The sequence below is a fragment of the Ziziphus jujuba genome, chromosome 10 (assembly GCF_031755915.1).
Source record: "Ziziphus jujuba cultivar Dongzao chromosome 10, ASM3175591v1".
NCBI classification, from domain to species: Eukaryota; Viridiplantae; Streptophyta; class Magnoliopsida; order Rosales; family Rhamnaceae; genus Ziziphus; species Ziziphus jujuba.
This window is the reverse complement of record NC_083388.1, coordinates 17,136,287-17,206,856: the sequence shown is the minus strand read 5'-3', so window position 1 is coordinate 17,206,856 and position 70,570 is coordinate 17,136,287. Positions and strand designations below refer to the sequence as shown.

At 30.5% G+C, this 70,570-nt stretch overlaps 8 protein-coding genes and 2 non-coding genes across 15 annotated transcripts; 5 read left to right on the top strand and 5 right to left on the bottom strand.

Annotated features, from left to right (window-relative positions):
• Nucleotides 1-1,078: 1,078 nt before the first annotated feature.
• On the bottom strand, nt 1,079-3,985 carry LOC107411463 (S-adenosylmethionine synthase 3). Its single transcript, XM_016019051.4, has 2 exons — nt 3,609-3,985; nt 1,079-2,627 (listed from the first exon to the last, which is right to left on the bottom strand). Exon 2 carries the CDS (start codon nt 2,623-2,625, stop codon nt 1,450-1,452), a length of 1,176 nt encoding a protein of 391 aa, XP_015874537.3. The 5' UTR covers nt 2,626-2,627; nt 3,609-3,985; the 3' UTR covers nt 1,079-1,449.
• Nucleotides 3,986-14,021: 10,036 nt separating this feature from the next.
• LOC107411480 (mediator of RNA polymerase II transcription subunit 28) lies at nt 14,022-17,286 on the top strand. The gene is made up of 4 exons (XM_060811730.1): nt 14,022-14,231; nt 14,893-15,077; nt 16,475-16,587; nt 16,655-17,286. The coding sequence occupies exons 2-4, from the start codon at nt 14,900-14,902 to the stop codon at nt 16,787-16,789; spliced, it is 426 nt and encodes a 141-aa protein (XP_060667713.1). The 5' UTR covers nt 14,022-14,231; nt 14,893-14,899; the 3' UTR covers nt 16,790-17,286.
• Nucleotides 17,287-18,339: 1,053 nt separating this feature from the next.
• On the bottom strand, nt 18,340-19,333 carry LOC125420997 (cationic peroxidase 2). The gene is made up of 2 exons (XM_048468689.2): nt 19,093-19,333; nt 18,340-18,551 (listed from the first exon to the last, which is right to left on the bottom strand). The coding sequence occupies exons 1-2, from the start codon at nt 19,331-19,333 to the stop codon at nt 18,340-18,342; spliced, it is 453 nt and encodes a 150-aa protein (XP_048324646.2).
• Nucleotides 19,334-21,155: 1,822 nt separating this feature from the next.
• On the top strand, nt 21,156-26,076 carry LOC107411479 (uncharacterized). Of its 3 annotated transcripts, none has more exons than XM_016019071.4 (10): nt 21,156-21,309; nt 21,526-21,781; nt 22,434-22,500; nt 23,045-23,110; nt 23,709-23,802; nt 23,915-24,031; nt 24,280-24,380; nt 24,991-25,065; nt 25,160-25,252; nt 25,632-26,076. In XM_016019071.4, exons 2-10 carry the CDS (start codon nt 21,768-21,770, stop codon nt 25,938-25,940), a joined length of 936 nt encoding a protein of 311 aa, XP_015874557.2. In that variant the 5' UTR covers nt 21,156-21,309; nt 21,526-21,767; the 3' UTR covers nt 25,941-26,076. The 3 variants fall into 3 exon arrangements, with proteins under 3 accessions (XP_015874557.2, XP_015874558.2, XP_015874559.2); XM_016019072.4 differs by having other exon boundaries at nt 21,162-21,309; nt 21,698-21,781; XM_016019073.4 differs by having other exon boundaries at nt 21,166-21,309; nt 21,759-21,781.
• A 123-nt stretch (nt 26,077-26,199) lies between these two features.
• Nucleotides 26,200-29,146, bottom strand: LOC107411458 (alpha-L-fucosidase 1). Of its 2 annotated transcripts, XM_060811949.1 has the most exons (4): nt 28,324-29,146; nt 27,541-27,777; nt 27,015-27,124; nt 26,200-26,936 (listed from the first exon to the last, which is right to left on the bottom strand). In XM_060811949.1, exons 1-4 carry the CDS (start codon nt 28,959-28,961, stop codon nt 26,353-26,355), a joined length of 1,569 nt encoding a protein of 522 aa, XP_060667932.1. In that variant the 5' UTR covers nt 28,962-29,146; the 3' UTR covers nt 26,200-26,352. The 2 variants fall into 2 exon arrangements, with proteins under 2 accessions (XP_060667932.1, XP_048324225.2); XM_048468268.2 differs by having other exon boundaries at nt 26,200-27,124; nt 28,324-29,144.
• Nucleotides 29,147-41,220: 12,074 nt separating this feature from the next.
• LOC107411467 (transcription factor RAX2) lies at nt 41,221-43,525 on the top strand. Its single transcript, XM_016019055.4, has 3 exons — nt 41,221-41,731; nt 41,880-42,009; nt 42,457-43,525. Exons 1-3 carry the CDS (start codon nt 41,596-41,598, stop codon nt 43,202-43,204), a joined length of 1,014 nt encoding a protein of 337 aa, XP_015874541.2. The 5' UTR covers nt 41,221-41,595; the 3' UTR covers nt 43,205-43,525.
• Nucleotides 43,526-46,680: 3,155 nt separating this feature from the next.
• On the top strand, nt 46,681-46,783 carry LOC112490786 (U6 spliceosomal RNA). The gene has a single exon (XR_003054985.2). It is a non-coding gene; the product is annotated as a U6 spliceosomal RNA (small nuclear RNA).
• Nucleotides 46,784-47,664: 881 nt separating this feature from the next.
• On the bottom strand, nt 47,665-47,767 carry LOC112490785 (U6 spliceosomal RNA). Its single transcript, XR_003054984.2, has one exon. It is a non-coding gene; the product is annotated as a U6 spliceosomal RNA (small nuclear RNA).
• A 937-nt stretch (nt 47,768-48,704) lies between these two features.
• Nucleotides 48,705-52,773, bottom strand: LOC107411465 (lactoylglutathione lyase). Of its 3 annotated transcripts, none has more exons than XM_048469111.2 (9): nt 52,622-52,773; nt 52,232-52,351; nt 52,072-52,133; nt 51,342-51,402; nt 50,947-51,026; nt 50,779-50,849; nt 49,560-49,649; nt 49,119-49,241; nt 48,705-48,973 (listed from the first exon to the last, which is right to left on the bottom strand). In XM_048469111.2, exons 2-8 carry the CDS (start codon nt 52,322-52,324, stop codon nt 49,141-49,143), a joined length of 558 nt encoding a protein of 185 aa, XP_048325068.2. In that variant the 5' UTR covers nt 52,325-52,351; nt 52,622-52,773; the 3' UTR covers nt 48,705-48,973; nt 49,119-49,140. The 3 variants fall into 3 exon arrangements, with proteins under 3 accessions (XP_048325068.2, XP_048325066.2, XP_048325067.2); XM_048469109.2 differs by lacking the exon at nt 52,622-52,773 and adding an exon at nt 52,438-52,597; XM_048469110.2 differs by lacking the exons at nt 49,560-49,649; nt 52,622-52,773 and adding an exon at nt 52,438-52,598.
• A 6,631-nt stretch (nt 52,774-59,404) lies between these two features.
• LOC107411478 (probable CoA ligase CCL7) lies at nt 59,405-63,466 on the top strand. The gene is made up of 6 exons (XM_016019068.4): nt 59,405-60,890; nt 61,226-61,415; nt 62,478-62,623; nt 62,758-62,825; nt 62,904-63,006; nt 63,118-63,466. Exons 1-6 carry the CDS (start codon nt 59,883-59,885, stop codon nt 63,229-63,231), a joined length of 1,629 nt encoding a protein of 542 aa, XP_015874554.2. The 5' UTR covers nt 59,405-59,882; the 3' UTR covers nt 63,232-63,466.
• The last annotated feature ends 7,104 nt before the right edge of the window (nt 63,467-70,570 follow it).

Here is a 70,570-nt window from a genome sequence, read left to right as displayed (position 1 = left end):
TTTTATATTTTCACTTACCCAAAAAAATGTAATAAATACTGTTTCTTTTTTTCTTTTTTCTTTTTTTTTTTTTGAGTAAATGTAATAAATACTGATTTAAGAATTTTTGATACACAACCTGTACCAAGTTGGATTATGATTTGGTACACAAGGCTGATTGTATAAGGTCCTATGGGTAATTCCCGTTCCATTTCCTTATAAATGTATACAACGAGAGATATTTTTATTTTGATCTAAACATTTTGTTGTTAAATAAATAAATTAAAAAATTAAAAAATATCAAATTGCATTTTGCACGCGTAAAATACATGTTTTTTTTTTTTCAATACCTGTGTAAATACTTATATGTAATACATACATATATATATATATAGATATATTCATATATAGTGTTCAATTTAATTTTATTTTGCGCAAGAAAGTATTATTACAAAATAAATATGAATACTAGTTTTTGTTATGCAAAATAAATTTTCTAATGTAGGTTTATATATATATATATATATTTTATGTTTTAAACAAGTTTTTGATATCTTTCTGCTCTTAATGTAATTGTCTTTAAAAAATATTTAAATTAAAACAAGAGTATTTCTTAAAAGGAAATTGAATATGTTAAGCAAGCTAGAATTAAGCAAATTGATTTGTTAGTAAAAAATTACGGATTTTAGATTGATTATATGGATGTATTAGGTGATATACTAAATCTTAATGATTTATAGCTGAGGTGGTAAGCTTATCCTATTGAATAATTTCTCATATAGGACAAGTAAAAAATTTTAAGTGGATAAAATTATAAGTGTATATAAATTTTGTAAAATTCTTGTTAAAATAAATATTTTATGTATTTCCTGACAATGATTATGCAATAATTGCTTATCACTTATTGATTTTTCTTTTCTTCCTAAATTAGAAAAGATGATTTCTCAGACATATAATCACTTGAAAAAAGCTTTTATATTTCCTTTGCCAAACACTGTAAGAACTAAGAAGTACACGTCAAAAAAAAAAAAAAAAAAAAAAAAAAAACAAACAAACAAACAAACAAAACAAAAATGAAAAGAAAAGGAAAAAAAACCACTGGCAAAGTAATTTTAAGCATCTAAAAATCACTAGGATGATATTTGACTTTTTTATTTTTATCATCTGTGATCTCACTTTAGATTTTACAGCCTTTTTGGGGCGAAATAGTGCAATTACTAGGGAATATGGAAACCGGACATGAAAACAACAATGTCTCATAAAACATCAATTATCATAAAATAAACTTGAACAACACAATTGTTTCCCACCCTAAAGAGTAAAAGAAATAAATCAAATAACATATTGATGAAATCCTCAAATTCATCAAACAAGAACAAATGGGTGAACCATAAATATAGTAAAATATGAGAAAGACAAACAAGACAATACAATTGTCTGATGTAAGAGAAGACAAGTTAGTCCCCCAACCTAGGCATTGCCAGGTTTAAGAAGCTTGACAGTCTCCCAAGTGAAATCTGGATCATCGCGACCAAAATGTCCGTATGCAGCAGTTTTCTGATACCTGTAATTGCCACCTCTCATGAGGTCCAGATTTATAGCCATCATTCCTGGCCTAAAATCAAAATTCTCCTTAATCAAAACCAGAATATCCTTGTCTGGAATCTTGCCTGTTTTATACGTGTCAACAAACACAGACAATGGTTCAGCCACACCAATTGCATAAGAAACCTGCACAATGCAGCGTCTAGCAAGCCCTGAAGCTACAACACTCTTTGCAGCCTGCCTTACAATGTAAGCACCGCTACGGTCCACCTTGGTAGGATCTTTGCCAGAGAAAGCACCGCCTCCATGGGCACCCCATCCACCATAAGTATCTATAATTATCTTCCTCCCTGTTAGTCCTGCATCGCCATGAGGCCCGCCAATGACAAAACGACCTGATGGATTGAGGTGGAAGATTGTTTTGTCATCAAGGTACTTGGCTGGAATGACAGGCTTAATGACATGCTCTTTCAGGTCCTTGGCAATTTGCTCATTGGTAACACTCTCATCATGCTGAGTTGAAATTAGGACAGTATGGACTCTCTGAGGGACCATGGCACCGCCCTCATTGCGGTATTCAACAGTTACTTGGGTTTTGCCATCGGGCCTTAACCAAGGACATGTTTTGTTCTTCCTAACTTCAGTTAGTTTGGCTCCAAGCTTGGTAGCAAGGACATGTGTTAGTGGCATTAGCTCAGGGGTTTCATCTGTGGCATATCCAAACATGTGGCCTTGATCCCCTGCACCAATTTCCTCTGGTTTCTTGCTGAGATGTCCATGGACACCCTGAGCAATGTCAGGGCTCTGCTGTTCAATGTTGACAAGAACCTTGCAATTGTCAGCATCTAGTCCCACTTCGGGCGATGTAAATCCAATGCCTCTGCAGGTGTCGCGGACAATTTTCTCATAGTTCACGTTTGCCTTGGTTGTAATTTCGCCGAACACCATGACCATGTTTGTTTTAGTACATGTCTCACAAGCTACTTTACTTTCAGGGTCTTGCTCTAGACATGCATCCAGAATGGCATCCGAGACTTGATCACATATCTTGTCTGGATGGCCTTCATTGACAGATTCAGAGGTGAAGAGAAAAGTATCCATAACTGGATATTGGTATGGCATCATCGATAATGTTAGTTGTATTAAAACCAGAATGAATAATCATCATCGGTATCAAATTATCACATCAAACAAGGATTTCATTGTACTACCATAGTGTCATGATAACAGAAATTCTGATAGAACAAAATAATATAGTTCAATATGCTAGGGTTGCTAGCATGAACAGAAGAGATATTAGCACACAAAGGTTATATGGTCTTTAATCTTCAGAAATTGTCTACCCCAAAGCTTTCATTCTTTCTCAAAAATCTGGTATTTAACATCCACATTATACCAAGGACTTTTTAAAGAGGCGGACAATAGAATGCCAAATATTTGACGTTAAGGTTATAATGATTATTGGTTAAACTTTATAAATATACTTAAGAGAATGCAACTTGAATTATGGGCATAAGTGTTTGCTATAAATCATAAATCTAATAATAGTAGCTGAGAGGTAAAATCTTTATCTTCTCATGTAAATGCGTAACGATCCTGACTATTATCCCCAGTTCGATAATAATTAGATACGTTCAAAGAGAAACCAACAAAAATAAATAAATAAATCTATGTGGCGACCGGAAATTAAAAATACAGAATCCAAAGAAAAAAGGTCAAAATGTATTGTGTCAAATAGGAAACTATATAATCCGGAAGAGCAACAATCAAGTCCACACCTTAAGTGATTGTGGTTGAATAAACCAGTATACAAAATTTAGTACTGCCAAAATCTGCATAATATCCCAAAGCACTATGTCTGAAACTATATATGCACCAATTCTGTTTGAATTAAAAGCCATTATGTTGGAACAACCCCATTCACCAGAGAATATAAGAAATTAATACTACTATGTCCAAGTTTTAAATTAAAAAAATATATATATATGCAGATTCAATAATAATAATAATAATAAATAATTAAGCAGGAAAAAAGCATAAAACGAAGGAAAAAAGAAAGAAACGTGAATGAAAGAGAGCAATACCTTAGTCTGAGAGATGAAAGAAGAAGAAGCAGGAAGAGAGGAGGGTGGGTGTAATGTGAGAATGGTGTTGGTGTGTGAGTTGTGAGGGGCAGAGAGAGAGAGAGAGAGAGAGAGAGAGAAGGGGAATTGGGTCAGTGGGTTTCAGTGGTTTATGGAGGAAATTCCGAAAAAGAAGGAGAGGAGGTGTTAGTGGTTAGGTTGAAGACGTCAATCTGACTTATTCCCCACTCCATCCTCTCTCCCAACTCCATTCTGTCTCTCTCTCTGCCTCTTCCCACCAGTTGCGCTTTTCCCCCATCCCAACAATCTCAGGTTTTGGTTATCAATTGTTTCCCACACAAGTTACACCACCAGGGAACCAAATCTTCTTTACCCTGTTTTTACAACAACGTAATATATTCATATGTTCTATATCCACAGTTCTTATTAATATCGAATATCTACACCAAAAACAAACGGAATATTTAATTAGTTTATTTTTTAATTAATTAATTTACTTAAAAATTTATTTTTTATTTTATAAATATATAAATAAATAATATTTTAATATATATTATTTAATAAATAAATTTAATTAATATTTCAATATCTATAGCATTATTGGTATTTATTTTTTTGGAGTAAATATGCATCCTAAACTATATTGAAGTTTGCATTTTGCATCATAATTTTTTTTTTATGGACTTTTTACATCAAACTACCTGGAATATTACACTGTTAATTTTTTAAATAATTTTTTGACAAAATCTTTAACAAACTTATAATATTAGTCGTTCAATAAATTTTACTTAGTTGATATATCCCTTATACAGATCTTTTTTTTTTTTTTTTTTTTTTTGAGAATCATTATACAGATCTATAGAAAATGATTATTTATATATGATCAAAAAATCCTATCATGCGAGTTGGACATGATCTAAAGCAAAGGTATTAAATGTGTTTTTGCATTATGACCCTCATTCTTCATATCCAAAATTAGAGACTCTAAAAACTAAAAAAATAAAAATAAAATAAAAATAAAAAACTTGTTATATTTATATAAACTAAAAATTTATCCATAATAATAATAGATTATTTATAAACTAAAAACCTTTTGATATGTTAATGGATTTATATATGCCATAGAATTAAAGTTGCACCAAGTCAAATTAATGGTTTTAATATTAGGTCCATGTTTATAAATCATTGAATCACCTTATAAATTAAGATTTGAAACTTAATAATTAATCTATTATAAATTTAGTAATATATTAAACTCTAACTAGGTATAATGTAATATGTAAAAACCTGGACATCGTAAATAAAATTTTTAATTGTAACCTTTTAAACGATCCATAAAACAAAAACAATGAGTCTTGAAAGTAAAACTATTAAGCCAACTTGATAGGAGTATACTTGTATTAGGTAGATCTAATAGCTTTACTATTAAGATTTCCTTTTTCATCATTCTAATCGCTTTAAGTGCTGAGATTTAAAAATTAATAGATAGTTTAATATAGATTTACTATATACTAAATCTATATTTAGAGAAGTAAATCCTATACATATCTAGTAAATCATAAATGAATATTTAAACTTAAGTCATTAAAAGGATCTAATAGTTGATAAACAAACAAGATGTGGTTTGGTGATTTATTAAGTTTTTGGCTTTTTTTACTTGATTATGTATAATTTATTTACTTCAAAAATACAATATTTTTTTGTTTAAATTTATAGGTTATTTGAAATATCTAACAAATTCTAAGAAAGATCCAAAATTTCAGTATTGATGAAAATATCGAAGGTTTAAAATAAAATTTTTTTTATGGGAATATCAGAAAATATCGAATATCGATTAAAATTCACAAAAAATGATGGAAATTTATTTTTAAAATGAAAATTTTTGTTGAAACTTTAAAATTAGCTTGTGTAATCAATTAATTATCAAATCGATTATAAAAATTGTAAAAATATTAAATAGATATTATATTTCTTTTAATCAATTTAATTTATAATAAACGGTATAATCATAAATAAATTATTATTAATAAACATATGCAAAAAATATATATATTTGATAAAAATTGTTTATTAATTAAGATAAAATAATTATTACAATTACATTATATTTCAAAAATATCATTTTAATACTCAAAAAATTCTTAAGCTGTTGAAAATTATTAGTCTGTTCCTTGTTCTCATTTTTTAGATATGAAATGTAAAAAGGAATTATTAAAAAATATATTTCCTTAATAATTTTTTATAAAATTATTAATATGTCAACTATAAAGATTTTGTATTAAATGTAGCTGTTCTTGATGTTTAGTATAATATATTTTATCATCTTTTTATTTTTATTTGCTTAATGTTATTAATTTAAATACTATCAATATCAATTCTACATAATATTATATTTTCATGTTATTATTTTTTATTCTTATATAATCAACTATTAACTTGTAATTATAAGATTCTAACGAACTCATCTTATATAAAATGTATAGCAAGTATATATATATATATATATATTATTAATAAATATAACCTATCAAAGTTATTCAATTTAATATACTTTACTTTATTTATATTATTAAATATTTGAAAGATAAAAAAATAACACTAAAGTTAATTTAGTAAAATAATTTATTAAACATTAATAATATTTATGATTTTTTTATTAAAAAATTTTAAAAATTTTATAGATATTTTCGAAATTTTAAAGAAAATTTCTAAAATTTCATAGATATCATAGATCTTTTAACCAAATTATTAAGAATTTGATGTGGATATTTTGATGGAAATTTCTATGGAAATTTCAAAAAAAATTTAAAAATTTCTATGGATATTATGAAAATTATATCTATTTTCATTTAAAACCTAAATTTCTTTTCAACCCTTAAAAAAATGAAACTTTCAAATATTTAAAACCTTAATTCTAACAATTAATAAACATTTGAACTCAAATTAGATATAAATAGACACAAAAAAGAAGTAATAATAATAATAATAATAATAAACATTTTCAAGGGTTTCATCACGCAGGTCATTTGCGCCTACTCTCATTTGTAATTTTTTTGTGAAAACGTGTTATACAATAAAATATTTTTAAATTTTTTTATTTTCATTTTTAGTAGAATGTGAAAGACCCTTATCCAAATTTAAAAGCAAAGTTGATTTTAAAATATAATCTATTTAAGTATGTATCTATGCGCGCGCAATTGATTATATATAAATTTGTGAGTACTATTGAAATTTTGAATTTTAGAGAAGAAAAGTGCAAAAATAAGTTGCTTACTTTGGATTAATAAATTATTACTAAAAAAAGGTATGGTATATTTTTTTATTTGATAAAAAAAAATTTATATATATATATATATTTTTTTTTTTCCGTTTTTCTTGTGTTGGTTAAGAGAAAAGGTATAGGATCTTAGAAGTGCAAATCTAATAAGTTTACAATGGTATACAAAAGACAAGAATCTTAAAATAATTTTTATTATCTAATTAAAAAAATTATTAAAAGATAATTATCATATAAATATATTGTATGTTATTTTGATTATTATATATTTTTTAAAATAATCGATTAGAAATTCAATTTTGGTTAGTTTTATTTTATTAATTTATTTTTAATTATAAATCATATAAGCAAATTAGCACCAATGAATGACTAATTAAATTGTTTCAAGTTTACAGTTACTAATTAGATTGTTTCAGGTTTATAGTTTTGACATAGAATAAGTAATAACCATTGGATTCAAAAAGTTAACGTAACACAATTTGGTTAATCAAAATCAAAATCTTTTTCATTTTAAGTGAAATGGAAAAGATCCTTATCTGTTAGGTCTACATTTAGTCCAATCATTGCATATGCCTTGTGCCTAGCCAAATCTAATATATATATATATATATAAAAGAGTTTTGTTAGGGATATATTTTTAATATAAAATGGATATTTAATGATATGTCAAATGTTAAAATTTATCTATTAAAATTTTAATTAGATAAATAATAATTTTTAGTATTGGTTACCTCACTATATGCTTGAAATAAAATGAGAAGTATTTTCCAAACTGATTAAAGTTGAAAGTACATTAGTAAAGTTTTCTTTTTTTTTTTTTTTTGGTAAAATATCCTGCATTAGCGCACAAAAGAAAACCCCACCAGAGGGCCTACACCAGAGAGGAAGGGGACCCAAAGCCACCTCAGAAGTCCAAGATAAAGCTTTAATTTCTTCTAGCTCCACAGAATCAGAGATCATGCCTTTAGCAGCAGCTAAGATGACATTCTCATAAGCGCTCCTCACAACCAAGGCAGCAGCACTTTTGCTCCCCTTAATTGCAGCATCTGCATTGATTGTCAATTCGAGTCGTAATCCTCATCTACTTCCAAACGCCACGGCTTTCGAAACTGGGCATTCTTTAAATAGGTGAAAGCTAGATTCCTCCTTTTCTCCGCATAACGAACAAAAGACATCTCATACTTCAAACCTATACCCAATGGCTTGCTTAGTGGGTAGCACCTGCGCAACCACTCTCCAAAGGAAAATCTTAACCCGTTCATGCAGGTTGGCCTTCCAAATAGCTTGCCAAATTCCTGCTTGGGCTGAACCCAAGTCTTCTTGAAGGATTTCACTACAACACTTGACTATGAATATGCCATTACCACTTCCTATCCATAAAAAGCTATCCTCGTAAAGACTCCTTGGTCTCTCAAGTTGAAGGATAGCATCAGCAGATTGAGAGTCAAAGATTTCTTTAATAAGAATTTCCTTCCATTGCCCCTGCTCTTAATCTAACAGCTCCGCCACCTTGCAAACAGCAGCACCAGAGGCTCCATCCCTTTTCTTTGGCACCTTACTTTCCAAGTTAGGGACCCAGGGATCCTTCCAAACATCTATGCTCCAACCATTCCCAGTTGTAAAGAAAGACCCTCTCACCAACAAAAGCTTCGAACTAAGAATGCCCCGCCACACCACCGAGTCTCCATTCTTGGCAAAACAACCAAAAAAGGACTCACCTCTCAAATACTTGACTTTCAACAACTTCACCCATAAACAGTCTCGATCCTTTGCAATAAACCAACCCAGCTTTGCAATCAACGCTTTATTAATATCTTCAAACCTTTTAAAACCAAGATCCCCTGCAGATTTGGGCTTGTAGATAGAAGACCAAGACTTTAAAGCTAAAACCTCTTAGCTCCAAGTTTGGTGCTCCACCAAAACCCCTTGACAATGGAATCCATCTGCCTACATATTCCCTTGGGCACCAAAAAAGTTGACATGGTATAGATGGGGATGGCTTGAGCTACTGTCCTGATCAAGATGGCTTTGCCAGCTCTAGAAAGAAGTTGGTTTTGCCACCAAACAAGCCTATTTTGCAATCTTTCCTTCATCGTTATAAACTCTTTGGATCTATTTCTGCCCATCACCAGAGCATTGCCCAAATACAAAGCGCCATCTTTCAGCTCTTTCAAATTCAAAAGCTTCTTCACCTTCCTTTTCATATCCGAGCTTATGTTCCAAGAGAACAAAATATGAGATTTATCCCGATTAATTTGTTGTCCAAACCAATTACAGTAAGTTCTGAGGCATTTAAGAATGGCCTCTACATTTTCCTTGTTAGCTCTGTAGGTAATTAAGAGATCATCTGCATAAAGTAAGTGAGAAACTGCTGGAGCATTCCTGCAAATTTTAATTCCTTGGACCCCACTCTCCTTGTCCATCAGTCTTGAGAAAATCTCTGAATAAAAGATGAAAAGATATGGAGAGAGAGGGTCCCCTTGTCTCAAACCTCTCGCCTGATCAATGTTGCTTACAATATTTCCATTAATGCAAACCTTATAGTTGACAGAACCAATACGACTGAAAATAACCAGTCTAATGACCATGAGCCCATGCTTGCCTCTATGTTTCTTGACCTTATGAACGATCTCTTGAGCTATGATTGTGTTCTCCGCTATCCACCATCCTTCCACAAAGGCCCCCTGATATTGCGAGATGATTCTTGAAAGAAACGGCTTCAGTCTGCATGTAATAATCTTGGAGACCACCTTATAACAAAAGTTACAAAGGCTTATAGGTCGAAAATGGTTAAAAGTAGAAGGGTGTTTCACTTTGGGAATCAAGATTATAAAGATTTTATTAATGCCCGTATAAATGGATCGAGTGCGAAAGCTCTCTTGAACAAAACTTATCACTTGATTGCGAACTATATCCCAATAATTACGATAAAAAACACCAGAAAAACCATCCGACTCAGGGATTTTTAGAGGGTGGAGGGACCAAATACTTTCTCAAATTTCCTTAACGGAAGGGATTCGAATCAAATCTTGATTTTCTGCTTCTGATAAAACATAACCATCCAGCCCTTCAAGTCCCACAGGGATGGTAGGCTTGTTTGTGCTAAAAGTTCCTCAAACTCTTTTAGAAAATAACTTGAGATATCATTACTGCGATTCAACCATTGATTTCCATCGAATACAGAATAAATCCTATTACGCCTTCTCCACATAATAACACTAGAATGGAAAAATTTTGTGTTTTTGTCACCCTCAGCCAACCAGAGTTCACGTGATTTTGTCTATTAATGCACTCCAGCCTCATTCTCTATTCTCTCAAAGCGTCTTCAATGTGCTTCTACCTAGCACTAACAGCCCCTTCACTGAATTTGATGGAATCCGGCTCCATTTCTAGTTTCTTGATTTGCTCATGTACGAAGCCAAAATGGCACTTGTTCCATCTCTGATGAGCCGATGAAGTATTATTTAGCCTTTTCATGATACGGTGAACCTCCATGCCATCTCGGACAAGAGCCTTCAAAGCTTGATCCACCACTGCATGGCTAGAAGCGTCGTGGGTCCAAGCTTTAAGAAATCGAAAGGGTCTTGCTTTGAAAGCCTCCTTCCCACTAGTGCATAACAGGATTGGCACATGATCAGATGCTGTAGAGACTAGATGAGTAACTCTTGCTTCATAGTGGCAATCAATCCAACTCCTGTTAGAGATAAAACAATCATGCCTCTCTCGGATATAGGTGCCTCCTACATGACGATTCTCCCAGGTGAACTTCTTCCCTGAGAAGCCCAAGTCAACCGCACCAAGATTATGCACAAAATCTGATAAGAAAAATTTCGGACCCCAGTAATACCTCCCTCCAAACTTCTCCGAGCTATCCATAATCTCATTAAAATCCCCCATAACTAACCATGGCAACTTGCAATCCTTCATCAGACCTTCAAAATTAAACCAAAACTCCTCCTTCTGTCTTAAGTATAGGATGCCATAACACCCCACCAAAGTCCAATTCTCTACTGGGTCTATAACTTCACAGCAAATTAGAGAATTGGCCTTTGACACACAAATCATTGCTAGGTCTTCACTCCACATCATCACTAGACCTCTTACCCTGTCTTTAGCTTCCACCACCTCACAATTAGTAAATCTAAGCCTTTTGGCTAGAGATAAAACTTTATCTTTTTTTGCTTTAGTTTTTGCCAGAAATAAACAACTTGGGCAATGGATCTTGACTAAACACTTTATGGAATTGACAAAATCTCCAGTGTCGATTCCCCTGCAATTACACGCCAAGAATTTTAGTGGTGAGGGGGGAGGGGGGGAGCATGAATTGGCCCGCCTCCTCAGCCACATGAAAATCCTATCCCGCCCTTGAAGATTGACCCTGATCAGCTGACCTCTCGAACCCCCACACCCCAATGAGTCTCCTTCTGGCATCCTACTTCCATCTTCTGGAATGACTAGTAGACCCACTTTCATTTGAGCCCCTTCCTAAGCAAAAGCCAATAGATGGAGAAGAGGCTTCATCCCCCAGATCTTCTGTTCCTCTATTAGTAATAGAAGAACTTAAATCTACTAAAGTGCACCCCCCATCAAAACACCTAGCAAAATTTTCAAAGTCAGGTCCATCACCACGACCCCAATTGGTTGGGTTCGACAAAAAAGGGATATTAGCCTGCTTCTTGGATCCACATAAGTTTAGCCTTCCATTAAAAGTCCTTTTAAAGCAATGGGCCCTAGAATGAAAAACTTGGCCCAACTCCCCCTCAAAAAGACCATTGAGAATTTTCTTTTCTGGCTCAAAATCCAAAGCAAAGTTATTAAAGACATTAGTAGCCCACCTAGCTAGAGAAGAAGGATTAACAAACGAGGCACTGAAATGATTCAGAACTGAGGCACGCTTGTTCTTCGTTATAAACGAATCTTGTCTTTCGAGAGAAATCGATAGCGCATTAAAATCCGGACAGAGCTCATGAGCTACTTGGGTTTCTTCATTTGGCTTAGTCAAACCAAGTGAGCCTTGCTCCCAGGCTTGACTAAGGAAACATCATTTAGGAAATTATTTCCTTGACTTTTTGTGATTAAATCTAAACTAGCAGTATTCTCTTCATTAACCGAAGCATTAAAGAAACGCAGACAACTAGCCACGTCTGCCCTCAACCATTTCCCATAAACCTGTACCGAGTTTCCATTGCCCGAGGTAAAGGAAGTCGGAACCTCAATACTGCACTTTCCGATGGTGTGATCTAATCTTCCACACTAATAACACAAATCTACTAATCTTTCATATTTAAAATGAATCCAACAAACATCTCCATCTCCTTTCCTTTGGAAAAATCCCGGCGGTAATGGTTCCAAGATATCCAAATCCAATCCAACACGCAAATACCTACAAGCAACCACACATCCTTGATTAAGCAATTCCCTATGGACTTGCCCAATCATATTGCCAATTTTCTCAACAGAGTCCTCATGCAGATCAAGAGGGGGAAGGCCATGGATTTGCAAAAAGAAGGTAGGAGAAGTGAAATCAATCTCATCAATGGATTTGTCAGAGGGCCACACCTTTAGAATTAGATGAGCACCATTGATAGACCATGGTCGCCCTCTAAAGACGTCCTCTTTATCTTCTCTAGAACCAAAAACGAACTTGAAAACATTATCTTTCAACTTTTCTAAAAGGATTCTGGATTTCACCTTCCAAATCTTAAAAATAATATCAAGAACTAATCGTTTGCTGAGAGTTTTAGGAGACAGCACCTTTCCAAGCAAGGTCCTTTCCTCAAAACCCCTGATGTCCTAGATTTTGGTTGCAAGGACAAAGAGCTCAGAGAACCTTGTAAACTGTTCAGACGACCCTGGTTGAACTCCATTCAAAAAAGGAGAAGAAACCCCTGTTTCTACTAGAAAAACAAACAAAAAGGTGGCATATCTGGAAGAAACTAGATCACCAGTAGCTTAGAGAATGAAAGAAGAGGCTAGATCTGACGGATCTATGGGGAAAACAATCATACCCATGTAGAGAAAGAGAAGAATTTCTTAGAGAGATTCTTTAAAAAAAAAAAAAAAAAACTCGGTTTCGTTGATAAGCTTATCAATCAATTAACGTTGATGAAGTAAATTAGTAAAGTTCAATGGAGGAAAAGGTGTCTATTCAAATAAAAAATGAAGTTTGCCAAAAAAATAAATAAATAATGAAAAAAAAAGGTTCTAAAATAACTTTATCCAGGGGAAAAAAAAAATCATACTGGCAGACTAGCAATAAAAATAAAATAAAAGAGAAATAAAAAATAAAAATATTGCATCAATGCATTCTAAATTATGCACATTTTGATACTTTGTACTTTAAACGTTTTTTTAAGGATTGTACATTTTGAACTTCACTTTCTTTTCTTTTCTTTTTTTGGCACCTGGCATCCTTTTATCTTTTATGAACTTTGTCAAATGATTGACACATGGGATAAAACTAAGACTACAAAATGCAACTCTATATAATTTATGGTACAAAATACAAAAAATTTTCAAATAGAAAAGTTAATGAAAAATTAATAAACTTTTTTGTTAAAAAGAATTATTATTATTCTAATAAATTAGTAAAGTTTTAAAAGAATGGAAATGTGATTGTTTTAAAAAAATATAATACCTAAATATTATTGAGATTTAAAAAATTATAAAAAATAATCTAAGTATTATAAAATCTTAAAAAAGTAATCTAAATACTATTTATTTCATGTATTTTTTGTATTTATATATATTAATTTATTTATTTAGGAAATTTATTATATGTAAATTTTTTTTTTGAAAAGTCACATTTTAATTTTTTAAAACTTTTTAAAAATATAATAATATTATTTAATAATTTTTTTGGTTTAATTAAACTCTTTATTTGAAAGTTTTTATATTTTACATCTTAAACTATATAAAATTGTCTTTTTTCACATTTATTTTTTATCTCATATATCAATTATATTATGTGATAAATCTATTAAAAAATTAACAAAAAAATGCAAAGTAAAAAATAAAAAAAGAAGTAAAAAGCATTTTAAGAAACAGAGAACTTTGTGTAAAATAGATATAATTTAGAAGGTACTGATGTTAATGTCACTTAAATAAACGAAAAAAATACGGTTTAGATATAATTTAGGGTTTAATGATGAACAAGAAATAGGGTCTGTCCTGGCTCTCTCTCGTGTTTTTCCCTTTTGCTCTCACTGGTGCCCTCCTCCCATTCCGTAGGAGCAGAGCATGTGTATCCAGTTTGTATAATGCAGTCAAAACCCTAAAACCTGGCCATCACACCGTCTCAGAAGATCGTTTTTCGACCGACCTTCACTCGTAGTCTCTGACTCTCTGTAAGTTCTCGCTTTCCTTCTCTCTTCCCAACTTTCTAATTCGCTCTCTCTCATAACCAATTGTATCCCCCCCAGCAAAAAAAAAAAATAATAAAAAAAATTTCCCTGTTCGTGTTTTGTTCATTTGGGGTTGGGCAACTCTTCGTAGACCTTTATTTGTTTTTTGAATAAATGCGAAATTTTTTGGGGAAAAAAGGGAAAAATTTTTGGGGTTGGGCAACTCTTTGTAGGATTTATTTATTAGTGAGTTCGATGAATGTTCTATATTGTACATTCTTTTGAATGTTTGGTTCTATTGGCACACATTTTCTAATGCGATCCTATTGGATATTTGGAAATTTGGTCATGTATATAAATTGGCCTTCATGGATTAATACTGAGATTAAGTTATTGGTTGACATTGATTAGTAGCTTTTCGATTCTGCATGTACATTGCAGTGAATTAGAAAATTGTTAGCATACAGAGTTCAAGTTATTGGTTTGTTTTTCTTTACTGTTCAGAAATGAAGATTTCCATTGAGGCCTATGGTTTATTGTTTATTTAACTCAATTTTGTTTATTATTTTTGGCTTTGTTTCTGGGTTTCCAAATAAGAAAAGGATTGACATAGCATGATAACCGTGCAATTTTGATATCATTTTGTTTTTGTTGTTTTTAATAGAGATAATATGGCGGAGCGTCCTGTACATGATCAACAACATCAACCTGATCCGCCCCTTCAGTCCGCAACAGCTCCAAAGGAAGACATGATGGCGTGCCTGTTGGCGTTAGAGGCTGCTTTGCTTCCATGTTTACCTGCTAGAGAACTCCAAGCAATAGACCGTTCTCCTCACCCTTCTCACCAGAGTTAGTAAACCTAATCCTGTTACATTTTTGTGTTACTGGACATTTTGGTCTATAACACTCTGGACTGAGTGAAGTGCTACGCTAGTTCATAATATTCATTGCCTTTTAGCTCCCAAATACTTTCTTTTCTTTTTGGGTTTTCACTTAACATTTGTATGCACAGCTAATTTGACACCATGAAATTGGAACACTTGATGCAAAATTGCGCTATCATGAACTAGATAATCTTTTGATTCAAATAATGTGTTCTTTGCTAAGACAAAGGATTATGTTACTTCGACTCTTTAGTTTACCTTATGGTATCCACATCTGACAATTAGACTTTAATAAGGTATCTACAATGGGCACTCCAGGTACCCCAAAAAAAAAAAAAAAAAAAAAAAAAAAACCTTTGGAAAATGAGCCAATACAACACTTGGACATGTTCTAATACACACCCACACTCATGTATGAGGAACATTGCCTTAGGCCAAGTTGTCGAGGGAGACGGGAATGGACAGATAAAGAGATAAACTGTGAGAATAATTAGATAATTTTTCTAAAGATGAGTGGATGTTACTGGATAAATTTGAGTACAGTTGGATTTATTGTTAGTATGACACTAGAGAAAGGTGAGTCTTCTAAAGCTCTTTGCTTAGTTATCTTGAAGCTATGTAAGTAGCTGAACATTATATAAATATAATGAAACAAATATATCTTTACCCTAGACCTTGCTATAAGTCATTGAAAATCTTTGTGGAACTTGAAAGTATGCCTGTTGAGAGTAGTTCCAATCAATGTGACAAACACAATGTTGTAGGCTCAGATACTAAAATTAGGAGATGGTGTATCAATATGGGATATGGTACTGTTGACAAAGAACATAAACAATATGGAACCTTTTCTAAATGATTGGTATACAGGGTTCAATAATCCATCCAGGTGTTATTGAATCAGTAATGACTTAGTTTCATCTTCATTATAAAGATTTACTGTGATATTATTAATATATTATGTCATAGTGCACCTTCCATATTAATTTTTAGCTTTATTTAAATAACGCATGGATTATGAATATTCAGAGCTATTTTTCTTTTGTTCTATACAGGTAACAACAAATCTATCTTTTTATTACGAGTTGATTTGTTAAATATGGTATTTCAAATTCGTATATGGAACAATGACTTAACTTGAAATAGCTGCTAGATAATCTAATTAGGTTGGGTATCATAAATCATAATTATAGTAGTTGTTATTTTGTTTTTGTATTTTTCCTCTTTTTTGGTCAACTGTTGTTTTGTTTCTTTGATATGTGGTAAATTTTAACTGTATCATCTTAATATTTGTTTGTGGTTTACCTGGAAATGCTGTGTTAACTGATTACTTTTAAAAATGTTGTTTATTATTTATTGCTTCAGTTGATGTGGAGAGGCACGCCAGAGATTTCATGGAGGCTGCTAAGAAACTTCAATTGTACTTTATCAGTCTGCAACGTGAAGATCAACCAACTAAGGCTGAAACACTTGTAAAGGTAATAAAAAATTTGAAGCACTTGTAGCTTGATTAAGTAATTTCTTATAACAAGTTACATTTTATAGGAGATCGCTGTGATGGAGGAAGAGTTGAAGATAAAGAACGAGATCATCAATAAGCAAGAGAATCTTATTCAAGGGTGGAGAAAAGAGTTGAAAGACCAACTATACAGACACCATACTGAGTTGGAGAGGGTGTAGTCAGTGAGCAATAGGAATGGTCTTAATCAAACAACCTTTAGTTTTCGGAAACAATTTCTTGGTAAATCTAATATGACCATTGCTTTGTCTTTCTCTGGAGGTTTTTTTAATACCCTCTTGTTGACTACTTTCTCTTCTTTAAAGCTCTCTCTCTCTCTCTCTCTCTCTCTGTGTGCAAATCCTTCATGTGCAGCACACGTTAGTCCTCTGTACTTAACCTTGTGTTCTCTTGAGAGCTAGGTTTTGAGGCCGGGAGTTGAAGCAACACAGCTCGACCTGGGTAGTAGCTTTAGATGTAAAGTAATTTGTTGTATTATTCTTTTGTTAGTGCTTTTGGATTTCATTTTTAGTATTTGATTTAAAGTTTGGTATTCCTGAGAAAGCAAACGAGAACAAGTGTCTGTAAACTAGAGGGTTGAATAATCATGTTTTGTAGTGGATGTAGGCTTGATTAATTAGAATCGTTTTTAGCTGTTGTTTTGAATTTATTCTCGCTATTCTCTATGCATCCCTGTATTTTATTATTGGGCAATACTCCATGTATTAAATTTTTTTTATCAAAATTTTGATAATAAATTATATAGTAATTTTTAATAGTATTAAATTGATATTGTTACAAGATTAGAGAAAGGTCCTTGGGTTCTGATAAGAAATATATATAGGTAAATAGTTGAAGCTAAATGATTTAAATGCTACCTATTATTATTATTATTTTTGTTTGAAAGGCAAAATCATACAGAATTCATAGGCAACAAACCCAGTTACCTTTATTAATTAATTAAACAAGATATTTCATAGTCTATGTACTTTCTCAATCCATTTCTTTTGTTTTGTTTGGATTTTTTTTTTTTTTGTATGTATAAATTTAGAAAGATCCTTTCATTACTAAGCCTATTATCACTAGCGGGTAATTTAGCGGTATTGTTAATTGGATTGTTTAAAAGAAATTTTTTTTTTTTTATTGATTTGAAAATAAACATTGGAAATTCTTTATATTTTATTTCCCTATTTTATTTTTAATAAATGAACATGGTATACAATAACTAATTAGATTGATGATCATATTTATATAATATATCAGTAATGCTATAGGTACAAAAATAACATCCAAATAATTTAAAATATATATAAATAAACCTTTAAATCAATAAAATAAATTTAAAAATGATCAATTAAATTGTATCATATTATTTGATAAATAAATTTAATGAATATTTTTGCAATCCTAATATTTTTGAAAATATATACACATAGGGAGATAAAATATTAAAAAATTGTGTAAAAGAGAAAAACTTTTATGTATAATTTCTTTTGTCTCCTTTTGCCGATCAAACAAACTACATATATACATGTAAAATTGAAATGCAAACTTCTTCGTTTCCTGACAAGTATATACTTCATTGATCGATTAATTTGAACAATGTTAAATCTATAAACTAAAAAGGCTTCAATTCATTTAGTTTGTTCAATTCCGAATTTTCTTCAAATTTTCCCCCAAAAAAAAAAAAAAGACTTGGATTTATTTTCAGCTGGAGTACTATTTAATTAGTTTAATTAATAGCCGAACAAAGGGTGCGAATCTCACCCTGACTGCCTGTTTTAACACCAATATTACTCATTTTCACCATGGACTTGCCAAACTCCACATTGAATTTCAATCCAAGCAATCCTCTAACGCCCAAAAGCTTTTGAACAAAAGTTCTGGAAGAGGCATCAGTCCGTAACTTCTGATCAGACACAAGAACGCCTCTACCATTGCCGGCTGTAGTGAAGTTTTATAGTGTTCGGAGTGTATATATGAACAATAGGCATGCTGTGGTACCAATAGTGTGTCCACCTATATATGTATATATAGCCACGTAAAAAAAATGCATGGATGCAGTCAAAACCAAAAACCTATACAAAAATACTTGGACCATTTAATTATTTCATGTATAGTATGTCTTATATATTACAATATGGGTAATATATATTAATAATAATTTGTTGAGAATATGTTTATAACATAATATGAAAATATATTGATATGTTAAATATTAAAGATACCACATGAATTAATAAATTATAGTTAAAAAATTTTAACAATTTGTTATATCAATAGATGTCAATATAAAATAAAAATTGTTGGAAATAACATAAAATAAGAATTGTATTCCCAACGAATCAAAACTATATATATATATATATATATTAGTTATATATGCTTACCAGGTAGGGTGACCAAATCTTGTGTGTTTGGACCTTTTTCTGCAAACTTTTGCTTCTGTGAATCAATACTATCTCTAAAGCCACGGAAATTTAGCCATGGACGAACCAGTCATGGAAGTGCATCCTAAGAAAGCCAGGAGAAGCAATAGTAGGGTTGGAACTGAAGTGGGTTTGAACTGTGGACTTGACGACTGCTTCAGCTGTTGGGCATGAACCATCATAGAAACCAACACGTGTGCCTGCAGCAGCTTGGCCATGCACTGTGTTGGCAACACAAGCAAGGAAGAGAAACACTGAAATGAGTGTTTTACAGGAAATAAGAGTAATGCCTTCCATTTTGGCTAAAGAAAATGTTAATGGTATCAGAGAAGAATTCTTTTATTTTTTTATTTATTTCTTTTTGGAGAAAATCTGAGGGGTTTTGTTTTATTTTTTTTATTTTTTGGGTGAAGTTGTGGATTTGAGTTGTGAAGTAGATGAATTTATACGGATATGGCAGGGAGAGAAAGTCAACAACCGAGACTTTGATAATAGCTCGTCCGGATTGGCATCCAATTGCTATAAGCGTCAGTTTTATTTATTTATAAGAAATAGTTATTTTATTGAATTTTTTTTTTTTTTTTTTTTTTGGTGGCAGAAATAAATTATTTTCGTTTCTAGAGTCCAATTGATAATTTTGAAAGGACTTCCACTAGTACTGTTGCAAGCATAATTATTAGTTAGCAAAATGCAGGTAATAGTTATAGCTAGCTTAGTGGCATTAATTATTTTGTCACATACAATACAATAAGGAGTACTCAGTCCGGATTTTCATGAAAATATTACTGATTTTCCTATGAAATTAACATTGCTTTTGCCTTTCAAGTTTTTTTTTATAATTTGTTTAATATGAGCATACAATTAAGTCAATAATGTCGTTTAATTAATTAGTGATCAATCACTAGCAGTAGCTGTTTCACGGCCAAATTCATTATTGTAGACAAAGTTATTTATCATATTGTGGATGACAACCATTTATAATCATCAAATTTTAATAATATTTATAATCTAACAATTGTGAATGATTATTCATTTTTATATTGTAAGTAATTTTCTCTACTATAATATTTTTGTATATATATATATATAATCTTTTTATGGAAAAAAATGCTCATCATTTAATAAATGCATGAAACTTATGAAAAATACACGTTAAGCGTTCATTAACAGTGAACATCTTCCCTTACTATAGTGTTCCCGTACGTATAATTGAAGGAACATTCAAATGCCACAAAGTGGAATTTTTTTTATAAATGATAATAAAATGGAAGCCAAGCCAAGAACTATTGGCCGTGAGGAGATTAATTTGTGAGCTACAAACAAGATATCATATTAGTTAATACACAATTAAAGATTAATTTGTGTGTAGTGTTTGCGGTTAGTATTATCGCTACCATTCTTCTCATCAACAGTTTAATTTCAATACTTCATATTTGTAGTCTCCGCATTTACTTGATTATTTACGTATATAACTGATCTCTTTGATAAACCATTCACGGTTAATAATAAATAACAAAACTTACAAAATAAATAATGCATCAAAGTAATTTTTTTTTTTTTAAATGGATCATCAAAGAAATTTTAAAAAAAAAAATTGAAAAGGAAAAAAAAAGAGAAAAAAAGGAAAGGGGCTGACAGTGTACGACAGTGTCATAGAAGATGTTTTTCTATGGGTTCGTTTGGGAGTCACTGATAAGAATCACTTCAATTAATTTTTCCTGCTTATGAAATCACCAAATTTGTGATTTTTGAATGACAAAATCATTTCACTATCATATTTTTTAACCAAATATTATGTACAACGTTTCTATCTATTTAAAAATGATTTTAACATTTTTAAAATTATTTCCAAATAGATCAGTTTATTCTTGAGAACATTATATATTAAAAATGGAACCCATAATAAGTGCTTATCTTGGAAGGTTTACATCCCAAAAATTAACATGTAAATAATATCAAATAAATTAATCAATGTGAGCTTTATTTTTATTATCATGTCTTCTCTGAAAGGTAGCTTCTAAAATATCAGACCTATATCCAAAATCGAAGAAGGTTTTTTTTTTTTTTTTTTTTTTTTTTTTTTTTTTTTTTTTTTTAAGCCATCACAGAGGAACCAATAAAAAAAAAAAAAAAAAAAACACAAAGATTTCAGAGGGAAGTGAAATAGTAGGAGGTGTGGGATTATTTGGTGCTTTACGGCAGCGTCACGCCACGACCCACGAAGAATTGGTTAAGTGGGGGTTGGAGTTTGAGGTCGTAAAACAAAAATAGAGGTATTAGCTTTCTCAAACTTCCTTGCCAATTCCATCACTCTACATAAGATTACTGGGTTCCTCCACTCATCTATTCCTCTTTTTTTTTTTTTTTTTTTTTTTTTCCTTATAAAATCTTCAATTTTCATTGCAATTTCTTCTTCTTCTTTCTTTCTTCTCTCTCTCCCTCTCTCTCTCTCTCTCTCTGGAATCAAAATTTTCCATTTTTATTTTCAGATGCCAGAATTTTTTCCTTTTTGAGATACGATACGTTGAACAGCTTGTTTAGTTTATCTTAAGCAATCAATTCTTCGAATTGGGGAATTTATATATATCTATATATATATATATGCCTTTCGCCATTTTTCGGTGAAGTTTTGATTTTGACGATTGTATTGTGGAAGTATAGTTAGCTTGTAGGCTTGAGTTCGAGTTCACTGACAATCACTTTTTTCTTGAGCAACACATAGCGTATTCAAATGGAGCCCGACAGGTATTCTGCAATTTTTATTTTTATTTGTTTATTTATTTATTTTTAACTTTCTGTTTGGGGTTTGATTTCATAGTGTCATTTATCAAAGAACTTATTTGGTAATAAGTATTAGTTACTGATTTATGTTGGGGTACCTGGAAACAAGTGGTCAGTATGCCTCACATCTGCTGCTGCTTGTAGACTTTGTAGCTATTCGGTTTTCCATTATCGATTACGTAACTCCATGTCCAATTAAATCTTTTATAAGCAAAATGATCTATGCCCTTCAGTTGAGGATAATCATTCCTTTATGGCATTGGCTGATTGTGATGTATGAGAAATGTTTCCATGGGGTTAACATGGTTCTACATATGATTTTTGATTGTTAGGATTGTGTTAAATATAGTCTTATCTGCAGTTTCACCACATATAGCTCTACCGAGTCTATTAGCCTTCAGGGTTTTTTAGTTGCTGAAGAACCATGATCGTGTGCGTTAGATTTATAATCTTTACCACTTAGTGTTTTCATATGTTAGGACCTCTTATCTTGGTCCCGCCTAATATCACATACTGTTTTGTGCCATTGACAATGCAGTGTCTTCTGTGAAACTTCTTGTAGCTCTTCTTTCTCTTTAGCGAGTTCTATTAAAATTGCATACATTTTTTGTATCAGGTTAAATTTGCCAACTACGTTTTCAATGAATTTAGAAGTTATGGGCCATGAATTGCAGTTCTCACAGGTATTTTTTTTTTTTTTTTTAGTTTTGTTTTATTTTCATTTTGAAATTTGTATGCATGTTTGTACTTTATTTTTCTACCCATTGACATCCTCTTTTCTAGTGTTTTAAGCAAGATACAATGATTCACCACAAGCAGGGATACCTGTCAAGGTGGAGACAGAAATCCATTATTTCCCTGTTTGGAAAGAACATATTCAGGGTTTCTTTTCTGCCTTTTGTAACAGGCTTTTTTGTTTTTTCTAATATTTCAAATGAAAGCAGCACTAATTATATCGTAGAGCAAAGTGGGGAAAGAGTTAACCTCTATTTATGGAATAATTTCATGGGACTAAAATATTATAGCTGCTTATTTTAAAATTCCGGTTGAAACTATGGCTCCAGTTTAGCCTACATGTGTTCATCGTATGATAGGGCTTTTAGCTACCTTATTTGTTTTGCAAAGTAATCAATAGTCAATTTAATGGTAAATATAGGGATGTTAGTTTTCTTGCATATATCTAAATACTTCCTTGACTATAGGAAATGTTCTTTTTCATTGTTATAGGATCCCAATTCCAAGCATTTAGGAACAACGGTTTGGGATGCATCACTGGTGTTCGCTAAATTTCTGGTAATAACTCTGGTCCCTTAACATGCTATTAGTAATATTTTTCTAATTTTTGCTTTCACATGCCGCTGACTTGGAGTATCTGAAAGTTGCCATATGTGGGCAAATTTAAATGGTTGACATGTAAGAATTTTTTTTAATGTGTCTATCTTTGTCGATGTATGTGGTTGTTTATGGGTTAAGTGCAGTTAAATTCAATAATCAGGGAAAGGATTTTCATAGGCATAGCTGGATTCATTCTCAAAACTGCAACTTATATAACTGATCTTCCCGTGGTCCTTAATTATTTCTAACAAGTTATTCAAATCCGGAATTGAAAATGCTATGACCTAAAAAGGCATTGCATGTCAATTTTTGTTCAATGGCACGAGGGCTTTGTATTATTTATTTTGGGCAGGAGGCTGGCTGGAAGGTTTCAGCCTACAGAAAATATTAAGAATCCCTTTTTACTCACATCAAGAAAATTTCTTTTCCATGACAGGCTTACTTTCATACTGGAGCTGAGCTGGGTTTTCGTTTTTGTTTAGTCTTGATGTAAGGTCACCCATTGTTCAAGTGCAAACTTTTTATGTTTATAACAGTACTTCTATGGTTGTTTCAGGAGAAAAATTGCAGAAGAGGAAGGTTCAGCCCATCTAAACTTAAAGGAAAACGTGTTATTGAACTTGGTGCAGGTTGTGGAGTAGCTGGTTTTGGTGAGTTTATATTTCTATCACATTATTATGTGGAATTAAGCTACCTGGTGTTTTTTCAGTTTGCATCGCCTGGTATGGTCTGTCTCATCTGACATGGATTTGCTCTTTTCAGGCATGGCATTACTGGGATGTGATGTAGTTGCCACAGATCAAAAGGAGGTTTTGCCATTGCTAAGAAGAAATGTAGAACGTAACACTTCAAGGATTGTGCAGATGAATCCTGGTTCTGGTGTGCTTTGAATCTCATTTACATTTATCCTTGTCATGTGCATGTTTTTAGTTTGCATATGCATGTAACTAAGCTTATATAATGTCATTGCTGAATGAAGTATGAAGATTCTGGAAATTAGTGTAATTTTTTTACTTAGAGAAGATGATGCATTGTTTTGTTTTTTTGGGGATCTGCCTAATAATGTTTGTGGAGAATCTAGGCAGTTGGAGTGCTTGTATCTGATGTCATAATTTTGTACTTTGTAGATACATTTGGTTCTATCCAGGTTGCAGAGTTGAACTGGGGAAATGAGGATCATATAAGGGCTGTAGGTCCACCTTTTGATTACATAATTGGCACTGATGTTGTAAGTTTTTACATTTTTTGTTTTGGTTACCAAGAAAAATAATAGTGACTTACCTACCTAATTATTGGATCCGTGCTGAGAAATTTGACAAGTTAATATAACTGGTACAATACGTTATGTAAATTTAAAATTTCTTGTTATCAAACTTGTTTTGCTATTACTTTTCTGCACTGCGTGTATGTCCTTATTGTCCGAATGTTAATTACTGCATGTTATTGTCTAGGTAAAAGTATTGTTCCTAATAAACCATACATATAAAATGGTTTCAGGATATCCTAAGCTAAGTCATGTTTCCACCTATTTATGGTCCAAAATCTGTATTCCTTCATTTGAAGACTTAGGACTTAATTCAAGGCTAATTGTTGACTCATTTTTCTTATTGCCTTTCCAATTTATTTGATATTGGTGTTATGATTGAGTATGCAATGTGTAAGGCTTGCAATCCAGAGCAGTATAACTCTCGATTCCCCTGTTAAATATCCGAACTTCTTATTTCTTAATTGGCATATTGATCTAATTCATTTATTTTTTTCCCTGTGATTGATGGCCTTGGACACTGCATTTAGTAAAATTGAACTGAGCTGGTAAAATACTAACCATTTGGATTTAGGTTTATGCAGAAAATCTCTTAGAACCATTGTTGCAGACAATCTTCGCACTGTCAGGGCCCAAAACCACAATTGTGGTAGGATACTTGCTAAATATAATGTTTATTTGAATTTTTTTCCTCCAAAAGTATCATCATTGTTGTGTCATTGTTTCAAAAATTTTCTTTGAAGTTGGGATATGAGATCCGTTCTACAAGTGTCCATGAGCAAATGCTTAACATGTGGAAAAAAAACTTCGACCTAAAAACGATTCCGAGTTCCAAGGTATGTGGTCTATTTCATCACTTTCATGTAATATCTAGACAATGACTCTAGGTCTAGTTGGGATCCCCTTTTCTTTCCTCTAACTTCTCTAGTCATCATATTTATAGACTTTCACTCATGCTCAAAAAAATATAATGCAACTTTGAGATCTGTGGCTTGTAAATAGAGTCCCAACCCCTTTAATAGCTTAAGATGAGATCCGGACTTTCTGTTACTCTAAAAGCTTTTGAATAGTTAATTGATTTAGGAGCCAAATTAGTGTTGGTTCTTGCCAAATATTAGAATCCATTCCTATCACTTTCTCTGGTCAATGCTGATTGATAATCAAGAATTCTTTACTCGTAGAAATTGCTCTCACTAATCACTTAAATCCATGCAGATGGATGAGACATACCAACATCCAAGTATCCAACTTTATATTATGGGTTTAAAGCCTAGTACAGGGAGCTCTGAGAACCCTGCTTGTCAAATCGATGAGAAAATTGATGGAGTTGAAACAAACGAGAATAGGAACGAAAAAGCCAGTGAATGTAATGAAGTGGAACAAGTGACTGATTTTGTTAGTGAAAAGGTCAAGGAGGATTGTGATCTAGTCACGAGACTCCCGAATGAAAAATTAAGCGACTGGGAAGCTAGAAGATATGGATCCATCGCCGCTCGGCTACTGCATGACATCAAAATTACTTGACTAGTAGAGTTACTACTTGTGAGAGGGTTTCCATATCCGATATCTTATTGTATAAGTAGGCTCTTGTTAAACTATTTATCAATTAGAAATTATAATGGCATTTCCTTTGTCTTTTGGGAATTCCATTCTTCAAGAACTGGCTCAATATACGTTCTCTCTGTTCCATATTAAACTGTAGTACACTAGTGCTATATCCAAATATCATCGACGGATTTTCTGTAACTTTGAAGTAAATCGTTTCTTGACTTGATGAGCGCAATACAGATAACCAGTAGAGGGTTTGAATTTATTCTCAGAAATGAGATCCACAAGGTGCTAAGAATTTTGTGAATTTGCGAAATAGAAATTTTTCATACAAACTAATGCTTGAACCTCTGAACACTATACACCAAGGTATATAAATAAATAAAGACTACATCGTGGCTACTTGGGAATGATTGAATGGAATATGGCGAAGATACTGACTGCCATTGAGGTGTGTGTGCCTCCTTGTATTATTATATACGATGTTGCTGAAAATGGAAAATTCATCCATATAAATTCCGAGGTTGGAAATAAGAGGGTCTGCTCGGGACTCGTCAATGACAAACCTCAAATGCTGAGATTTAACAGTTGGAAATCTCAACAGTCTCTGATATCCCACTGTGGTGCCATTGATCACTTTCTTCCACTCATCATTTGCATTAAGGATCTCAAGGTGAAACTCCATAACCCGCTGTCCCATATGAATCGGCTCCTGAACTCGAAGAACATTGAAAGAAACTACTTTAGTAAGGTTCAAGTATAACACCCATTCATACTGATTCTCCTCAGGGGCCCAGTAGGTATAAATGCCTTCTTTAAGGACATTGTAGGGGTCGAAGCGAGAATCCTGGAGTCTTCCTCGTGTACTGCTGGCGGTGAGAAGAGCATTTGCAGCCAGATTGAGAGAGAATATTGATTTCTTAAGTTCGTTGAATTCTTTAAGCACTTGTATGTCTTCAGCTGATATCAGACCTGAAGAGTTTGGAGGCACATTTAGTAGCAATTGACAGTTTCTGCCAGCTGATTTATAGTATATATCAAGAAGCGTACTTGCAGACTTTGGAACTTCCGATGGATGCCAAAACCAACCAGGCCTTATTGAGACATCACATTCAGCAGGCACCCAATCATGTCCTACTGGGTCTCCTCGTATTAAATATCTGTTGGATATAAATAATTCATAATCAAATGAAACTTAAAATTTATTCAGACAGAAGGGAGGGAAAGATAGTGCTTGAGAAATTCTATTCTCAGTGCTTGAAGTATCATTCTGGGTTAATAAATGCAAATACACACAATATGCAAGAAAAAAGACTTTTTGCACTCCTAACTCAACCTATCAGAACTAAACTACTTAAATTAATGGTGAAATTATATATGGTTTTGTTGACCAATTTTGGCGATTTCATCATTATAAGAAGACTCATCTCCTATTTCCTTAGTTTCTCTTGAAAAAAATTTGTTAGCTTTCTTGGTTATCTTGCACCTTAATGCCCATTCCAATTGCCATAGAAAATAATTCTAATTAAAAGCAAGTAGAATCAAAATGGAAGTGAACGAAAGAAGATGAACTCACTCAGTATCATAACCACCGATGGTGACATAACTCCGGTTAAAAAGAGACCAACATGTAGACCCAGCTATACCAGCCTCATCCCCAATCCACCTGACGTCAGGACCAGCATCAGTAAAAATGACAGCCCCAGGCTGGAGCTGATGAATAAGACTAAACCACGAATCGAAAAAATACTCCATATCCTTCTCATTCTCCCCTTTTGCACCATCCAAAAATACTTCCCTGATATCTCCATACCTGGTTCAATTGATTAAAAAACATATTATTCAATTTAATTTTCCAGGAAACTACCAAAATTCCACAATTCAAAATCTCGTTTCGACCGTGTTAAACAGAACAAAAACCTCTATATGTAAATAGAGCTGGAAGAACCAGCTAAGAACAAGCATGAGACAATAATGTGAATGTATGTACAACTGAAAACATCTAAATCCATGATACAACTTTAATTACAAAACCAGCATTTTCTCTCATGGCAATATAAACCAACCAAAAACAATCTCAGTCAGATACCTCATAAAAAGCACAGAACAAACCAATAATCCACAACAATGAATCTTCCAAAAACATAACCAACCGATTACAAATTCCAGAACCATGCAAACAAAGAACAGCTACACAAGTGGCAAGAAAAGAACACATACTATGTCCTTTGGAAAAACAATATCTGATTAGAATTGACAACAAACAAGACATCCTTAAACAAACCGAATTTCAATATTTTGCTCAGAAAAAGAACAGTTATCTAATTATACTCGGAAACATTCAATCCCAACTACTTACTTGGTGAGCAATTCAGTCATTTGCCCTATGTAGAACTCATTATAATCCAACGTCTCCCCGTAACACGGCTCGTGGCGATCCCAGGGCGAAAGGTAAATCCCCAATCCAATCCCTGCGTCCCTAGCAGCCTGAGCCAACTCACCTACAATATCACCACTCCCATTCCTCCAAGGACTCGACCTCACCGAGTAATCAGTGTATTCTGTGGGCCACAAACAGAAGCCGTCATGGTGTTTTGCAGTGAGAACTAGACGCTTAAACCCGGAGTCTTTAGCAACTCGGACCCACTGAGCAGCATCGAGCTGAGTCGGGTTGAAAACAGATGGGTCAGCGCGACCACTGCCCCATTCAGAATCTGTGAAGGTGTTGGTCCCGAAATGGAGGAAGATGGCCATATCATCCAATTGCCATCGGAGCTGAAAAGCAGAGGGGATTGGCAATATGGGAAGAGGAGGTGGGTCTTTGAATTTTCGATCCGAAGAAGAAGAAGATGAAGATGAAGGGAGAGATTGGAATGGTAGAGAAAGAAAGAGAAAGAAGATGAATTGAGAAATGGGTCTTATAAAGTTTAAGGATCGGATTAATGGGTAGCAATTGGAATTGATAGTGGTGCTTTGGACCTTCTTCTCCTTCGTCATGGTGGAGGTAGAGCTGAGACTCAGACTGAGAACTGAGAAATGTAAGGTCTTCTTTGGACTTTGCCCAGAAGGGCAGGTGATTGGTCTTCTTTAATAGTGAGTGAACTTTTTTGGGGTATTTGTTGACCAGGTCTCTCAGCTCCCAAGCAAAGAGGTAGTTACTGTGTCGTTTTTCCTTGTTTTGGATTTTGAGTGACAAACTGAGAAATCGGATTATATAAATATGCTGTCTTTTATTTTACTTATCGGATTTTCATTGGACTATTTTACTCTTTTTAAAAAAAAAAAAATTAAATCTTTGTGGGGTCTTTTGGTTTAGTTCTTTTAGGCTTGTGAAATTGTTTGTTCTGTTGCATACATTTTTGTTTTTTCAGTCTATGTCCACGATTCTTATGCATCGGTTATTGCGCTCGTCCTTGCTTCACAAACATATTATTGTCATCTAAAATTTCAAATCAAATATTATTTGACATTGGGTATAAGAAATCATAGTCATAGTAATATGATGAATAGCCCATGTTTGCAAGTAGTAGTCTTTCCTTTTGTTTTTTTTTTTTTTTTTTTTTGGATAAAAGCATACTAGTAGACTAGTAGTTGTTGATAATTAGGAATAGGGTAAAATACATGTTCCCCCGTAAACTATTGCAATTTTTTTCCCCTTTCATTTTGTCACCAAAATTGTAAAATTGCTATATTTACCACCTGAAATATTATTTTTTTGTCACTTTGTCTTATTGATAACAAACTATAAAAGTAACTATTGGAAATTTGAAAAAACAAAAATGTAAGCATTTATTTTGTCTTGGAGGTAAATGTCAAATATGTAATATTATAGGTGACAATGTGTCACTTATTGTAATAGAAACATTATTTATTTAGTTACCGTTTTAAATACCCATTGTTGATTGGACCATGACAAAAATATTATTTTATAGGGTGACATGATAACCTAAAACTTGTCCATCGGACTAACTCACTGACGGACCCAAGTTGGGCACCAGGGCATGTACGGATCTCAGCTTTTTTTCCTTCTCAAAATTTTAATATTTTATTTATTTACTTAGTTACTTTTTTATCCCAATATATTTTTACTTTCAAGTTTTAAAATTTTTTTTTTCTTTAAATTCTTTTCTCCAGCTTATCCAATCTGCAGATATTCTTATTGAATTTTTTTTTTCCTTTTCTTTTACCTTCTGTTTTTTGTTTTAATTCTTTTCTCTAACATATCTTAATTATCTATTTTTGTTCAAGCATAATTATTTAATATAATTATAATATATATTTGCATTACAAAGTATAATTATAATAATGCTCTTTTATATTTAAACAATATAATACTTATTTAATTATTATTCTTAAAAATATTTATATAGAAGTGTAATTATTTTTAAAATATAATTCCTATTCAGTTTTTGTATTAATTACAGAGAAAATAAACGGCAATTTCTTTTTGGGTCTAATTACACTTTTTTTTTTTCTAGTTTTCAATTATTTTAGTTGTTTAACCCACAACTTAACCAAAAGTTATATTTTTTATTTTCCTTAATAACGCTGTATATTTCATATATTCATAAATTGGAATCAATTTATTTTGTATTGGGAAAGCATTAAAAATATTTTTTTTTCTCTAAAAACCAATTTATTTGTTTAAAAAAAAAAATCTAACCTGTAATTTAGTAAATAGTCTAATTAATTGGAGAATAACATAGAAATTTATTTTTGCATTTTGTATATATTTGTACTTCTTCACACCATAAATCTAAATCTGTCAAGTGGTACAACATAATAGTACCTTTCCTGAAAAAATTTTCTGGGTTTGCCATTGGACTAACTATCTCTATTTTTTTTTTTTTTTTTTTTTTTTTTGGGGTGAAAATCATTGTACTAACCATCTTGATCATGGCAATTTTCACTTATCATAACTTAATGGGTCAAAGCTCAGTCAAAAATAGTAAACAGTTATAAGGTACATAGATTTTGTGGAGGGTTTTCAGGAAGTTAGATACAGAACACTGAGGCCTAATCTGTTATAACCCAGAATTTCTTAGGTGGGCCTTCAACTAACACACTTGGAGGCAATTAATTCGGCCCAAGGACATCCATGAGTGTATTTAGACATTAAATTATGGTGCAAGTTGATTGAACATCCGTTACACCTCTACCGGGAGATTAATTGGATAGGTTTGTCTAAGGGATAAATTAATGGTGAGTTTTCTTTTTTTAGCCCAAAAAAAAAAAAAAATTGATGGTGAGTTTTCCTTTTACCAAAACAAAATAAAATAAAAAGGGTGAGTTTACTTAGCACGGAAAGATTAAAAAAAAAATTTTTTTTTTAAATGATGATAAGTTAATTGTCTCTTGCATGTAATGTTGTATTTGTACAATTTATATTGTCTTCTTTATCATTGGAAACAATATATATTAACAAAACTATTATTTTCTTAGATAATAATTTTAAATTTGAATACTCTATTTTTAAATATAAAAAATTTTGAATATTTTTTTAAAATTTAATGATTAATTGCATTTGATATCTTTAGAGTTGTATAGTTATGTAATTTAGGTCCTTAACTTAAAAAAAAAAAAAAAAGATAAATTCTCAATTCTTTAATCTATTATAGATTGATTCAATTTTCAATTTTACCAAACCAGTAATAACAGTTTTATCTGACAACTTATTTTCTATAATGAATTGAAAGCAGTAGAGTTTATGATGAAATATATCAGAATATTGAGCATGCACTAAATTGTTATCAATTTATTTAGTAAAATTGAAAATTGGACTAGTCAATAGTCTAAATTGCTGCTTTTTGAAAATTGAAAGTCTAAATTGTAAAATTATAAAAGTTAAAAATACAAAAGTGCAAGGAGCATCAAATTTTAATATTCAAACGATATCCAATGACTTTAGAATATGTGGAAATTAAGTGATCCATAGATAACATTTCTATTTTTTTTTTTTTTTTTTTAAAGATTTTTGGTATCATTGCCCCACTAAACTTTGTGAATTTGCAATTCCCATTCTGCACTTCATGTTTAAAGTCAATAACCCTTGAACTTGCTGTTTTGTTTTTTTTTTTTTTGGTAGTAATGTTCTCCTGAGTAGGATTTTTGCAAGTTTCGCATTATTAAACTTGGGAGGCGTTGTTGTAGAAAAGCTACAAATTCAGAAGGTATAGGTGCTAAACATGAAGTGCAGGAAGCAAATTGTAAATCCATTGTTAAATGATTGGTTTTTTTTTTTTTATTATTATTACAAATTGAAAAATAGTATTTTCCCTCAAATTAAAGTTATCTTAAATCTAAAATGTACTTTTAGTGATTTGACTGTTATATCAAATCTAATAATACATTTTAAATGATAGGTTGTCAAATTATGTCTACACTACCTTAATGTTAAATACTAAATTGTGTAATTGACACATTGAGACTTTATTAAAATATAATAACAAATTAATATAGTTCATATTTGCATCCTATCACACTTAAATTGTTATGAGAGAAATATCAAAAGAGAAATTGTTAGGGAATTAAAAATAAATGTAAATTGTATAATCAAAACTACATGAATGAATGATTCATAAAAAAAATCTTAATTTTTGGTAATTAATTAGCATATGCTTGAGTATATAGGACGGTTCCTAGTACGATAAGCTTCATAAGTTGAAAATAAAGAGTTTTCTTTGAAAAAGACAAAAACACTGGGATCTGATTTTTCAAAAGTTATCCTGTAGAGAAAGGAATAAAAAAGAAAATGACAGTGGAGGAAATGTGGTTTTATAGGACACGGTATGGTAGTAAGGTAACCAAACATAAATTTCGCCACTTTGGTTTGAATTAAAATGACAAACATCACAAAAAATCAACAACCTCAAAGACTAACAAAAAGTGAAAACCTATTTCCACTTTGCTTTCTCCATAAGATAACAAAAAATTAAGACCAATTTCTTCTCAACCAAATCAAATTATCATTTATCTTATATTATTATTTTATTTTATTTTATTTTTATCATATATATATAATACATTATTGTCTGATATATTATCTGTCTCATATTAGATAGGCAAGTTAATAAAATAAAAGAAAAATACATAAACTATGATTTTTTTTTAATTGAAAAAATAATAATAATAATTAAAAGAAGTGAACCAATCTCAACAACCAGATCAAAAAAGGTATTGGATTGATGGAAGCGTATTAAAATTGTTTAATAGAATTACAGAAGCTAAAAAATCACAGCCATGGAAGGCCACGTTTGGTTGTCCTTTGTGGCAGATGAATTTTGATTTGATTGATTGGGCTTTACTTTCACTGGGCTCCCCACTCCCTGTCTTTTTGATCTGAGCCCCCACCCCACCCCACCTCCAGTCTTTTGCTTTCTAACTAATACCACCATTCCATCAAACCCAAACAACTTAACCACTCCTCTCTCTCTCTTTCTGTGAGAGCGACACGTGGGGAACTGATTTAACGAGCGTGCATCTCACTCATGTAAAAGTCGCGTCGAGGCAATTTGGGAGTGTGGGGGGGACCACTTGGGAAATTCTAGAAAAAATCCATAGAGCGAGACGCGAGCACCGAGGTGCTCCACACAAAAGGCAGACACGTGTTCAGGAAATGGCTCGACAACGATATCTTTCGCGCCTCGGCTTACGCAACTTCTCATGTCATCCTCGGATCTCTTTGTTTTCGAACTCCCTTGACTTGTGCGTTTCTCTTCTCTTCCCGGTTGTCGTTTGTTTGTTTGTCTTCTTTTTATTTTGTTTTTTAATAGCCCTCACTTTTTTCCACAATTTACAATAAGCCCTCGGTCTTTTTTTTCAACAAAAGTATTTTTTTCAAGAAAGTTTTAATTGTTGTTCAAAAAACCAAAAAAAAAAAAAAAAAAGAGAAAGTTTTAATTGCAATATAAAATGGATTTTATATGTTTTCTTTGTAAATTCATATATTTATTCTCGTTTAAAAATTATTATTAAAGATATTTCATAATTAAATTTTTTTAATATCCTTTTAAATGCTCGTATTCTTTCACTCAAATTTTTCTATTTAATACATATTTTGTTATTAATCAGAATTACATATAAAAAGATTATATATTATGAAATATTAAAAACATAAAAGTGTAATATGTATCTTTTCTTTTTTTTCTTTTTTTCTTATTCATCTTACAATGAATCATTTTTCATTTTTTTGTTGAACAACATTTTTCCTAGTACTCATATCCATTGTTTTTAGTGTTTATTTGTTGAATGCCATTATTTTTTTTTTCATAATTTAAAATTCAACACTTTGTAATTGTTCAGGAGAATAAGTCCGAATATTATTTTAATCTTTGGCACATTTCAATCAAGCATGGTATAAATATAGAGATTTTATACATAGTCCATTATCATTTTTTTATTATTATTATTGATGATTTACATCCAATTGAATGGAGAAAAAAAAAATGCAGGATGAAAAAAATTCCGATAACAGAAATTGTTTTTATGGAGTTGTATTGAGTAGTGAGAATCTGTGAAGAAAAAAAAAAAAAAAAAAAGAAGAAGAAGAAGGTGTTTTTGGCTTGGTTAGAGAATGTATGAATCTAAAGTACTTTGGATATTAAAAATATTGTATAAAATAATTTTATATTTTTTAATTATTTAAATAATGATGTGTAAAAAATGAAAGTTTATAGGGTTATTTTGAAATTCTCAAAAGATATATAATTCTCTTATTTTTATACAAACTCTGACTCTTAACTAATTTCCCTCACAAGCAGTTCAAATTCAAGATTTGAATACCATACACCTAACCTAATCTTCAATTAAATATGCATATCATCTTTTCATTTAAAATTCAAATTAAAATTAGGAACTACGATTTTTTATTATTTATTTAGAATCGCTTTTAAAAGAAAGTATATCAAAATTGAAAAATGCATAAACGATTACATAAATTTCCATTCAGGTTACTATATAGGTGTGTTTTGGGGTAATAACATTCTAATAGCTAGGTTTAACAGAATTAGGTTAAAATATGAGGTACAGACTATGCAAAAGGAAAATTTGACCAATTAATAATATATATATATATATATATATGGCTAGCTAGAATTAATTATTAATAAACAATAATGGAAAAGAAATATACAGCTAGCTAAGAAAGACAGCAGCATTTTTCTATCTTAGTTTGCCAACCGTTAGAAAAGTGAGGAAAACACAAGGTCGCATCTTTCCTCTCTAAGAGTCAATACAAATGACGACATGATCATCTCTCACTTCTTTTGTTTTTTTCTTTATTTCTTTGTTTATATGATAATGATCTATTTCATAACTAATCAAATATATATTATTTGATTATCTCCTACATATATATAGGATACAGGTAGTACCCCTATAATTAGTTTGGTAAGAAATCAAGGTCCTATATGCATGTTTTTCTCCCTTTAGTTAAATGCTAGATTCCACAAAAGGAAATGGGAAGGGAGGAGACATTCATGAGGAAAAAAGTTGGTGTTTTGGGAAACTCCCTTTTCTATATCTTTAAAAGTTATCCTGATATACATTGCTTTTTCTGTTACTGCCAATTAATTAACTATGGCTCTCTTCATAAGTGTTCTTGATATTGATTTGACTTTTGAGTATAACATATATGTAAATGACAGTACTCAGCCTATTATGGGATCGATGTAATTTAATGGTGTTGTAATCAAAGACGTTAGTATAATATCATCTTATAAAACTTATTGTATATATAAGTTATAAATTAAACAGAATTGTACAAATATGGATATGTGTATGCGCACACTTACATATATTAATTGGTTAATAATAATATAGGTGAAGTGATTGTTATGCAATATCATATTAAGAACACATTGCCGTTATGTATTATAGTTTTAAAAAACTAGTATGGAAAGCATGGAAAAGGACATATCGTCCTATTAATAGTAGTTGGGAAGCATGCATGGGAAATATTGAGAATAGACAGTAATGTTATAATAATGTCTAATGCAGAATACTTAAATACACATCCTTATAATATATAATCCCTAATCGTACAGTTAGTTAGAAATAATGTCCTAAAAAAGTAACAAATAAACTTTTAAATGCTGAAGTTCACCTAAATTGATTCAATGAAAATTTCAACATTTTTAGGATTAAGTAAGGGAAAGCATACGGAAAAAAAGAAAAAAAAAGAAAAAAAGAAAGAAAAAGATGAAGAAGAAGAAGTTAAGACTCAATGTCTAATTAGATCAGTTAAGAGATAGAGTTTGGCCAAACATCTTTTTCCTAAGCTGGGACAAATCGATCTGTCGAAGGACTATTGCTCTATGTCATTAAAGAACCTAAGGAAAAAATTGTCTCTAAGTAAAGTAGAGAGGAAATATTATTATAAAAACCCATAAAAAGAGAAACATAAATCCTAATCAATACAAGTGATATGGAGTCTTGAGTTGAAAAAATGAATTCGAGTTGGAAGGGGTAAAAGAAAAACCAAGATAGATTATAGGGATTGTGGCCGAGTCAACAAATAAAAAAATAACAAAATTAATCATTGATTTACGTACCATCAAAACAATTCAATTTTACTTTGTTTGGGCGGCTGCAGTTAGCCATTTAGAAACGTCAAAAGGCATAAAAAGTGACAAGTAATTTATAAATCACACTTGAGAAGATAGTTTTGAGTAATTAGTAATAGCTCCCAAATTCAGTGACTTATAAGTTCAAAACAATGTTCTATATACAGCTGAGGTTGACTCTTAAACATCCAATCTGAACCTGGTGAATTTTTTAGATCCCTATCCAATTGGTATTCAAATCTTAAATACTGTTAACTTTTATAGGCTGTGACAGAGAGGGTGGAAAATTGCTTTCTAGTTTCAAGCACTCTTCCAAAGAGCATATGTATATTGGAATATTAGCAAATTGAAGACTTATATAGATATATATATATATATATATATATATATATTATATTTCTAAGGTACATGGGGATGTTTACATCCACATAAAAATGATAGTTTTTGAAAAAAAAATTATTCATAAGTAATATATTGATAATGATTTTTTTAAAAATTATTATTTTAAAGTATATCCACATATTAAAAATATTTAAATATTCACATTATAGAAAGTTTCACAAACTTAGGATTAGATTTCAAGTGAACTGATTAGTGACTTATAAATGCATAAACAATTTGTAGTTATGTTAGGGTTGCATATCCTCAATAATTGGCTTTTAGAATCATCCACAGGATTGAAATAAAATAATTCATATCAATTTATTTCTTACTTTTTCATGTACTAAAGATTCCATCAAAATACGTAGAAAATATATGTAATTCTCTGTGACACTTTTTATCTGTTGTATATTTCAGCTAACTAGTACTCAGCAAATAAATTACATATTTGACTAAATGTCACCATTTAAAATTTTAATTTTAAATATTTAACATTTTAACTAAAACAAGAATCATTTCTTCTATGGAAATGCACCTAACTTGGCGTCTGTCCTAAAATATATAAATTCTTTTTACTTTCATCTAAAATCACTTCTTTTTTTTTTTTTTTTTTTGGTCAAACATTCTAATATTTTTTTTATTTTTATTTTTCCCTCTTTGCAGCGTTTTTGTTTGCATAATATTGTGTCATGCACAACCATTATTTTTTGGGCGGGGGGGCAGGGGCGCGTTAACCACTTTGTATTAGTATACCAAATTGACAATGACTGCTTACTAATTTCCCTTACCTTCAGACAGTTCACACATACTACTATATATATATATATATATGCTTTTTTCCTGGTTAGAAAAGAAAGAAAATTTTCTTTTTGTCTTTAATCTTTTTATGTTTTTCGTTTTTATATGTTCGTACAAATAAAGAAAAAATGTACAAAAATAGAAGAGTGTGATTATAAAAAAAAAAAATTTAAAAAAAAATTAAAAAGGTGCCGTCTAGATGATGATTACCCAAAAGTAGATACACAGGTCAACGAAAAAGGTTCTATAATAAAAATAATTGGATAATCAAATAGAAGAAATTAATATAAGCAAACAATGTGTCAGTTGAAGATAACAGATCTGGGATATAAATAGAATATTATAATCTCCATTGGTTCCAAAATCATCCTTGCCATGATATCTATTCTCACTCAAACACATAGCCAGCAACAAACTAAACTCACAGCGTTAATTTTCCAGTGAGTGATTTTAAAATATATAATAAACTTATTTATTTATTTATTTATTTTAAAAAAACTTTCTACGGTATTTGGCAAACACACACACACACATATATGAAAAGACTTTTCAGACTTTGTTTGGTTTAAACAGAGACATGACTTTCGTAACAAACTAATTGAATCGAATCAAGCACATTTCCAAATGTATTGCCAAAATAAAAAATAAAAAAAAAATACACACACACACACACACATATCTAAATGAGGTAACAGTCCATGCAATTTTAGATGTTATGTGATACTTAATTAGTGGTTAAGGATTAAAGATTGATTTTCATGCATAATTAAGTTTCCACTTATAGGATTTAAATGATTGCGGGTATTATATATGTTATATATGTTGTAGGGATACACACAAACATATATATATATATATATATATATATATATATGGTTTTTGGATTGTGCGACTTAATTAATTAATGGACATTAACACGTTTGCAGTGACACAATCAAATTTCATTAACCCATATATTTATTATTATATGGGATGGGACAATCCAATGATCATGTTAGTTAATGCATTGTAATAAGTTAAGTTATCATATATTATGTTCAACAACGAATAATCAAAAAACATTTATGCTTCTACTTGTTATCCTATATAATTTATGGCTTATAATGTCCTCATTAATGTCTTTCTTTCGGCCGTATGTGTCCACATATTTTTTTAATGTGGATCACATGGTTCTTGTCATCTATCAGATTAATTAATTTAGTTATTAGTTACAATCAATATACACTTTATACCTACATAATGCATATATAGCAAATATATAAATACGTATCTTTATTGATGGTATATATGTTCTCTTGCTAATTAATTAGCGCACACATCTACTAAATATATTTTGATGAAAATTTGATGTTTAATTTTACTTTAATATACATATCTATTTATATATCCGTGCATGCATGCTACTTTAATCTAATAATTGAATTCGTAAAATCGAAGATATTAGGATGGATGAAATTTTTATATATGGTTTTAAATAATGATAATATATGTATATTTTTTTGGTTAGGGAAGAATGATAATACATTGGACCACTAGAAAGTAGAAAGCATAGACAAAATGACTAAGCGAGTGACATTCAATAATATATACATATATATTCCTTTTACCCTCCAATGTAGAAAATTGAAGCTTCCACGAAGTTTCAACAAAATTGAATCTTAGAAAAGATACTGCTAAATTGTCATACTATTTTCTCCTCGATTTACACAGTTTGACCTAAACTTTAGATTATTCTGACCAAAGGTTGCACCTTCTATTTAATAACACATCTTTCAAACATAGTGAATTACCAATCATATCCCACGACGACGTTTTGACCCTTTCCGTTGGGCATCTGGAACAAAGTTTCTTACTTACACAGTCAACTCTTTTTTTGCTGAAAATTACACTAACTCAGTTCCTATATATAATGTAATTTAAATACATCAGCTTGAGCAGATACATGCGTTATTTATTTTTTATTTTTTTGAGGGATAATATTGGAAATATATATAGGGATTCAAATTCGAAATACTGTTTGGGAAAATAATGGATTAAGTTTTATCACTTAGCTATCCCCTATGAATAAACCTAATATATGATACTAGATGTTGATAAAGGACTTACTGTCTTGTAATTCAGCGATTTGGACTGTCATTTCACTATAATACACTGAAAGTTTCAGCTATTAACCAACAAAAACATAATGGAAAGGAATTATACAAAATCAAAAATATAAAATCCTAAAAGACATAAAGAACAAAAAGGTTGAATCTAAAAAAAAAAGTGGTCAAAATTAGAATATATACATCATAAGTGACATTTTTAGCAATTCACCTCCTTAGAAGTCAAGTTATAGGCCATAGCCAAAATAGAAGTCAAGCGGTAAGTTAGAAATTTTTACAAAAAAAATGAAAACCCATGTCCACAAGAGTTCAACTTTTGTGGTCTATAAGGAATCCATGGTAATGGTGGGGTCCTTTCTTTCCCTCTCCCTCCAATTGGGTCACCCTAACAAAACCTTAATAGTCTTTTTTCTCTCTCTAGCTAGTAATTATATATAAGGAATTGCTATAATGTAGCCGGACTATGATTGAAAATTGTTTGCCTACTTTTACAAGTTGAGATAATTGTTATGATGCGTCAACAATCAGAAAATGTATGGGTGCATTGGTTAGTCAGTCGTCCCAAGCACCTGATCAGATGAGCTTATGGGTAAAGAATCTGATTGATGGGCCCATCTATCATATGATCATTCTCATCACTTACGCTATGCATTTATATCTTATATGTACTGTAAAGAATATATCAGACCTATTCAGTAGTAGTATGTTTATAATCTTCAAACACATAATGAATACGTGCATGTATGTGTGTATGTGTAAGGTCCATACACGAAAGTTAACATATATATTCACTAAAATGAATAATTGTTTGGAGCATATCCTTCAAACCCAGAAGATAATTCTCAGATTTTGAATTCAATTAGGTCTCAAGCTAAATATATTTATTATGAGCATGGTAATCAAATAATTCATTTTCTGCAGATAAATTTGATGAAATCAACCATATCTAGATTGTACAATACATGTTATTTTGTTTCAATTATTTTCTTTTTTGTGCAATTTGTATATATGTCTAATTTGCCCAAATACATATAATTAAATAGTAGTATACTTGAAAGACAATGTCAAAGTTTTTGTAGTTTGGAGAACAACGTTCAAAATGTTTTATACTTTGGGAGTAAAATAATATTAATTCTAACGTTCAAAATATTTTATAATTTGGGAGCTATGTATAATTATTAATTAGGCAATATGGCAAAGATTAATTGTCATCATATCAAGCGCTAGGTTACTTTCCTCCAGCCATTCATAAGTCATGGTGTTGGAAAATGTCAAAACTATAAGGCTCATATAAATAAATATATAAACATAAATTTCATTCCTGAAGTTTGTCTTTCCACATAGGAAGACTTTGGATGCTTGGATGCTTTTCTGAGAGACAAATGAAGGGGTACAAAAGAAAAGAGACTGAGTGAGGCTGATATATATGGGGCTGCCAACCTATAAGTTGGAAAGTTCTAATGGCGTTTAGCTAATCACAATTGGAGTTAGAAACTTTGTTTTTTCTTGATCATATATTTCCTATACATCATTTTGACTTATACATATATGTCTGGAATAAAATATTCATAAATCTTTTTATATCTTTTCTTTTATTTTTTTTTTTTTTTGGGGACAAATAATCCAAATTATTATCAAAAGCCCTTAAGTTCCACCATTCCCCCAACAAAAAGTTCATTTCAGAAAGTGAGACCCCTTTGGTTTCCTCTAAAACTTTCTCACAGACAGGGAGAGAGAGAGAGAGAGAGAGAGATCAAAGAAAGAGAAAGTGAAAGAAAGAAAGAGATGGGTAGAGCTCCTTGTTGTGACAAGGCAAACGTGAAGAAAGGGCCATGGTCACCAGAGGAAGACTCAAAGCTGAAGGATTACATTGAGAAATTTGGAACTGGCGGCAATTGGATTGCTCTTCCACAAAAAGCTGGTAAGTAAACATTGATGAACACCAAATCGGTTGGGCTTTCTCTTGAGTTTTTTTTTTTCCTCTATCTCTGATCTCTCACATACATATTTTTTGGGTTTTTCATTTTTTACTTTTTTTTTTAATTTTTTTAAAAATTTCGTTGGATCAGGCTTGAAGAGGTGTGGGAAAAGCTGTAGATTGAGATGGCTTAACTATCTGAGGCCAAATATTAAGCATGGAGAATTTTCAGATGAGGAAGATAGGATAATATGCAGCATGTTTGCTAGCATTGGTAGCAGGTATTACTAGCTTTTGACTAATAAATTCAACCACAAAATTAAAAACCTATATTTCGTATGCTTCATTGTTTCCTTTTTCTTTTTCCTTAAATATCATCTGCTATAAAGGAAGAATGCTTATAAAATTCGTCCAAAAGAAGAAACAAAGAAAAACAAAAACTAATCTTCTTTTTTCTTAACTTTTTATTTTTCTGTTTTAATTATAATCTTTAAAAAAAAAATTTTTGCATGTTTATCAAGAAATAGTTCTGCTACTGTCTGGATAATTCCTGTGCATGCATGCCAAGTTTTGTTTTAATTGGATCTAACATCAACTACCCACTTACATGCGTTAATCAAAAAGGCTGAAAAAAAAATTCTTCCTTCTGAGAGACTTATGTGTGTGTATATATATTAATTATTTGGTTTTTTTTTTTTTTCAAAAAAAAAAAAAAAAACAATGAACAGATGGTCAATTATAGCCGCTCAGTTGCCAGGAAGGACTGACAATGATATCAAGAACTACTGGAACACTAAGCTGAAGAAGAAGCTCATGGGTTTGGTTAATCTTCCTAATAATTCTCAAAGAAAACCTCCACCATTTCCTTCTTCATCACATCAGAACCAACCATATCCAATATCTCAACCACTACTCTCATCTCTATACAACACATCTGTCTCAAGCTTTGACCCGTATGTTTCATTCCCATCCAATTATTATTCATCAAACCCTTCTCTTTTCCATACCCAAGAAAACTTCCTTGGTGGTAATTATTCATCAATGCAGTGTTATTATGGGAAAGATCAGAATAGTAATAATGTTCTAATGTTTGGGAATGAAGGAAGTTGCACTTCATCTGATAATGGGAGCTCCAACAACAATCATATCAAACAAGAAGACATGGGTTGTAGTGCTTTTCAAAGCTATAATTTGGGCAATGGTGGTTTTGAAGAAAATGAGAACTTCATGCTTAATTATGGAAGTAGCAGTACTAGTACTACTGGATGTTGTGGGTATTTTGAAGAAACTAGTCCATTAGACTATGTTGTTGAGGATGTTAAACAGCTGATAAGTAATTGTGGTACCAGTAATAATTACAACAATGGGTCCAACAGCTTCTTCTTCTTCAACAACAACAACAACAACAACAACAACAACAGCAATATTAATATTGATGAAAACAAGACACAAGAGAAGGTCATGTACTTCTACTGATGAAAGACTCTCTGACTGTAGGTAAAAATCAGAAAAAAAAAAAAAAAAGATTTGATGGGGTAAGGGGAAAGGAAAAGGTATGGTTGTGGAGAAAGATTTGATCAGAACAGACTTTTGAGTTCATGGGGTTCTGTGTATTTTATATTATCATAAAATTAAATGAAACATTTTTTTTTTAGTATATATAAATAGTACATTTGCTAAAGCAAAGCTTCTTTTCATTTTGTGCATTTCTTTTTGGGAGGGAAGTGATGGCGATGATGATGATGTTATATTTTTTTTGTACGGTCTTCCCCTGCATACCCCAATCACAGATAAATGTTTATGAAAACTAGAGAGAAAAAGAAAGTTTTATAAGATCATCTTTCAAGGAAAAAACTAATAATAATGAAAAAAAAGAATCTTATGTCCAAATAAACCAAACCAAACATGCACTGTATTCTATTTTTCTGTTTCTCTTTTCTAATTTATTCATAGTTTATTGTTTTTTTAATATTATATTATATTAATGGTTTTGGCAGTGATTTTAAGTCGTAAAGCCAATAGGGCGCTAAAGCTAATGGGAAAGACAGTGATACCCCTATTTATACATTGGTCTTTGGTGTATTTACGAGGGTAAATCTTGGTTTCTTAATGTGGTTTTCTTGTAATTAATCACGTTAGTTTAAAGTTTATATGTATATATATACATTTGGACGTGGTCAGAGTAGATGTGGGAACTTGTTTGCTACGGACTTGAAAACTAAACAACGATGCTGGAAATTTTGGAGGTTTCTGGAGGCTCGAGGTTTTAAATATTATTTTATTATTAGTCATAATCTCAGTCTCAATAAACCACAAGACAATAAGTTTTCATATACAGATATAAAAAAATAAATATAAATATTAAATAAATATATGGGCAGAACTAGAACATCCCTCAAGGCTAGGAAGTGTGTTTGGCGCATGCATATGACTATGCAATTTTGGCTTGTAAAGGATTATATTGGTTTATACGTTATAAATTATGAACAAGCTAGAAATTAGGATACTATTTTTTTTTTCCCTTTTTTTCTTCCCCATGCAATAGCATTTTTGGAGAAGAAAACCATGCATTTTATAATCACAATTAATTAACAGGACCACTTGACACTTGTAGCTTTAATTAATTAACAATAAGCCTTCTGTACAAAGTAGTTAAAAATTTGAATAATAAATTTTAAGTGGCATATTTTAAAACTACATTCATATATAAGATAACTACACGTATTGGACGTTACTATAAATAGTTTCATGCTAAAAACAATCCAGGACTTGTAATTTTCAATACTATTAAATTATTAGCTTCTTAAAGAGTAAATTAAACTGAAGATCATAGCATATCCAACTTGAAAATGACAGTAAAAATGAATATATTTAGATATATTATATAGCATTATTTTTATTTGTGCATCTTGTATGACGATTCTATAAGCAGATAATAAGTTATTAAAAGTTCAAAAAATTTAATTGACAGAAGGAGACGAATTTTAAGATTTTGGTAAAAAGACGAATTCTAAGTTGTTAATTAAAAATATGTCGAAATTTTTATTATGCATTATCTCCCAATGGGACACTCATGACCCTTTAAATACATACATATATATGTCATAAAACATAAATCTCAACATTTTAATTCTCTTCACAATTCCAAAAATTAATTAGCACACCAGAGTTTTCACGACTATGAGCCAAAAATTTGTTAAATGTCTATAAAATTCAGTTTTATGCTGAACGAATTTAATTTTTGTAACTAATATATATATATATATATATATATACACACATATACTTTCAACGTTAATTACCTTTTTTTTCATAAGATAAAAAGATTGGAAAATAATATTAAGAATGCAAACATATGTTAAACAAAAAGATTGGAAAATAATAGTAAGAATGCAAACATATGTTAAACAAAAAGATTGGAAAATAATATTAAGAATGCAAACATATGTTAAACAAAAAGATTGGAAAATAATATTAAGAATGCAAACATATGTTAAACTGTATACTAAACTGTTTTCAAATTTGACCCAATAAAATTTAATTAGACTAGAAATCAAAGAATAAAGAAATCAAGTTATACAAATTATTAAAAAAACTATACCAAAAAAACTAAAAAAAAAAAAAAAAAGAACCTATACAAATTAGATATGAGTATAAAGAAAGTGTATATAAGTTAATTCAGTCAAGAAAAAAAAAAAAAAAAAAAAAAGGAGGTTATATCTTAAATGTGGGAAAAGGTAAAGATAAATATTAAATTGAAGTGACTGGGGAATCCCCGTCGGGAAGGGAGTCCAAAGGGCTCCAAAATTACATGATGCATAAGATCTCTGTCAGAGTATGCCACTCCTTCCTCTTATTCATCCTTTTTTTAATTAATAATTTAATTTAATTTAATATAATTAATTATTATTATTATATTTATATTAATAAAATACTTCTCATAAAAAAAATAAAAAAAAAATACTGATGATATTCTAATATTCTATTATTCTTTACCTTATAATTGGATATCAGCATCTCCAAAATTTCATTTCTATAATTGAACTAATTTAATTGGGTTGCCAGCTATATCCTTTCCTTATTTGAATTAACTATTATTAATTTATAAATTGATTTGAATTGATTATTATTAATTTATAAATTGATAGTATCTAAAGAAGTGGGAAAGCTTTTTCTAGGAATGTCTTTTCCTGTGAAGTGCAAAAGGTCAAAAGTTGTGTGTGGAACCTACTGAACACTCTGACACAATTTAAGATATTTTAAGCTGCTTCATCTTTTTTAAATTATTAATTAGAAGATGATCTGTTATCAACAAAACAAAGATGATTAATAGCCACAAGTGGTGTGGAAGTCAGCAGTCAAGTTTTGTTTAATGTATATCACCGTCTGCTGTCAGACAGATATATATATATATATATATATTTTTTTTTTCCCCTTCAATTTGTGGACTCTGAACTGTGTCTGCAAGTATGCAGCCTTCCTAATTGCTCCATAAAATGGTGACATCCGTTTTGTTTTGCTAGTTTTATAAAAATGGTTTTCATATATTTTCAGAAATTATAAGGATAATCTATCAAATTAAATTTTTATTGCAATGTTTACTTGTTTTGTACGCAATATATATACTTTTTTAATTATAACATTGTTCATGTAAAAAGAATTAGTTAAATTGTCATTCATATTTGCATAGTTTTATAAGCATTAAAAAAATAAAAAAATAAAAAAACTAGGTGCATTCAAGAATTTATTTATTTTAAAAAGGCTAAGGATTTGTTAGAAGACTTGTATCATGTGGAGGGTTGATGTACATGTCAAAGGCCCAACTAGTTTAGTTAATTAAACAGGCTTAGGCCCAGATGATTTGGTAAGCTTTTCAACGGCTTGAGAATCCCACATCGATTATTCACGGTACTTTTATAGTCTCTATAAGATTAAAGATTTCAGAAGTGAGCGTCCCTTCGGGGACATCCGATAAAATTGGAACGATACAGAGAAGATTAGCATGGCTCCTGCGCAAGGATGACACGCATAAATCGAGAAATGGTCCAAATTTTTTTCATTTCCTTTTTCAGCCCCGCAAGAGCTAAGCGGATTTACCATTCTACCCCTACACCTCCACGTGGCTTAAATCCATGGGTCTCTATATAGCCTTACGCTGCACTTCTTTTTGTTTTTTTGTCATCTTTCTCCAAACACTTAACCGAACACACACATACAAGATTCTGATTTGGTTTTGGCATCAAATTGTGAGACTCATTTTGAATTGAATTAGATTCAAACATTCAGTTGCTTTCTTTGAGCTTCTGGGTTTTTTATTTTTTATTTTTTTACATTCATTGTTCTTTTGTTTAGTTTCCATGGCCTTCTTCCTCCGAACATAAAAGTAAAAAGTTACCCTTCCAAGAGGACAGAAACCCAAATGAACCTTTTATGAATATTAATTGTTTACCCATTTTTTCTTAATTTCTTTTAAACCGTTGAGGTGTGGGTGTGGTTCTTATTAACAAACAAAAGAATGTTTTTTTTTTTTTTTTTCATTATCATCCCCACTTTTTCAAATGTTTTAACACTACATAATGCTTCTCTTTGGTTTTTTGTGGCCAATTAGAATAAGCAGTCAATTAAGGGGGTTAATTTAATATGTTTTCTATAATCAGTAAGATCAACTATTCTCTGCCATCATCAAAGCCAATGTTGAACCTAATTCAGTTCAATAAGAATCTCAAAATTTCATGCCAAACCCAAATCAGAAATCTTGAGAAACAGACAGAGAGGGTGTGTGTTCCCGGAAGTGCTTGGAGGAAAAAAAAAAAAAACACGAAAACAAAATGTGTAGCATAAGGCTATGTAGAGACCAATGGATTTAAACCACGTGGAGGAGAAGGGGTAGAATGGTAAATCTGCTAAGCTATAGGAGGGGTGGAATAGGAAGTAAAAAAAATTTGGACCATTTCTCGATTTATGCGTGTCATCCTTGCGCAGGGGCCATGCTAATCTTCTCTGTATCGTTCCAATTTTATCGGATGTCCCCAAAGGGACGCCCAGCTGTTGGAGCTTCTCTGTTATCAAAGCTAAACAAGCTCCAGAGTTAGTCGATGTGGGATTTTAAAGCGATTGAATAGCTTATCAAACCATCTGGGCTCAACCCTGTTACATAAACTAATTGGGCCTTTGATATGGTCATCAGCCGTCCACAATATAAAAAAAGACAAAAAAAATTTTGAATATGAAAATATCGATGACAATTTAACTAATTTCTTTATAATGAACAATGAATCTAATTAAAAATATTGCCGTACAAAACAGGTAAATACTGCAACCAAAAAACAATAAATAAATATGATGGATTATCTTTATTATTTCTGAAAGTATAAAAACCATTATTATAAAACTAGCAAAACAAAAGGGATGGCACCATAATTTTCAATATTTTTATGGAATAACAAGTTAATAAAAAATCATATTCACAAATTGGAAAAAATAAAAAATAAAAATCTGTCTAATAAAATATGGTTAAGCACATTAAACAAAACTTCAATGCCGATTTCCAAAACTCCTATCTGTTAATAATATTCTCACATTCTCCGCTAGTTTGTACTCAGCTCTTGAATACACATATGGACGGTTCACATGTGTATTAAAAAGGGGATACAAACAGCTGAAGTATCAGAAATTTGCTTCCAAAATAACCCACTGGACTTTTCCATGGTTTCTCATACAGTAAATCGGATTAAGAATTCCCATCTACAATATCGAAAGAATAAAAAAAAAAAAAATCACAATGGTAAAACTGCGTTCGGAAACTCCCCACCCCAATATCCACCAAAAAAAAAAAAACAAAAAAAACAAAAAAAAAAACAAAAAATAAAGTTTGCACCATTTCCTCGTACAATTTTGCACAAATCATCCAAAAACATATTCCACAGGCCAACGGGTATATAATCCACAACCCAATACATCAGATGGGATAACAATATATAATAACTGCGCACGGAAACCTCAATCCATTCACATAAAGATTCAATGACATTCTGTGTTGGTTCCAGTTCCTACCGAATATCAGGCACAACAGAACAGTTCTCATAATATATATTGTCTGCAAAAGCAAGTTAAGAAACATGCATTCAAACCAAAAAAAAAAAAAAGAAGAAGAAGAAGAAGCAAACAATGAAATCTTAATGACCAGAGCAGTATCAGGATAACAGATGAAGCTTGATTTTGTCTATGAAGGCCATCACATTTTTCCTGCAATAAGAATCCAATGGATTTCAGTTCTGATGGAAACTATACAACTTAATAAACTCAAACTTCTAAAAGGGCATGCAATCAGTGTATGCCCACAATTTACAAGTACAACAATTAACGAAATAAAAGAAGATCAAAAACTTGCCACAAGAAAGGATGGTATAATCTCAAGCAGCATCAGAAGTAACTTGTCCAATAAGTTTAAGGTCAAAGATCTCAATCCAATAACCATCAGGATCCTTGATAAATGCTATCCCTTTCATTTTTCCTGCAAATCAGCAATGAGTATTTAAAGCAGCAAAATAAAGAAGTCATGCAAATTGAATGATCTGCAATTTATTTGCTAATCAACATTAAATTTGAAAAGTGTAATAATTTAACTAGAGAAACACCTCTTTGGAAGTTCACAAATTGACACTAGCATCCCTCAGAATGGGAAATGGGAACCACCACCCTTAAGTTGATGCGTCATTTAATGCTATTAAATTACAAATTATCTTACAGCTTTCCACCATAAGGTTAGAGAACAAAATTTTCAAGTCTTAGCATGCAGAATGAGTTAAAGATTTTAACAGAGATGTCTTACCATCATCTGGTTTTTTAGCAAATTCCACACCAAGACATTCAAATCTCTCACATGCCTTGTATGTGTCATCAACTGTGACACCAATATGTCCTGAATAACAAATATAAGTGTTAATCCTAAAAGAATTTGAGCTAGAGCACATAATATAAGTTGTAAAGACCATTGACTTAACCCTGCTGTACCCATGTTGATGGAACGAGAGACTGATATACTTTTAAACCATACACATCTTCAGCAAATACGATAACTTGAAGATATGTTTTAATTATCTCAAGTATTCAAGAACAATATTTTGGTTCCTGTCCCTTTTCGATTTTACAATAAGGAGCACCAGCTCCACTAGAAGTCTAAACCAAATGAAGCAACTCACACAAGGCCTGTAAGACACCTCGGTCATATCACATAGATATTAGAAATGATATTGATACAACACGTTAGTCTAATAGTGATAGTGACACACCATTTAATAGAACGAGTATATTCTTTGGCAAAGATTGTCTATCCATGAAATAAATTTAGCTTAATTTTTGGATGGTCAAGAACAAGTGCTTGGAATAGATACAAAATTATGGTACGACTGTTTAACATGGGTCAGTTTGGCTGAGTTCATCATAGGTTGCTTAATTGATTGGAATACATAGAACCCAAAACCAACCAACTTACTACTTAAAAACAAATTTGTCCAACCCAGTGAATTCAGTTAGAATAAAGTTAATTCCAGCTTTAGGACATGAAATTTTTAAACTTTAAAATTCATTGGCATTTGGGCCTTAGACCATTGTGAACCCAATGAACAAATCCCTACATGTGGGGGAAGGAAAAAAAAAAAAAAAAAAAAAAAAAAGAAGAAGATAGAGATCTATTACTTGTTTGAGCAATGAAGGAAAAACGAAATAGCCTTCAATATATATGGGTCGGAGCAGGCAACTTTTATTCTCCTTAAAATGGAACACCAAAACAATCACAAGTAAAACCAAGAAAAATATATTTACAGTCGCAATCTTAACACAAAAGGTTGAGGTCCTAGTGATCATGCAATTTCACTCAACGCTCTACTCCAGCATTGAAAAGCCAATTTCACTCAATTCTCTACTCCAGGGTTGAAACCTATAACTTCAAAAACTTAAAAGAGCGTATACATGGATTAACATTTTGACATACAGACAGATCTACAAGACAGAATTAGTAAAAAAAAAAAAATATTCAATGTTAAACTTACCAAAACCACGAGGTTCTGAATTCCCATTGTGATATCCTTTAAATTCTGGATCGCTTTCAGTACCCCAGTTACTGAAAATAGTATTAGACAGTTAGGAATCATAAACGTGGCACATGGAAATGAGACATTGCAAAGAAAGCAAAACATCTTGGAAATTGTGGTTCTTACTGTGTTAACTCCAAAGTAGCTTTCTGACCAAAAGTCCAAACTGTTCTATGAACAATGTTAGGTGGAGCTGATGCTGTGTCCTACACCAGATAAATTTCAACACATAAAAATATCTTTCTATAACCTGCATGAGAATTTGGGACCCTTTGAAAATTAAAGCCTTAATGTTCAATCATATATAAGTAGTTTTAATTGGCTAAAAATGGAAAGGCCAACAATATTCCTCCAACAAGATTTGTATAACTGCACACAGCCGCTAGATGTATAATGGATAAGACATCATGGAAAATAAAATTATAATGTTGCAAACCCATTATCTATCTGTAAAGATTACTGATGCACTGACAAAAAAAATGGTTTTAGACTTTTTGTGGATTCAGTATCATGAAGTTTACCTCATAGCCCAAAAAGTACAAACTAAACTTCATTTCTGGAAAATCCAGCCTCTTAAGTAACCTGAAAATCCCATTATCATCAATTTTTCCACAATAAAAAGAGTTTAATAACTAAAGCAGTGTGTGTGTACATGTGCATGTACACACTTCAATCGGACATGACTGGACTTATACTTATGGTAGGCAATGCAGATCAAACAAGACAAAATAAAGTGACTTTTTCATATAAAGACTAAGACAATCATCATGACATCATGTGCTAAAATGCTAAAAAAAGTACCAAATTCTTAGATACTTCAAAAGTCATTACAAATCCAAGATTCAGAGTATCAGGTTATTGCTGAAAACAATGGTCTAGCATATTAAACATGACACCTAAATTAATGGAGAGTTAAATGGAACCAATATAGATGCTTGAAATGAAGAAATGCTGGTTCATTCGCATTGATTTTAAAAATTGGAAGGAGAAAAAACTTTAGGATATAAAACCAAACAGAACAAAGTTTGCAGCTCACAATTCACAGTAACGCTAATACAAGACAACCCAAAACCTCAGTTGAATCATAGATACAATCAAAAAACTCCTCCTACAGGAATTTAAGCGAGAATTAAATTAAATAGAGAGTCCAAAAAACACACAAAACTAGTTAAGTATATAATTAGGAAAATTAGAGAACAAAATTCCAGGATGGACACATTTAAAAAAAAAAGGTAAAAAGAAAGTACTTACGACATCCCCAACACACGAGAATAAAAATCTAGACTGACTTTAGGATCCTTAATTCGAAACATCTGCAATCAAATTCGAAAACGAAAATGTTCAAGAAAAACAGCGGACGAAAAACGTTAATATGGGTTGTATAAAACAGATGGGTCAGAACTGGCCTTACAGTTTGTTGCAAGAAATAACCCTTAGTGGCTTCATCAGGTGTTGCCTGAAGGCCTGGATTGTTTTCCAGCGATTCTTTGTGTGCAAAGGCCATTGATAACAACCGGCAGCGATTCAGCTCCTGAAACCCAAAAAAGTTTACGAACTCAGATGAGAATATTTGCAATCGATGAATTCAAAAAATCCCAGAATGAGATTTTTAAAGACCTTGGTTTTGGTGTTTGAGGGAAAGAATGGGATTGAATAAGAAGAAGAAGAAGATAGTAATGGAGAGGGTTTGGTGGTGAAGCGGAAGAGAGAGCGTGATAAGGTGCTGGTAATCAAAGAGCTAGCCATGGAATCAAAAAGAAAAATTTGAATAACGATAAATAAGGCGGAGCGAGGCGATTACCTTTATGTGACCTTGAAATGAGACTAAGCAGTCGCACCAAGTGTCTCCACGCTTTTGATTTGTTGGTTGGCTTTATATATGCTACAATACAACCAGACAATTTACACCACTTAAAATTTTTTTATATAATTTTCACATCTATGTCACCAAACTATAAAGACAATTTTCACCTCCTCGTTACCAAAAATAAATAAACGAAAAATAAAAGGAAAAAGACAAATTTCACCGCTTGAGGCCATGTGCCAATGGCTTTAAAAGATTTCAAAAACACTTTCTAAGGCTATTGTTCTAAAAGGTGCATCTAAGCTTCATTTTGGCACATTTAGAGTATTTTTAAAAGATTTTTTTATAATAAAAGAATATACTTTTTTTTTAATAAAAAAGGATTTTTTGAATAGTAAAAATTTAAAAATATTGTTCAAAAAAATTATTTATTTATTTTTTTTTTATTTTTTATAAATATTTATTATTTTACTTGTAATTTTTTTTATATAAATTATTTATCTTTTAAATATTATAATAATGATATAAAAATATATGCTACATTCAATTAAATTTATATAATATTGAAATAAAAAATAATTTTGATTTTTTAGATAGTTAAATCAATTTTTAATATGAAAAAATTAAAATAAAAAATTTATTAAAATTCTTTTTCAAATATTATTTTTTTAAAATAAAAAATATAACACATTTAAAAAAAATTTTGGAATCTTTTTAGTCTCTAGATTTAGAAAAAAATGCTTCGTTTTAGAATAAAGCTTGGAATAAGGCTGTCAATGCTACTTTGACAGTCTAATATGTACTTTGGTATTATAAGGTACGCAGATTTTTTTATCATTTTTTTAATCAAAATGATTAAAAAAAAGTTTTAAAAATAATAATAGTAATAAAAATGAAAAATGAAAAAACAAAAAACAATTAATGTTTAGAAAAGCCAAAAAAAAAAATGGCAAACAACTTAGGCACCTGTATTGTACTGTTCACCATTTAAAAGTAATAATAAATTATAAATATAAATATGCATATTTACAAAAAAGAAAAATTAAAGTTCGATAAGGAATTAATTGGGTTGTGATTATATCTAATTTACATATTGTAAGAATTATTAAGTAATTGTAGTGTATATGAGATTAAGTTTTTTTTTTTTTTTTTGGGAAACTAAAAAATATTTCATTTTTATGAATACATTATAAAAAGATATTTGTTAATTTTTTTATTGAAAAATTTAGAATGTAGGAAATTTTAATGAATTTATTTTGAATGGATGTTTGCTAATTTATAATAATTACATAATTTTAATGATATAAACTTATGTATTTTTCATATAATTAAAATAATAATAATAATAATAACAAAACAACTTAATGCATCTAGGCTTTCATAAAACTTGCCCTTACTGCCTTGTCACACCTTATGCCTTGTACAACTTTATCTACGGCGAGCAACTTCCCCATTAAATTTCATTGGACGATGATAAAAAATATTAAAAAATTTTAAAAATTTGGCATTTTCGTTTTTATATGATATATAAAAATTTAAAAAGGAAAACAAATCTGGTTTAACTAAATAAATAATTACCACCCTTATTATATTTTATCAAATGAAGAAAAAAAAAAGTTAATATCGATTCTTCTTTTCTTATTTTGCTGGGTTTTGATTTTCTTTCTGGGTTTCTTCCTCCTCTTTTTCTTCTTTTTCTTTCTCTTTTTTTTTTTCCAAGTTTTATTTGCATTTAAATAAATATTTATTACTGGTACACACTTTTTCTTTCTTTACCTATTTTGAATTAAATGGAAAAAATAACAAATTTAAAAATATATTTGATTTTTCAAAAGAATCAAACCTTCAATAATAAAAGCGTTTTAATTAATTTTAACATACTAAACATAATATATAGGCATGTTATTTTACCTAAACTAAAGGAATCCTAACTAAACTTCAGTATTTGCACTACTTTCATAATTTAAAAGTTTACATTGACCTTATTCAAGACTAACTGAAGGAGAAATAATAAAAACAAATAATTAAATAATTAAATATTCGATCGCTTCTTCTACTTTTTTTTTTTTATTTTTTTTATTTTTTCGTTTTTTGGCTTCCTTTTTTTGGGGGAGGGTTTGTTTGCTGGGTTGCTGGATTTTATTTTATATGGTTTCTTCTTCTTCAGTTTTTGGGTTTTCTTTTTGTGGGTTTTTTATTTTTGGTCTTCTTTGCTAAGTTTAATTTTTCTGGTTTCTTCTTTTTTATCTTCTTCAATTTTTTTCATTTTTATTTTTTACCTTTCTGGATTGGAAGAGATTTTTTTTTTTTTTTTTTAAGAATAACCTATGTATACAATTCAATTTTTTTATTCAATGCTAGCTTTAATCTTTTAAGATTCCCACAAATTTTTCTCTTTCTACCTTACAAATAATCCATGGGTTTAATTCAATTTGTTTATTTATTTATTTTTTCAGAAATAAAATCAGATAAATTTTTTAAATTTATTTTCTGTGTGTTGTTATTTTAGTATCACTGCACAATAGGTATACACCAGACGGATCGTTGAAAAACTGAAAGTAAGGTAATTCAAATTCAAACTTATTAGCAAATTTATAAGTTTGTAAATGATACAGGCAGATGGGTTGATTAGAATACCATGAAGTTTCCAAGTAGTTTTATCAATTTTGCATACAGACGTAATACGATGGAAACTTTTGCCTCCATATGGCCTAATCATCTGCACTAAACCAAGTTGAAAAGCTAACACATTTTTTTCTTGTATAAAAATTTGCCTTGATATAATTAATTGCTCCAACAGGAATTAAAAGTTGCTTCAAAATTGGTTCTAACATATTCTCTGTGGATAAGTTAAAAACAAAATCATTATTCACTTGCTAATGTACTCTCATAATATGAGAAAGTAAGAAACCAATATCAAATCAATCTATGCTGTTATATATTTACGTGAAGAATAATTTTAAAAAATAATTTTTTTGGAAAAATCTATTTTAAAAATTGTATTTTTTATTTTTTAGGCTGATTAATGCAATGAAAGAAAAAAAAAAAAACAGTTAACTCAAAGAAAATCAATTAAGGGGTAGCAAAAAAAAAAAAAAAAAAAAAAAAAAAAAAAACCTCTATACCTTGTTGGCTTTTCTTTAGAAGTATTTATGTAGGAAACATTTGTGGAAGAAAACAAAAAATGATATGAGAGACTGAAGGAGGTAAATCATTTTTTCACATATGGTTGAATTTGGATAAATTTGGTATTTTTTTGTTAAAATAAGTATAAAATTGTGAATAAAATGTTATTATTAAATGATCCATTGAACTTCCATACAAACTCAAAATAAAACTTTTTTAAAAAAGCTCAAAACTTAAAGGGTATATTTAATTTAGAATTTAAAAATTTTTAAAAGTTTTTAGAAGTTTAAAAGTATTCAATTTAGATTTTAAAGGAGTTCATACTCTAATGATATTCGATTCAGATTTTAATGGATTTTATAAAAGTCCATTAAAATCCAGATATATTCAAAAAGTAATTGATTTTAAAAGATTTTAAAAAATAATTGATTTTAATGGATTTTAAAAGATTTTAAAAGTAAAATTGTAAACAAAATTGTTAATATAAAATCTAACATTTATATTAAAGATTTCGTTGAATTCTTATAAATTCTTTATAGAGCGTATATAATTCCATATCCATAACAATTTATCAAATTATTTAAAGTTTATAACTCATTTTAGGTCCATTAAAATCTAAATTGAATACATCCTTTTTAAACTTCTCTAAGGGATGTGTATTTAATCTAGAGTTTGAAGGATTTTAAAAATGTTAAAAAGTTTTGAGGTATTCGATTTAAATTTTAAAAGAGTCTATACAAGTCTAATGATATTCAATTAAGATTTTAATAGATTTGATAAAATTTCATTAAAAGCAAATGTATTCAATTAGGACTTTGTAAAATTTTTTTTGAAATCTAATGGTATTAAAAAAGTCATTAATTTTAAAAAAATTTAAAAAGGATGGATTTTAATGAATTTGAAAGGATTTTAACAATGAAATTGTGAACAAAATTATCAATATAAAATCCAACCTTAATCCCAAAGATTTCGTTAGATTTTTATAAATTATTTATGAAATCTATAGAATTCCATTACAATTCATCAAATCTTTTAAAATCTATAACTCATTTTAAATCCAGTAAACTTTAAATTGAATACATCCTCCAAAACAGGTTAAAAAACTTATTTTTTAATTAACAAATACTTGTTAACTCTTATCAAACATATTCATTTTTTTAACCAAAAAAACTTTTGATTTTCAAATTAATTTTTTAGATTAAAAAAAATACTCTGGCAAACAGAGGCTAAATATACTTAATTGGTTCAACTTCATATCACTAAACAATTTAGGAATTTTCAACTAAATTATCTAAGTTCTCTAAAATGTTTTGTGTTACAAAGTTGCAAACAGTATATATACATATATATATATACATATATATGTATATATATATATATATATATTAGCAAAGTAAAAACATATATTTAAACCCAAAAAAAAAAAAAAAGGCCGTTTCAAGAGGATTCTTCTGTGCATTGAATTATCATGGATTCGACACTGTCTAGGAACAGAGAAAAAAGTCTACTATTTACCAAAAAAGAAAAAAATCTACTAATTAAAAAAAAAAAAAAGTCTACTTAAATTTTGGTCTTTTTCTTTTTTTTTTCTATGCTTTAATTTTTTTTCTTCCTTCTATATATATGGCCTACAATGGAATTGATTGGTTTTCTCTTCTCTTCTTTATCATTAATTTTATATTTTGAATTTTTGTGGTGCTTCATTTGCTGTGTTATTTATTAACATTTTCAGTTTTTTTTAATTGTATACAGTTTGTTTATTTTAATGATTTATTAATATTAATGGTAATTAGACATATCTATAAATCATCAATGTAAATATTAAAAAAAAAAAACATAAACAGAAAATGACATATAATTTAAAATTGTGTTGGTTTTTAATTTTAATTTTTTATTTATTTTTCCTTAATTACATTTATAATAAATTGATATATTTAACAAACTATAACACTAACAAACAACTAAAATAAATAAACTACAAACAATTTATAATAAAATAAAAAATAAAAACTGAACACATTAACACATAACACCTTCTTCTTCTTCTTCTTTTTTAATTCATTTTTTTAATTTTTTTAATTTTTATTATTATATACCTAAATAGGTATTGACCGATAGTGTCTTTTTTATATGCCTTGTCTTGGACTACTGGATATGTGTGAGTTGATTAAATGAAATGGGGATTTTGGTTTAATTTCAGCATGCTTCATTTGGACAATATTAAATTTATTATAACTGGGGAGAAAGAATTTTATCCATATCAAAATTTATTTTCAATAGTTTTACCAATTTCATCAATTTTTTACAATATTTTTTTCACAAATTTTACAACGTTTCTTTTTGAAGTGAATTTCACATTGATTAAAAATTTGGAATCATAAGACTTGGACTATTCTTCGACGTTAAATAGGTCAAACTTTTGGGCGGAATTTAAGGCATGTCTTCACGATGAACTTGAATGGTAGTGGTTTGTGGTCCCTAGAAAGAAACAAATTCTGAGAAATTTTTATTTTTATTTTTTTTGTATCTATCATTATAAATGTTAGGCATAAGATAGGTGATTGATTTCCGAGAAAATGTTCAATGAATAGAATTTAAAATTAAATGTGAAGATATATGATCAAACTAGCTAATCATAATAATTGTCCCATACCTAAAAACTATTCTGAAAGTGATTTTTATTTTTTTCATTTTACCTAAAAATCTATTCCCAACGTGATTGTTATTTTTTATTTTTTAGTTTCTTCTATTTCGACTACATTCATTTTTAGTATCATAAAAAATATGGAAACTTTTCCAGAGACAAAAAAAAAAAAAAAAAGAAAAAAAAAAAAGAAAGAGGAAACTTGGAATTATATAAAAAAAGTGGTAAACTGACATTTTGGCATTTCTAAAAGTGACGCCAATAGACTACGAGCATTTTTTTTGTTTTTTGTTTTTGTTTTTTTTTTGAGTATTTGAAAAGAAATAGAAAAGCACTTCTAATATAGTAGAAGCACCTGACAGCCTCAAAATGAAAAAGCATTTATTTTATTAGGTGGTTTGGTTAGCGCCAAAATATACATAACACAAAGCAGATGGAACTTTTTAATGAAAATCTGTTAACTTCTTCCACACAAAAAAATTGTTAATTCTACGAATGGATTATATTTTGTTTTCCCTAAATACAGTATTTTTATCCTCATTTGTTAATTGTCAAACATTATCTGCTTTTATAACAAAAATGAAAGGATAATAACTGGTGTGCTATATATAAAAAATAACCAATTAGAATTAGATAAGCCAAAGTTTGTTGCATTCCCATTTTCAAACAATCAATCAAGGAAACCCACGTAGACAATGATTAATCAGCAACATTATCCTTAGAAGAAATAATTAAAAAAAATAATAATAAAATACCCTGACATGAGACTTTGATTGTGGCTTAGCATATTCCCATGACCCCGGAGTTTTCCATAAATTATTGTAGAATTGGGACACCAATTTAAATAAATATAGTAATTGACAAAAAAACATTTTCTTTTGGGTGAAATAATTAACAAAAAAATTAATTTGGACCATACGACGGATAGTATATAATCTATCACTTTCGTTAGTCAGCATTTAACATCATTATCTTGTAATTTCCTTATTGAGAATAGAAGTTCATACGTCTTTAATTCCACCATCAAAAACAAATTCATAGGGGACCAGTTGTTTGAAATTATTTTTCTGAAAAATCCCAGTTTTATTTGTTTATTTTACTTTTATTTCCATTGTTAGTGATGCCGACGGTATTGTCTGGTTGATACGTAATCTGTATCTTTTACCTTTCAATCTTCTTAATTGTTTCCATAACCAAAGCTTCGTCGTCTTTCGATCACAGACGCACAATCATTGCAAAATCCACAATAATCTTTCACAAACTCAAAAATGCTTTGATTTGCGTGTTGCTTTTCTTTCTGCTCTGCAATTAACACTGCTGAGGAATTCTTTGGTAATAAAAGAAAGGGGGAATGTCAGCCTCTCTCTTCGCCTTCAATGTCATGATAGTGAATGACTTCCTCTGTCAAAACCCAGATAAAAGATTTGCCCTTTTTTCTTAGTTTTGTTGAAAAAAAAAAAAAAGCTAGCTTTATCTTTTTGTTTTGCAATGGAGAAATCTGGGTATGGCCGTGACGGTATTTTCAGATCTCTCAGACCCCCTCTTGTACTGCCTAGAGACCCTAACCTTTCATTGGTCTCTTTCCTTTTCAGAAATTCTTCCTCCTACCCTCACAAGCCAGCACTCATTGATGCCGATTCTAATGAGACTTTGTCATTCGCTCAGTTCAAATCCATGGTCATCAAGGTTTCCCATGGTTTACTCCATCTGGGTATTAAGAAAAACGATGTTGTTCTCATATTTGCCCCTAACTCTATTCAGTTCCCTATCTGTTTTCTTGGTACTGTTGCTATAGGTGCTATTGCAACCACTTCCAATCCTCTTTATACCGTTTCTGAGTTATCCAAACAGGTGAAAGACTCTAATCCCAAACTCGTAGTAACCGTTCCTGAGTTGTTTGAAAAGGTTAAGGATTTCAATCTTCCTGTGGTTCTTTTGGGTTCCAAAGACTCTTCCCGTGTGGCCTTGAGCTCAAAAATCCTAAATTTCCATGATTTGGTCAGTTTATCTGGGTCTGCGTCAGAGTTCCCAATGGGTAATGTTAAGCAGACTGATACAGCTGCACTTTTGTATTCCTCGGGTACGACTGGGACAAGCAAAGGTGTAATTTTAACACATAGGAATTTCATTGCAGCTTCTCTTATGGTTACAATGGACCAAGAAGTAGCAGGAGAAAAGGACAATTTGTTTCTGTGTTTTTTGCCAATGTTTCATGTGTTTGGATTGGCTGTTATCACATACTCGCAGTTACAGAGGGGGAATACTGTTGTGTCAATGGGTAGATTTGATTTTGAGAAGATTTTGAAGGTGGTGGAGAAATATAAGATCACACATCTGTGGGTTGTGCCTCCTATTGTACTTGCTTTGGCAAAGCAGAGTGTGGTAAAGAAATATGATCTTTCATCTTTGAAACATGTGGGTTCTGGTGCAGCACCTTTGGGGAAAGACTTGATGGAGGAGTGTGCCAAGGTTATTCCTGGAGGTGCTGTTTTTCAGGTACTTATCAAGCTTGACTTTCATTGGCCAGGACAAAAAGTTTTCAAGTTACTGTCATGTTGGAATTTGAAATTGTATTTAGATTTTCATAATGTTATGGATGTCTTACATTAAATGGAAAAAATAGCTTCAAATGCCTAACTATGAAGATGATTGATTGTCCACAGTTGAGTTGAACTTATGAATGAAGTTCGGTATAGTTGGCATGGTGTATGGCAACTTGGTAATAGCAGTCAGTAAGAGTGACGCAATATGACAAATCATTTTTGCTAAGTCTTTTGCATAGGTTTTCTGAGTTTAAATTTTCACCTTGATTAAGAGTTTTGTTATTTCAGGGCTTTGGTATGACAGAAACCTGTGGAATTATTTCGGTGGAGAATCCACAAGTAGGAAAACGGTATAGCGGTTCAGCTGGAATGCTTGTTTCAGGAGTTGAAGCCCAGATAGTGAGTGTAGAGTCTCTGAAGCCTCTCCCTCCTAATCAGCTAGGGGAGATATGGGTGAGGGGGCCTAATATGATGCAAGGTATGAACTTTCTGATATTGCTTCACCGTTGATATTTTGGTATGGATCTCTGACTCGTGGTTATATAATTTCTATTTGTAAGAGGAAATGAATATTGTGATTTACCATAAATGAAAGGTCAGGTAATTTCTATTTGAGTGACTTAAACAATCAAGATGGTCTTGCACTAATGGAATGGCGTTTCTTGCATTTTCATTTTAACCAAGCTCAATAGCTCACGTTAGAAACCTAACTTGACCAAACTATACAAAAAATACTTGCCCTGGCTTAAGTGAATCGTAATTGTTACTCTTCGTTTCCATTATCTGGATTAGTTACAAAATTGGCAATTGCATGTTTTAGATTGGGAGAATAGTAAGAAGATTTTGAATGAGTGGAATGTGGTTTCTGAAATTTAGATAAAAATTTCAGTTTGAATCCACTTTAATTTATTATCAAAACGTTCCCACTCTGGTTGCTATTCCCTGCTAATTATAGATAAATGGTTCTTGTGTTCATCCTCTGTTCGTACCATTTTGGGGGGCATAGTCATTATTTTCCTCTAGACCTCAATTACCTGCTCTATGCACTGCAGACTTTACATAGAGTGCTACTTCCAGAGAGTTCGATCTACCCACAACCAGATCTTAATGCCATTATGGGAAGCAGGGGAAGCATGGAATAATTTGTTTTCAATAGGATATGTACTAACCACTTCACATGATATTTTTTAGCATGATTTGTGCATCACCTTTCATTGTGTTATTTATCGTAAGTTTCATCAGTAGAGAAGGACTTCGAACATATTATGATATTGCGCACTACAAAATCAGATGGTGCAGTTAATTAAGTGACTTTGTTTATGACTGAAAGTTGTCTGCAAGATTAACAAACATAATCGACCGCGTTGCTGACGTTTAGTTTTGATTTTGTGGCTGTGTTACTTTTGTTTAATTAATCTTCTGTACAGGAATTGGTATGACTTCTCTCAAAGTTTTGTTGCATGTCCTCCAGTTTGCGTGTGATTTTGTCCACATGATATCATTGATATGTAACTCTTACGATGACAAAACTCAATTTCAGGTTATTACAACAAGCCACAGGCCACCAAGTTGACTATAGATAAACAAGGTTGGGTACATACTGGAGATCTTGGATACTTTGACGAAAATGGACAACTTTTTGTAGTTGATCGTTTAAAAGAGCTCATCAAGTATAAAGGTTTTCAGGTATAGAAATTATGCAGAGAATAAGAAAAGTTGTATATTCAGCATGTATTCCATGCCTGTTAATGCCCTAACCTCATTATTATAAGTTTCTAAGCAATGCCTCGCTTATTTTACCTTTTCTTTGGTCATTCCAGGTTGCACCGGCAGAGCTTGAAGGGCTCCTCGTTTCTCACCCTGAGATACTAGATGCTGTCGTCATTCCGTAAGTCTCCCACAACAAAATTTAAATTTGTGGCACTTAAATACAGGAATTTTGAGCACTACTTGTTCCACCTTATAGATTTCCTGATGCCGAAGCCGGCGAGGTCCCGGCTGCATATGTTGTTCGCAAACCCAACAGTTCACTGACTGAAGAGGATGTCCAAAATTTTATCGCCAAACAGGTAGACAAGAAAGATTCTAGTTAATTTTGGAGCCGTACTTGATTTTTCTATACAATGTTGTTCTGCTTGTACCTGGAAATTTTGGTTATTTGGCTCTTCATTTGTTCCTAGGTTGCACCTTTCAAAAGATTGCGAAGAGTGACATTCATAAACAGTGTCCCTAAGTCTGCTTCAGGAAAAATTCTCAGAAGAGAGCTTATTCAAAAAGTTCGTGCCAAAATATAAGAGATGAGATCAAATCCAATCTCACTCTAGTCCAATTCAATCCAGTCCAATACAGTAATACTCTTATGAGAGAGGACTCCATGGCCCCGAATACATGTCCCATTGACTTGCTTTATTTATTCTGATTATTTCTACTACGGAAGAATTGAAATGATTAGCATATTGTAACCCAATATATTTGAAAAAAATAAAACGTTGAATCATCTTCTCCAATAAGACACAATTTTTTTAGCAATTTGTTTGTTACAACCTTAATAGGATTTAGTACAAAGCATTTCTCCCTGTTGACTATGTTTATAATTGATGCATATAACGATTTCATGGGATATAAAGTGAAGAAGAAAAGGTCTTAACTAATCAGATTATGCAAATATAAATAAATTGATACTTAATTGGACGTGTTTAAAAGCATTTGTTTAACATGTCATTTTAGTTGTATGACAAAGACCACGGGTAAGCTTAGCTCCACCTGCTACCACCAATAATGCTACGCAAAACCAAAGCAATTGTCCTATTACAATATGGAACAAAAGGCCACTACCATTATTTATAGGGTTAAATAATACTTTAATCTTCAATTATTGATTTAGCAAAATGATATAAAATATGTAAGTACTCTAATTTTTTTTTCATTTTTTATAGTAGATTATATATAAGTACTTTATCTAATCATTTTTCAAAAGCTTTATCTAATTAACTTATCATATTATTAATATTAATAATCAAAATTATATATATTAATATACACATCCAAAAAAAAATTTGCACATATAATTGTTATATTGCTAAAAATAACAAAATATAAAATAAAATAACTTAAGCATTTATGCAAGGGGTAGAAAGAAACAAAGAACAACTTGCCCAATTTTTTTTTCTTAAAGAAAGAAAAAGTTGAGGAGAAGATAAACACAAAAACAAAAAAAAAAAAAAAAAAAAATTTCCCCTGCTACAAAAGAATAATAATAAAAGACAGAGGGTAAAATCTAACTTAAAGATAGGAAAAAATAAACAAACGCATTAAAAATGGGAAAAAAAAAATGGAAAAGACGCTTTTTCAAATAGAAATGCCTATAATTTTATCCCACCATTCATAAAAGGATAATTTTATCCGGTTAATATGGAATAAGTGTATGGGATCAGAATTTTTTTAATTTTGTATGTTATTACACTGAAGATGCGATTGAAACCTTTGCATCTTAATCCTAATCCTGCCCACCAAACATGGTCTCAGAACCTAAGGGCATAATTGAGAAGAAAAATAAGGCTCCTTTCTAAAAGAGGTAAGTTTGGCATTTTTATTTTTATTTTTATTCATTTGCCGTTGGTAATGCTCTTTAGTTCTTAGAAAAAGACCCAAACCGTTTGAATCTTCATCTATTCTCATCCTCCAAACTACCATTCAGCTGGCGAATAAAATCCATTGTCACAATCGAAATGAAAGATCTGACAAGCCACCATTAATTTGTTTAATGATTCATATAATGATTTGAGTTTCATTTTAAAGTTTGGAATTTGATGATTTGTATGTGGAAATAAAGTATCATTAGCCATTACTACATACTTTTTTAATAGCAGCCATATTAGGACAATTTTTTTTTTTTTTTAGATCTTTCATATTTGTTATAATTATATTTAAATATCAATAACTTTTATTTTATTTTCTATATCTATTAAAATAGACTAATTTATCATTTGTACAGTTAAAAATTTAAAATTATCATTTTATAATTAAATAGTATAAAAATTTAATTATAAACTTTAAATGATAAAAACTAACAATAAAATCTAAGTAATAATTTTTAAAAAATGTGAAATGTAATTATAATTAAGATAAAATTAAAGAGATTTAAATGAAAATTTTCCTATTGTATACTGAAAAAATAAATTATTAAGCACGTGGTATGTGTTAGGCTTCACAAAACATTATATATTTGATAAGAATTCCCCTACGGCATGTTTGGATAAAGATAAATTTAGTAGAAATCTAATTATTTTGAAAAAATAATATATTTTTTTTTTATTTGGATGTTTATTGTAAGATGAAAAAGTGTGGATGCAGAGAATTACATTCCCACCAATGTAGAAAATATGTGCGAAAGTTGTTCCCACCTATATAGGTGTCATTTTAAGAATTTTAAAAAAATAGTTTTAAATTTTTTTAAAAATACATATTTGCTCTTAATTTATTATATAATATTAAATTTAATTACTTATAGATCTCAACTTTTCTATTATTCACCAAACAGACCGAAAGAAAAATTAATTATCAGAAAACTAAATTTCAAAAAACTAAATCTCGGTAATCAATATTACCTTTCAATTTGGACACTTTCCAAATAGAGCTCTAAACTATAGAGGTATATAAATTTAATAAGAGTTCCTTCTAGCTTATTTTGTTACATTATATTATGAATTGAATTGAACTAGTTTAAATCTATCACTAAATTACATTTAATTTAATTTAAGACATAGAGAATGGGCCTTAAGAATAAGACGATCATCATCCTTTCACCTTAATTTGCTTTAAACAAAAGAAAATAATAATAAAATTAAATATATTAGAGACTATTGAGTAATGTTTAATTTGATGAACTATTTGCTTGGCAGTTGACACCTGTCAGCGACACCTTTACTTGTGCTGATACCACTAGACCTACTCCTCTTTCTAAATGACATGCATTCAGAAGCAATTAATAATACCAAATTACATATCAATTAAAAATGGACATTTAATTGCTACCATTATATATAAACAAATTCTCGTCATACATATGTAAGGCAATACTGATAATCAATCACTCTTTGCCTACCATCCTTTCCCTTTAATTAAGTAGCACCCTACAATATTAATCATGACAAACTGAATAATTCTTAACTAATGTTCTATACTTGGCGATTCTATCAAATGTTAGACCATAATAAGGTCTAGTCTTGAAATTTGAAATGCCCTATACAAAATTCAAAAGAATGTCCCCTTTGTTTTTTTTTTTTTTTTCATCTATATATATATATATATATGTCTCTTTAGGCTATTTTTATATATTTTCATCTGTTTCTACTTTTCAAAAAGCTATTACTTCTGGTTTTAAGGTAGTTAAATTTGAATAAAATATGTGTTTTCCTTTTTCATTAATAATTTAATTAGTTTTGTTGATGTTTACTGTATGATATTATATAGTTTTCCTTAGATATATTTAATCGTATTTAATTGTAATTTGGATTTTTAGAACAAAAAAAAAAAAATTGTTAATTAATATGCTTTACTCTCTTCAAATACATATATATTCATCTAATACATATATATATATATATATATATATATATATTTTTAATCATTTTATCCTCAAATTTTATGCCTTTTTAGAAAAACTATTTGAATAATATATATATATATATAAAAGAGAATTCTACGGTACGGATGGTCCGCAGCAAACAGATTGCATCTAAAATCAATGCTTTTTGGATGAAAATGTCAGTTTTTATATGTACAGTGTATAGCAAAACCGATGCTTTCATTCAAAAAGTATTGGTTTTGAATGCATCCGTATGCAGATCGTCCGCACCGTAAATATCATAAAAACCCTCTCTCTCTCTCTCTCTCTCTCTCTCTCGCTCTCTCGCTCTCTCTCTCTCGCTCTCTCTCGCTCTCTCTCCCTCCCTCTCTCTCTCTCTCCCTCCCTCTCTCCCTCCCTCCCTCCCTCCCTCCCTCTCTCTCTCTCTCTCTCTCTCTCTCTCTCTCTCTCTCTCTCTCTCTCTCTCTCCCTCCCTCCCTCTCTCTCTCTCTCCCTCCCTCTCTCTCTCTCCCTCTCTCCCTCCCTCCCTCCCTCTCTCTCTCTCTCTCTCTCTCTCTCTCTCTCTCTCTCTCTCGCTCTCTCTCTCTCCCTCCCTCCCTCTCTCTCTCTCTCTCTCTCTCTCTCTCTCTCGCTCTCTCGCTCTCTCTCTCTCTCTCCCTCCCTCTCTCTCTCCCTCCCTCCCTCCCTCCCTCCCTCCCTCCCTCCCTCCCTCCCTCCCTCCCTCTCTCTCTCTCTCTCTCTCTCTCTCTCTCTCTCTCTCTCTATATATATATATATATATATATATAGATGGCGTTCCATATAACTGTAAGATCTTGTGCTATCGCACATCCTGCACGTCCCAGACCGAATGGCGTTCCATATAACTGTAAGATCTTGTGCTATCGCACATCCTGCACGTCCCAGACCGACCCCGACCATAATTACATTGAAGAATAATCAAATTAATGCGACATCTAATTATTTCGCTCTCTTCTTGTATTGTCTGACCATAATTACATTGAAGAATAATCAAATTAATGGAACATCTAATTATTTGCTCTTTTCTTGCATTGTGTTCAAACTTTTAAAAACAAGAGAACTGAAAAAGGTTATTGTTTTAATTGTCCAAGGTAAATTAAAATGAAATTTATTTGTTGAGTTCACTAAATAAATTTTGTTTTTGTTTTTTTTTAATAGGGTGGAATCCGTTGGCGGATCTAGAGAATTTGTTAAGAGTGGCACATTTGCTACCAAAATGATAAAACTAATTAATATTAATAAAATATATAAAAAGTAACTAAAGATTTTTTTTATTTTATTATATAAAAAATTGTTCTTAATTTACAAGTTAATATTTTTAAAATCAATTAATGATTAAAAATTACAATATAAATTTACAAAGTAAACATAAACTTAAAAAATAAATTAATTATTAAGTATGTTAGGTATTATATAAAGTATACTAGAAATAATTATAAATCCTCTATGTTAACATTTGCAACAAAAGAATTTTTAAATCTAAGAATAATTAAGCTATGAGAATTCGTTAACTATAATTTTAAAAACATATTAAATAGTAGAGAACATAAATTATAAAACTTAGTGAAGATTATGAAGTAATTTAACAAAATATTAATAAAGGGAGATTTTTTAGTAATTGATATGGTCCTTCGTGATTGGACAACTCATATTAAAAATAAAAGTAAAAAAATAGTAATAAGAGGAAAAAAACAAGAAGAGAATTTAGAGAAATTGCATCTATAAAACCATATAAAAGGCGCATATAATACAGTAAAAGCAAGTAAAATTTCTAAAAGAAAATAAAAATTAAGAAGGATACTGGCCCTGCGAGGGTTTGCTCATAGCGGACACTGATATTGAGTTTCAAATTTAAAATGTTACAATTGAAGCTCTGAAATTGCATTTTGGTCAAATCATTTTTGACAAACAATAATTTATTAAAATGTATGCCTTTGAAACTAAAACATCTAAATTGAAACAAATTAAAAAATTATAAGCTTAAAATGCAACTAATTGAAACAAATTAAAGTTATAAGCTTAAAATGTGCAGAAAATTAGACTCATGTAAATTGGAGCAATTAACCATTATTGCTAGAAAGATGCTAATTGAACTAAAATGCAACTAATTGAAATAGGATTGGGTAAATTTTAACGGGTAAATTTTAACTTTTAAAATTTAAAAGTTAAACTATGTGTAACTTTTTCAAATTAGAAGATATTAAAATAGAATATGGAGATTATGTCTCTTTGTACTTAGAAATGGTAATTTGCCTCACACGATCTGATCCCCATGGTGCACCACCTCTAATGGGACGGTTTTTCCCCCAAAAATCGAGATTACAAAACGGACTCGGGGCAAAGGTTTAAAATCCGAACCTGGGGATGGAAAATAAACATCCCGTCCTGAACCTCGTCCGATATATATATATTTATTTTTTTAATTTTTTTCTAGTTTCATTTATGTGAAATATCATTTTCTTCTTTTCTTACAAGCTTCAATATTAAACCCTTAACTTTGGTTTGCTGATGTCAATGTATTTTATTGTATTTTTGTTGCATTTGTTCACTTTATTTATATTTTATTCATAAAAAAATTATATAAATTTTTCAAAAAAAATTTATATGAATGATAAAAAAAAAAAAGGGAAAAACTGCCTCATCCCATCCTCGATTGGGGAATCCCTATCCCTGTCCCGCATATAAAGAAACGGAAAAAACCATGGGGACGGAATAGAAAATTCCCTATAAGGATGGGGATGAAATTTTAAAAACCAACCCTGCTTCGCTCTGTTGCCATTCTTACTTGTACTGTAACCGGTTAGCTTTGTTTTTGGGATCTTACACACTTACTTTTTTACCCAAAAAAAAAAAGGGTACAATTAACCTGATTTCTTTTTAGATTTTTTTTCTAACTAGTATAAATGAAATTTTGAATAAAAGAAAACTTTTAGGAATTTCATTATACTTTAAAATTAACCTCAATAGTAATAATCATAAAAATCTTCAAACATTTAATAAATTTTAATATATAACCTATGTCATTCAATTATTTATAGTTCGAACTGTAATTTTAGAATCATTATTCATGGAGATAGTATAGTGATACATCTTGGATACTCTAAAGTAGCATAATTCATTTTCCTTTTGCAATTTCTCCAGAAAAATCTTTCATAATAAGAGATATGGTGACTATGAAAAATGCTAAACAATACTATTTCACTATCAGTATTGCTAACACCACCGAATCTTTTCTCCAGATTTTATTTACCAAAACGATGTGGAGATTCATGATTGACCAAAAAAATTATAAAAATTAACCAAATAACATCTTGTCATATTGTTTGGTAAACAAAATTTGGGATACTCTAGCAATTTTGTTTCCTAAATAATTTTGATATTTTTAATTATATAGGTATTAAAAATGACATTCATAACATTTGTCACCTTACTATATACCTCTTTAATTTGACAGATATTTGTCAGAAAGAACACAACGATCTATATTTGCATCCTGATCATGCTAGAACAATATTATTGTAGAGGTTCAATATATAAATTTATAATCAAAATACACACATAATACACTAGCACAACATTTACTTGCCAAAGCTGCGTCCATTTCACTATCAATACTTTTTAATTAATTTATGAAAACTCCCGTTTGCCAAGACCATATAACTAATTGAGGTTATTAAATCATCATTAATTAAGATGTTATACAATAACATGGTTAGTTTTTTATTTAGTTTTTTTTTAACCTAATTGTGTGTAATTTGTTTATGTCAAATATTAGCTAATAATAGTTATAATTTATTAAATATCTTAAATAACCATGAACTTAAAAGGAAAAAAAAAAAAAAACAACACACTTTAAAGTTATGTTCAAATTTGGTTATTTTTTTATTTCATTTTGTTTTTTTCTTAATTTTATAATTACTAATCAAATATCTAAGAAACTCTAATTACTATTAAATAATATTTTATATAAACAAATTATACATGATTAGATAAAAAATAAAAAACTAAAAGTTAAAAACCAATTG

Bases quoted from the DNA above. Each gene is read 5' to 3' on its own strand.
- LOC107411463 (XM_016019051.4), bottom strand. From the start codon at position 2,625: ATGGATACTTTTCTCTTCACCTCTGAATCTGTCAATGAAGGCCATCCA.
- LOC107411480 (XM_060811730.1), top strand. From the start codon at position 14,900: ATGGCGGAGCGTCCTGTACATGATCAACAACATCAACCTGATCCGCCC. The intron at 15,078-16,474 runs GTTAGTAAACCT...TTATTGCTTCAG, and splicing joins TCCTCACCCTTCTCACCAGA to TTGATGTGGAGAGGCACGCC. The intron at 16,588-16,654 runs GTAATAAAAAAT...TACATTTTATAG, and splicing joins AGGCTGAAACACTTGTAAAG to GAGATCGCTGTGATGGAGGA.
- LOC125420997 (XM_048468689.2), bottom strand. From the start codon at position 19,333: ATGGAAGGCATTACTCTTATTTCCTGTAAAACACTCATTTCAGTGTTT. The intron at 18,552-19,092 runs GCTAAATTTCCG...ACTTCACTACAG, and splicing joins CCATGACTGGTTCGTCCATG to CCGGCAATGGTAGAGGCGTT.
- LOC107411479 (XM_016019071.4), top strand. The intron at 22,501-23,044 runs GTATTTTTTTTT...TCATTGTTATAG, and splicing joins ATGAATTGCAGTTCTCACAG to GATCCCAATTCCAAGCATTT. The intron at 23,111-23,708 runs GTAATAACTCTG...TGGTTGTTTCAG, and splicing joins TGGTGTTCGCTAAATTTCTG to GAGAAAAATTGCAGAAGAGG.
- LOC107411458 (XM_048468268.2), bottom strand. From the start codon at position 28,961: ATGACGAAGGAGAAGAAGGTCCAAAGCACCACTATCAATTCCAATTGC. The intron at 27,778-28,323 runs GTAAGTAGTTGG...CAATTGAACCAG, and splicing joins ATGACTGAATTGCTCACCAA to GTATGGAGATATCAGGGAAG. The intron at 27,125-27,540 runs GTGAGTTCATCT...TATATCCAACAG, and splicing joins ATCGGTGGTTATGATACTGA to ATATTTAATACGAGGAGACC.
- LOC107411467 (XM_016019055.4), top strand. From the start codon at position 41,596: ATGGGTAGAGCTCCTTGTTGTGACAAGGCAAACGTGAAGAAAGGGCCA. The intron at 41,732-41,879 runs GTAAGTAAACAT...TCGTTGGATCAG, and splicing joins TGCTCTTCCACAAAAAGCTG to GCTTGAAGAGGTGTGGGAAA. The intron at 42,010-42,456 runs GTATTACTAGCT...AACAATGAACAG, and splicing joins TTTGCTAGCATTGGTAGCAG to ATGGTCAATTATAGCCGCTC.
- LOC107411465 (XM_048469109.2), bottom strand. From the start codon at position 52,566: ATGGCTAGCTCTTTGATTACCAGCACCTTATCACGCTCTCTCTTCCGC. The intron at 52,352-52,437 runs GTCTTTAAAAAT...TTTGGGTTTCAG, and splicing joins CCTCAAACACCAAAACCAAG to GAGCTGAATCGCTGCCGGTT. The intron at 49,650-50,778 runs GTAAGTTTAACA...TTTGTTATTCAG, and splicing joins TTCAGAACCTCGTGGTTTTG to GACATATTGGTGTCACAGTT.
- LOC107411478 (XM_016019068.4), top strand. From the start codon at position 59,883: ATGGAGAAATCTGGGTATGGCCGTGACGGTATTTTCAGATCTCTCAGA. The intron at 60,891-61,225 runs GTACTTATCAAG...TTGTTATTTCAG, and splicing joins CTGGAGGTGCTGTTTTTCAG to GGCTTTGGTATGACAGAAAC. The intron at 62,624-62,757 runs GTATAGAAATTA...TGGTCATTCCAG, and splicing joins TCAAGTATAAAGGTTTTCAG to GTTGCACCGGCAGAGCTTGA.